This window comes from Amphiura filiformis, chromosome 12, assembly GCF_039555335.1.
Source record: "Amphiura filiformis chromosome 12, Afil_fr2py, whole genome shotgun sequence".
NCBI lineage: Eukaryota > Metazoa > Echinodermata > Ophiuroidea > Amphilepidida > Amphiuridae > Amphiura > Amphiura filiformis.
Window position 1 is genome coordinate 25,559,186 of NC_092639.1, and position 59,749 is coordinate 25,618,934.

A 59,749-nucleotide genomic window follows, 5' to 3' on the forward strand; every position below is an offset into this window, starting at 1 on the left:
ATGCTCCCCGTTCTTCAAATTGCTCCTGGTTCCCTGTGATTGCACTTGCAGTGAACCAGGAGCAATATTCAAAAACAAATTGCTCCTGGTTTCAGTCTACTTATTTCAAGGCTTGATCATAAGTGTAAAGAAAAGATTCTGAGTGTACAAAAATTTTGATTACCTAAAGATTGTGGCATTGTGCAAACAATTTAATTGCATGCATGCAAGTTTAACAAATGTGTGTGTAGTGCGCAAATATTTTGAGTCACAGCACCTAATAATTTTAAAACTCCTGTGTTTTTGGTGTCAAAAAATTACGACCCCCATATTTTGGTATAAAAATTCAATGACCCCCAGTATATTCATGAGCCCACATTTCAAAGAAAATGTGGCCCCTAACGAGAAACATTTTTTTATAATGTGGCCTAAACTTTTATTTTCAAACAAGCTACCAACTGAAAATATTTTGGTAAATATTTAATTGAGGCACATGGCTTACAGAAATACATAAAGAAATTGTCGAAAAATTAAACAATTACTTGTGACTTATCTTTCAAATGACTAAATAGGCCTACATGTACCGCTCTGCGACTATTCCCTTTTAAAAGGAATTGTTGTTGAAAAGTTCATCAACAAGAATTCCTTTTAAAAGGGCCGTGGTCCCGCACCAAGGTTGCTGTCGAATTGTGTAGACTTTCTAAAGTTCAATATCACGTCACATGGTCCCAACCGCCTTGGAAGTGCAATGCTGTCTACAGTTGTCTACAGTTCTTAGCTCTGATTGGCCGAGAGTCTATACAGTTCATGTCTACCGTGAGTTTCGTGAGCTATCTCCTGATTGGTCAAAAGTCTACAGTTGTCTACAGTTTTTTCTCCAGTTTTCTACAGTGTCTACAGTTGGACCAATCAGATTTTTACTTTAGTATTAGACTGCTTTGCATTCCCTTTTTGATAAACAATTCACATCCAAGCTATTCGGTCGGTCGGCATGACGTCACTTGTGATAGATTTATTTTGCCGTGATTTGCCTGTTACATCCAGTGGTGGCGCCAGGTAATTTTTTTTTTGGGGGGTGGAGGCAAAATCAACAAATTTTGCACAAAAGTGCTGCAAAAAGTGGAAGGCAACTGGGAGGCAACAGGGGGCAAGAGTTCTGACTGGGGGCATTTTCCCCCATGTCCCCCCCCCTTGGCGCCGCCACTGGTTCCATCTCACGCCTTCTGCACGTTGGCACCCAATAGCTCCCAATGGGGAAATCACAAACTGCCACAAGGCCTAAGGGGCTGTGCAATTGGGGGGAAAGAAATTGTTGGTGAGCCTAAGGGGGGGCAATTTTTGGCCAGCCGAGGGGGGGGGCGATTTTTGGCACACATTCTTGGGCGCCTTTTAAATAAAAGGCTTAGGAAAAGAGTACAGTACAGGAACGTTTGATATTCCAATTTTCCTGCTCGCTGCACTCACAACATTATTACATGTACATATTATATCTAGACTACACCAGGCACAAAAAGAAACTCGTCAGTTATATTCATCCTTGCTGTTCAATAACTTGATAATATAGGATTATTCTGAAATATACATTTTGTTAATTGGACTTTGCTTTCTCATTTGATTGACACCATGTTCGTGAAAAACGAACAAGATTTGACTAAGATATGCGCCTCCAAAGCCTCAAACCCAAAAATCAAAAGTTGCATTTTCAACGATTTTCAATGGGAACGCATCGTTGTATTGCACACAAGCACCACGGGCCAATCAATAAAGCACACAGTGTAACAGGCACAATTGAATCGTTAAAATTGCCACTTTTCATTTTGGGGTTTGAGAGTTTGGAGGCGCATAGGTCAATTCTTGCTCAATGTTCACGAACAGGGTGTCAAATGAGAAAGAAAAGTCCAATTAACAAAATGTATATTTCAGATTAATCCAAATTTATACTGAGTTATTGAACAGCAAGGATGAATATAACTGACAAGTTTCTTTTTGTGCCTGCCACTGCCTGGTGTATTTAAGGTTTGGAAATTGGGATCCCAAAAATTTGGCATGTGTAAGGGCCCCCCTTAAAAAAAATTTGGCTGGTCGAGAGGGGGGGGGGCTCGTTTTATTCCCCCCTCGGGGGCTCGAATTATTGCACAGCCCCTAAATACCTCTTGATGCAAATTATGCCAAAAGTATTTTGTACCAGGGAAATTATTAACTTCCAATAAAATTACCAAAGAGCTCCAAAGAAAGGCAAATGGTATTTCCTGTGCTGGAAAATTGACTGGAACAGAAAAGCTCGATTTGCACAAGTACGGCTTTCACAAGCGGGTGTCCCCTAATTGAATAGATGGAACAACCCCAATCACTCTGCCAAGAGAAAAGGGCCCTTTTTTCTCAGGCATCATAGTTTTTCGGATGGGAGCGGTTCTCGTATTGAACTTGCAATTATTGTAATATCATAATGAATTACCAAAAGGGACTATGAAGTAGACTACCTTAGTGTGACTGGAGTGGGAGTGGTGTCAGACACCATTCCGTGCAGACATCGACACCTGTGCATGTGTTGTGATTTCACTACCCTGGTTCAACCACCGTATGGTTAGTGATTTATACCGTTTCAGTTTTTTTGTAAGTTTTTTATTTTTCACATCAAATCTGAAAGCTCTTTATCTTCAAAGTAAATAATGTGTAAATTTATACCTATATGTTTACATATTGAAAAATGTTTCTTTATAAACACCTGTATGAATTCCATGCTCGCCCTGCTTTGTTTAAATTTGTTGCACCAAGTGGTCGTTATTTTTCCAACGCATTTTTATATAGACTCCCTGTTCTTTTCGTGTACCGGTATCGAGCTGTGCATACACATGACCCATTCTACGACATAAAATCCACAATCACTGCAAAACCATAGCTCATAGTATATACCAGTAAAGTGCAGCTGAAAGTAGTGCATCGTATTTGATAATTCTAGTCGCTCGCAATGTCGAAAATTCAAGGTAAGTTTTACTGTAAGTAAGCTTATAAAGCTTGTGCCTGCCTGCCGAATTTTACTTGGCACACGTCACACATCATCACATTCACAATCAAATCAATGCACTCGGCAAAGGGCGTCAATCTGAAGTGCAGCAACTCAAAAAAATGGATTTGATATGAAATATGCAAAGCAGGAACCAGCTCCATTAATCTTTGTGTGCATTATTACTTGATCGAAAAATCTATCTTTTATGCACGACGACACGAGAGTTATGTGTGCATAAGATAGAACTTACGGCTATTTGAAAACGCGTCTGCATAGCGTTGATACTTTTTATAACGCAAGTAAAAAACATTCTTCCGAATGTCACTTTTGGCTACAATTTTCCTGGACTAACATAATGTATCTTCGGATTCAAGGTTGCTTACTTTTAGAGAAAAATACATCTTTGAAGTACATTCTGGAGATGTTTTAGGTCACAGCAGTGCGATGCTCCGAGGAATGATCATGGCCGATTTACTGTCACCGATGTACACGCTAGAGATGACCTTGTCAATGACGTTTTCAATTGGGTACATCCAGGTCATAATCAGTCACAGTCACTGATCAGTGGTCACAGTACATGCGCAGTGTAGACGGCTGGTGGAATAAGCACGTGCGGAGTTCAGGATTGGCAAAGCAGCGACTTAGTAGCCCAAAAGGATGACTTTTGAAGATTTTCCACACTACAGTTTCCTGTCCAATAGACACCAAATTATTACTTATTAGTAATATTAGACAATAATATTATAATAAGCCCTTTCGCAATTTCGGAAAATTGCAACTGCGCATGCTCAGACAGCGTCACACAGTTATTCAACAAGAGATAAACACGAGGAGGCTGCAGTGCGTTTCCAATGCGGTGAACTGTGCCGTTTGCATAAAAACTTGTTCGAAATGTTCTAACTTTCGTATGAACAACCGATAGCTTGTGATACGAAAGTTAGAACTTGCAAGGATGTTATCGTATGTAATGTACTTGTTTACATGTATGTGTGATACATGTACGCAGTTGCCATACAGAGTACAATTTCATGCATATGAATAAAAACTTCTTCCTCAAGTTAGTTATTGTCTCCAAAATATCATGAAATAGTTCGTGACATATTACCGACACACTGTACTATAATATTTTATTAAATATTAATACATGTACTTACGAAAAACGTCAATATTTGTTCTCCTAACGGCTTCGATCAACGCCGTGTTTCTGCTGTATATGCACCCACTGACCTCCAGCAGTGTTGCCAAAAATGTTAGCCCAAATCGCGAGTCAAATAAATTAAAAGTTGATCGAGTGTTTTTAAAATTCATACATTGGTATCTATGGGATAGCAAAATACCATAAATTGCCTACGCCAGATTTGAAAAGTTGCTCAATTACTTTCTTAACCATCAATTGGTGTCTATTGGACAGGAAACTGTAGTGTGGAAAATCTTCAAAAGTCATCCTATTGGGCTACTAAGTCGCTGCTTTGCCAATCCTGAACTCCGCACATGCTTATTCCACCAGCCGTCTACATAGACTTGATCCACCAGTCCTTCAACTGCTTACGCACGGTCATCGGGTTGTGCTATCGAGAAACGGCCATTTAATTCCGCCATGTTGATTGTTTCGAGATCGGGGCCGAGGACTCAAGCTACCGCTCTACACTCTGTGACTGATTATGACCCGGATGTACCCAATTGAAAACGTCCATAACAAGGTCATCTCTAGCGTGTACATCGGTGACAGTAAATCGGGCATGATCATTCGCCGAGCATCGCACTGCTGTGACTTAAAACTTCTCCAGAATGTACTTCAAAGATGTATTTTGTCTCTAAAAGTAAGCCACCTTGAATCCAAAGATAGATTATGTTAGTCCAGGAAAATTGTAGCCAAAAGTGACATGCATACACGTTTTCATATAGCAGAAAGTTCTATCTTATGCACACATAACTATCGTGTCGTCGTGCATAAAAGATAGATTTTTCGATCAAATAAAAACATCTTGTACTGGAAATTATGCCGATTATTTTGTCTTTATTTCTTCATGATACATTGTATTTGATTAAATATATTGATATCATGAAGAAATAAAGACAAAATAATTGGCAAAAAAATCCCAGTACAAGATGTTTTATCTAACGGCACAGTTCACCGCATCGAAATGTACAGTAGCCTCATCCGGTTTATCTCCAATTTTATCGGCAAATATTACCCATGATGCACCATGATCTGAAATTGCGAAAGGGCTTATTGTACCATCTATTTTGAGGTCATTGTGTAAAATTGGAGGGTTTTGTTTTGGGCCGAGGTATTTTCATCAGCGCCCTCGGAAATTACCGCAGCCCAAAACAAAACCCGACAATTTCACACAATGACCTCAAAATAGATGGTGCAAAGTTATTATTGTCATTCATAACCGTTTTGTCATGTTTGTGTACAAAATACTATCTATGCCGGGACAGGCCGAAAACCTTACCTCAAATCAATCGTAAAATCCACCCGATGCATGTCATAAACAAGCCATTATATGTCAGTGATTGTCTCCGTGTATTGTCCTTTCAGCTGCAAGATGAGTTGTCAAGCTGAATTTATACTTGATCGCTGAAACACCACCAGGAAATCACCTCCACGTGGTTGTTAAGAACTGAGCACACTGACTGGTCGCGATAAATGGTTAATACAACCAATGAACCAATCACAAAACGGGTTATGGCGCCTGTCATAAATTTTGCACACTTCACGTCCTGGTGCACTGCGGTGCCATGTGGTTTCGCTTTTCTGCAAAAACGAGCGAGTACCGTAGTATAAAATCCGCGTCACACTTGTGATTTTCTAAGCATATCTGACATTTCTTTGTGAAATTTGCGATTCCCAAACAATGTTTGGAAATTTTACCGGGGGGCTTATCTAAAATATATTGCATAGCCCCATTTTTTTTGGAGAGCAGTAATTATCCCCTCAGACAAAAAGAAGTGGAGCAAACACTTTTTGGCAGGGCAAAAGGGGGTCAATTTTTGGCCAGTCTAAAGGGGGGGGGGGGGAGATTTTTGGCAAATCAAAAGAGGGGGGGGGGATTTTTGGCACACATTCATATGATGAGGTGCCTTTTCTTCTGGTTTTATCGACAGATCATTTGCACTTCACCAACGTTTTGGGTCTGGGAGTGGGTTAGCTTTCAAAATGTCTTTGCTCTGACTGTTTTGTCACTTATTTTACTCAAGAACTCTAGCTTCAAATTTAATTTATAGCACATGATACTTTCGCATTCAAGGCTATAAATGTCCATTCTCTTCTTGAGGGACGTATCAGGAGGTGAGTGTGGAAGTACATTTCTATGGACTGGACTGCAGTGTAAAAAGTTGGACTGGGAGTCATGATTTGCCATATTCCCATGGCCAGATCCAGCGCTGTGCATTAGTACCACATACCTGTACCAGATCTCCGACTGATGTCCATATATTTTTTTTTTAAAAGAGAAGAGAATGGGTATGGGTTCACATGTACTACATTCAACCAATGGGTCCTGCACTACCTTTTTTTCACTGAAATGTTGTACAGGTTACCGGTTAGTCATGGTTATAAGGAAAAAAGCCCTTGCCATTTTCCATTGTGAAGTCTTTTAAATTGGTCTGATGGAATTTATGCATAAGATCAAAATATTTCCCCATTTATCCCAAGTTGTAGTGTTTTATTAATTATTATTATTGTGTTCTTTTGCAGGTGGAACTGTTGTGGAGGCAAATGGAGATGAGATGACAAGGTATGATAAAATGTGATGCGATCAAGCAAAATGATTCTGACGTCGATCAAAATCAAAATTCAGTTTTCAATCTCATTATAATATGAACCATATTCAGAGCTTTATTTTGCTGAAACCCCATCATAATTAGACTAATGTTTCCAGAGATATGGCTATTTTAATGTTGCTCAGAACAATAAAATACAGAATGCTATTATTAGTTATATCTCAAAATCAATATTTCCGACATCTGACTCATTTTGCTTGATCCAATCACAAATGAAGAGCATTCACCTTCAGGCCCATGAAGTTGATTCTTTTTTTCCCAAAACTTTCATTAAGGTTGGTCTGAACCCTGGAAAAAGTGGAATTATGGAAACTTTTGGGCCTCATAACTGCTAAGTTGTTGGTCTAATGTATATAAACGTATACATATTTAGAATGGTAAAGACATTTTTATCTAGTTTTTAAAAATTAATAAAAAAATAAATTTTGGCCCAAGAATTTTTTTGTTACGTTTAACGAAAAAGAAGTGGGCCAAAAACTATTATTTTTGGGATTTTGGCCCAAATTTGACCTCGCAGATGAATTGATCAAGTCTTTTTCATTCTAAATTTGTTTAATCATGTTTTAAGCGCTAAGGGACTTCGGTGTAAAGCGCTATATAAGAGTCGTATTATTATTATTATTATTATTATCATTAAATATGTATACATTTATATACATTACACCAACAATTTAGCAGTTATGAGGCCCGAAAGTTTCCATAATTCCAGGGTTCAGACCAACCTTAAATCGTAATGACAATCCATTTTTCTCAAGACTCAAATTCTCAAAGGAATATCTTTATACCAAATATTAAGGGATCTAAAAGGAGCGTTTATTGTGTTTTGACAGTATTTTTTTGTGGGACATGAGAGCACCTCAGACCTATCGAATTGCATTCTTAATACTGAAGCATGTCTTTCTGATATCAAATAATTTTCATTTTTTGAAAATCACAATATAATACAAATTTTATGACAAATTATAAAAATTTGATATTTTTCAAATTTTTGATATATTAACAGTCCTCGAAGTAAATTATATAAATCTAATGATATATTCTTAAAGTGTATGTAGCAGGGAGGAAATGCCGACGGTCAATTGAAACTTTTGACCTTTCATATTGAAGATATGGATTTTTCCCAAAAAGACCTAATTTTTTTTTGGTTTTAGGGAAAAAATCCATATCTTCAATACTGAAAGGTCAAAATTTTCAATTGATTGTCGGCTTTTCATCCCACCTACATACACATTAAGTATAAATCATCAGATTTATAAAGTTTACTTCAAGTACTGTTAAATATCAAAAATATCAATTTTAATGATTTGCCATAAAATGTGTATTAAATTGCAATTTCAAAAATCAAAATTATTGATATCAGAATGACTTTCTTCGTATTCAGAATGCAATTCGATATGTCTGATGTGCTCTAATGTCCCAAAATAAATACTGTCCAAACGTTCATACCCCAGCCCTTAACAAGTCAAAATGCATGGCCTGTCCTGATGATTTCAACATTATTTTCTTAGCAATGGTTGTAGAGTATAAATGGTTAACTGCCATTGAGGTATGTCAACATCGATCATATTTATTCGGTTTCAAGTTTTTAGCTAGAGAGGTGTCCGGTCGTCATTTAGACACCCTGTCACGAGAATGGACGCCCTAAAATATGCTAAAGGCGTCCGGCCGTCCATGAGGCCATCCAAAAAAAAAAAGCCTTTTGCTATATACATTGTACAATCATGTTGAATGTTACAAAACCACTGTCTTAGGAGCCTCTAAATGTCTAGAAAAAGGTTACAAACCACTGTTATAAATTTCTGTAAACAGATGCATCAGTAGTATAGGGTTGTAGAACAAACTATTTCTTATTTTATGTGACAAACCCAGAAATATTACTCACGGCTTGAGCTTTAGCCATCTTGGCTGATGGCTTGATCACAACATAAATCTGCAATTACATATCATATCGCCCAGGAAAATCACGTCATCAACTGGGAAGAGGCAAGCATTCTAGACAAAGACTCTAACGCTAGCTACATCACATAGAATTAGAGAAGCAATACAAATACGCAGAAAGGGGGCCAAAACGATCAACCGCGACGACAGGGCTTATTCTCTCAGTCACGTATATGATCCACTGCTAAAACCAACCCTGGGAGTGAGAGTGCATCCAACCTCCACGTGAAACGCAGTGGACCAGATCACAAGAAACACTTGTGATCAAGCCATCAGCCAAGATGGTGAAAGCTCAAGCCATGAGTTATATTTCTGGGTTTGTCATGCAAAATAAGAAATACACTGTTATAAATGTCTAGCAGTATAAAAGTATGAACTTCGATGGCGTCATTTTGTTTAAGCTTCTTTACTTCCGGGTTTGGTAATATTTAGCGCTATCTCTTGAAAACTATTGTTTGCATGTATTTATTACGGCTGTTAGTGGCGCTCTTCCAGAATCCCAGACTGGGTTGGACACCCAACTTTCAAATCCTGGCTAATGCCCTGTTTGGATTTGTTTAAGAGCATTTTGATAATTTTAATGGACAAACCTTTTTTCTACTCCAGGATCATCTGGGAATCTATCAAAGAGAAGCTGGTGTTCCCTCATGTGGATCTGGATATTAAATCGTATGATTTGAGTATAGAAAACAGGGACGCTACAGATGATAAAGGTAAAGTCATGATTTCTCTGTGTTACAAAATGTAAAATCTGTGTTACAAATTGGACGATTTCTGTGATTTTCCATTATAAAGTGCTAAAAGGTTTTAAAACAAACATGCTTAAAATGCGAATTTTGGCTTAACTTTTACTGTAGTATGGCCAGATTCTTGCATCGTAGGCTTAGAATTAATGCTATAATGGATTATTTAAGGGTACTACACCTGCCCAATTTTGTGCCGAGGCTATTTTTGCATTTTCTCAAAAATTATAGCGCATTGGTGACAAGTAAGATATGTATTATAGGGGCAAGGACTATAACTACTGCACTGGAAATTTTATTTCAACACAGACAACAGTTGTGGAGTTACAGTAAAAAATGAGGGAAAACCAATATATTTGATCAATAAATCAATAACTACTTGCCTTGAGTTGCTGAATTTTCAGTGCAGTAGTTGCAGTCCTTGCCCTATAATATACATATCTTACTTGTCACCAATGCGCTATAATTTTTTGAGAAAATGCAAAATAGGCACAAAATTGGCCAGGGGTGTAGTACCCCTTAATGGTTGATTACTGCTAAATAATCATTTTTTTCTTTGTTTTATTTTGCAAATCAACACAAAAGTTAGACATTTTACACAGTTTTTCACTCTTTTGTGGCATTTTCAAATTTCTGTGAGCAAACCCCGAATTCTGTGAATTTGTCAGTTTTTCTGTATCACGGAGAATTCATGGCTTTAGATAAAGGTCAGTTAATTGAAATACCAGGTAACTCTTGCCATATGAGCACCTGTAAGACTGGGTATAACTATGCACAGTTGAGTAACGATATGCTGAAGAAACCCTAACCAGACAGTGTATAGCAGTATCTGCAAGACACATGCTTTGCCGTTTGAAATTTGCAGGGGAGCTTTTAATCGCTCTCCTTGAGTGCTGCAGGAGAGCACTAGGAGAGCATTTTTACTGTACTGTATATATGTGGTTATTATTGTTACACCAAAGGTAGGTGAGCAAAAAAAACCTCTCCTCAGCTTTATTTGAGAGGAGTGATGGGGAGCAATCGCTCTAGCTCTCCTCAAACGGCAAAGCCTGAAGACAGACCATGAATCTGTCCGTGCAAATCTGCAGACAGGTGAACTTGGCAAGAATGAGATTTGTTGTTTCCGACAAAAAATTGTGAAACTCAATGTTGACTCTGCTCCTAAAACCATACATCCCATGTATTGATCACAAAATAAAGTTTGCTTAGCAATTTTCAGCGAAAATATTATTTAGGTGATATTAGCATATGTTTACATTGTAAAATATTGCTATACAAGCTGATATTTGTGTAGCAGGTTGCCCAAAATGGGGAGCATTATGCTCCAGGACACAAGTTAAATCGAACCCTGGAGATGATAATCCTTTATAATTAATTACTTGGCTGTGAGACATTTCAAAAGAATAAAATCATTACATGTTTAATTCGGCGGCAGATTCGCCATGATATGTTGTGGCGTGTGGTGGTGATTCAACGACATGTAATCGTGAGTGTGTGCTGGTTCAGTCACCATTGTCTTTTACCCCGTTTACATTGGGCAAAAGTCGTAATCGACTTAAGCTGTATTTTGAATTACGACAGCAGATTAATTCGTTTGGTGGGTGTTTACACTGCATCGGCTGAATTTGATTCCAAATTCGTATTCACAAATATCGAATTCGTTTGTTACCAATGGTTACGGCAGGTAAATACGAATTCAACAACTTGTTCGTTTACATTAGCGAAATGTCGTAATTAATGACGACTTATTCGAATTCACTTGAAATGAATGATGATACAAGTCGTCATTGGAATTACGACTTTTGAATTATGATTAATTACGACTGTACCTGTTTACACGTATGATGCGAATTAAGTCGATTACGACTTTAGTGAATTTGATTACGACTTTTGCCCAATGTAAACGGGGTATTTATCTTGATTTTTCCCATTCTCAGTGACTGTTGAGTGCGCTGAAGCTATACAAAAGTACAACGTAGGGATCAAGTGTGCTACCATTACTCCAGATGAGAAACGTGTAACAGGTAAGGAAGAAAACCCAAAAATTGGACGACCTCATATAAACGAAAGTCCGTTCTTTGGAGGAGGGGGTCAAAAAGGCAGATTATGTGTGTAAAAAAAAGGACAAAATCTCAGTCAAACCTGCCTGACCTTTCAGTTTGTAATTTTCAATAGGGGGTAATGGGGGTTATTGACTTTCATTTGTAGGATTTCATCAAACTTTTTTTTGAAAAATCAAAATGCTTTAATAACATTTAATAATGGGTTTATATATGACACAATCTGGTCCATGGGGCCAAAGGAGGCATTTTTGAAATTTAAGTTACACATGCAATAGGCTATCATTTACTGAAATCACCAAAGGTCTAGCATGCTTGGTTCTAAGTTATGAAGTTTTTTGATGTCTATTTTCTTACATATTTTTACCTTTATCTCTGTTTCAAATTTGCCGCCTTTTGGCCCCCTTGGACCAGATTGTGTCACATGTGAAGATCATAAAAACGTTATAAAAGCATTTTTTAGGATGGATGTACTATGAAATATTTGTGAAGGAAAGTGGGCTATTAATAGGGCAGGGCCATTTTCACCGGTTGCTTCTTTTTCACTTTTAAAATAATTCACGGAAGTCATTCCAAATCGGCAATAATTATGATGCACTCTAGCAAATGCTGCAAGTTCTACCCATTTGGGACCTGGACAAAATGATAATACTATAGCTAATAAAGCCAAGAGGTCCAGAACATACAGGCCTAATATAACGGCTCTGCACACAGTTGTTGGCTTGTAGGCTGGAGAGCTCTAGTAATTGTATAATTTGGTATTAATAAGCTGAACTACTAATAGTACTATAAAAAGTGCCTATTTGTGGTATAGCAGGAGTGAACAAAAATGAGATAAACAGTAGTAACCACCACTGTATGAATGTACTATTCTTATCACATAAAATAGTATAGAGGCATTGTTGTTATACACATTTTTGCTTCTCATATCAAAACCGCTAGAGCAATGTTAACTCCATGTTAATTGTTTCAATGGTATGCATCAATGTAAGATAGAAAACACAATTATGAATAAGTCTGACCACCCATCATTGAGCTTCCTTATATTGGCCTATTCCATTTAAAATCCACATTTATTTTAAGTCTTCTACAGAGGGAGTATGAGTTTTGAATAGAATAGAATAGAATAGACAATTAGGTAACTTCCATTTGAAAAACTTAACTCCTGTTGTGGAAGATATAGGTAATCTATAATACAGGGGGAGTATGGTAAGGTTTTCATAATGATTAACTCTGACCAATTACATTAAAAAAACATACTCCTCCTGTGGAAGATAATTCCAAAATCTTCCACTGGAGGAGTGTAGATTTCAACTGGAATAGTCCAATTTGTAAACTTAAACATTTTTGGCCACAGCATTGAAATATGTATCTGCACGTCATTAGCTGCTTGGAGCATGAGAAACCTGATATGTTACTTTTTGATATTACAACTTGCATTATATATTGCAGTACTCTCTAATTGAATATATACAGTAAGCCATAAAATTAAGGTACCAGTTATGTTCACCTGCTGTAAAATCCTAAACAAAGACAGATATGCCATAATTGGAACCAGCAGCCAATAGCTGCATCTGTTTAGCTCGAATTTAAGACCTCATTCGTTGAAATTGTTCAAGAAATAAAGACACGGCCATCCCCAAACCCAAGGAAGATACCAATGTAAAAGTTGCAGTTTGCTGCATTAAATGCCCTATTAATTTGTACACAAAGCGTTCGTGAACAAGAGAAGTAGCGTTTGCACTTCCATTGATTAGCACGTTAAAACCAGCGTCATGCTTTCATTGATTAGAACACAAAAGTGCAACTTTTGATTTTGTTTCTTCGTTAGGTTTTTAGATAACCGTTTCTTTAATTCTCAGCCAATTTCAACAAATAAGGTCTTAAATCAGAGCTAAAGAGTACAGGTATTGACTGTTTGGTTTAATTCGGACATATTTGTCTTTATTTAGGATATAGGGGTGAACGCAACTGGTACCTTAATTTTTGGCTTACTGTATATAAATAGAATTTTTTGCATTGCATTCCAGAATTTAACCTCAAGAGAATGTACAGGTCACCAAACGGTACTATACGTAACATTCTGGGCGGTACAGTGTTTAGAGAGGCTATCATATGCAAAAACATTCCCAGGCTGGTTACTACGTGGACCAAACCTATCGTGATTGGACGTCATGCTCATGCCGACCAGGTAAAATGCATTATCATCAAATTTGTGTACTCCTATTCGCCATCAAAGTGTTACGTGTAATTTGATTATCACTATGTCAACTGAATCAGGAGTACTGAACCACCATCAAAATGATCGCCACACAAAGCCACAGTTCAAGACTATAGGCTCCATTCAAGAATAATAGCTCAAATTATGACCTCAAATTGCAGAGAACCCCATTTGGGTTCACCATTTTTTCTGGGTATGTAGACTCTGTGGTGACAGGCTATGGTTCACGGCAAAAAGTATAGCTTGGTGCTGTGATTTTATTTATAATGGGCCTGAAATAATGGGCCTGAATAAGGCCTGGTAGCCCGTTCATTTTCACAGTTGATTGATACTATCTTGCACCCACCCTTTATTGTAATCAGCATGTTTTGATTTGGTTCTTTAAATTGTTCAAATATTTGGAATTCGTGGTATCTATACTTCTGTATTTATATTGTTGTTTGGGAAGCACGGTGGCTTAATGGTTAGGGCGAGAGCTTCATAATCGAAAGGTTGTGGGTTCAAGCCCCACCACGGCCAGTGTGTTGCGTCCTTGAGCAAGATAGCTTAATTCCCAATTGCTTCACTCCACCCAGGTGTAAAATGGGGAGCTGCTGGGGGTAATCACAATCTAAGTCACTGAGAGTACCTGCGCATCAGTTGCGGACTTGGTGAAGCGGAAATGATTCTGATATATCTTAGTGGAATAATTGCTGAAGTGTGCTGATAATTAGGTCATGCCTAGCTGACGCACACCAACATTTCTTTTTTTCTTTTTCTTTTTTGTTCCTTATCTACTCACTTGTTCCAATCCAGTACAAAGCAACAGATTTTGTTGTACCAGGCAAAGGCAAACTAGAAATCAAATTTGTTCCGTCCGATGGTGGTGAGGCAATTCATCATGTCATCCACGAGTTCAGCGACGGTGGTGGCGTTGCCATGGGAATGTTTAACACCGATGTATCCATCCGAAACTTTGCTCACTGTTCATTCAACTATGCACTGGGAAGGAATTATCCTCTCTATATGAGGTAATGGTTTCTTTACTATATTCCGGTAATAATATTTATGTGTGCATTTGGGCACTTTCTATATAGCTCTTTCTCTCTCATGCCATAGTAGCAAAATCTCACACATCATCATAATGTCGTTGATTGTTGAGGACAATTTTTCGTTCCTACTTCCCTCCACACACACACACCCCCACACACTTTTAGATTTTTGGGCACCCTGTCGAACAACATTAGGGGTCATCAATTTGTCACCCTGCTACGATAATTGCCTAAGTCATTTTTTTGTCATTTTGAGAATAAAAGTACAAAATATGGTGCAAGCATGCATCAGTTTAATACGTAATCACCTTAATTATTTCTGATTATACCCTTTAATTTGTCTGATTATCTTTTGTACTTGTGCAAAGATTAGTGAATAAATATGTTCAAATGCATGTTTGAACCGTATTTTGTACTTCGTTCTCAAAATTACAAAAAAATTACTGACGAAGTAACAATTTTAACAATTTGTGGGTTCGCCGTCGGACAAGTTTAGAACTGTCAAGCTTTCGTCAGGAATAGCTCTGACTTCTTCAGGACAAAGTACCTAAGTATGAGACATGTAGACCGCCCCTTGCCTACTGATGGCTCTGAAAAGAGCCGTTCACTCTTGCCTATCTGCTGATGTTAAAGGTTTGGTGGCTCTGAAAAGAGCCGTTTACTGAAGACTGCCCCTTGTCTACAGAAAACAAGCAGACCTCGCCTATCTTCTAAATTTAGAAGGTTTGGTTGTTCTGAAAAGAGTAAAAGCCTATCCCACCATTTGTAACAATTTTAATCGGCAAAGCCAAGCAATTCCCAAAAAATTGACAGCCATAAATTACAGATGATTACATGTCATAAAATGACAGAAATTAAAGGTAGCATAGCTGAACAAAACTCCTTATTCCATCCTTCCTTTCTTCAAATCAAAGGTTGTTAAACATAGTGGACCTGGAAGCAAATGTTTTGAACAATTTGATACTTTCCTATAGTGTTCAATATCCTTCCATTCAGATTATGGAGTAAAATATGATTATTTTAATGTTGATATTATATAGAGGTAAATTAATTGGGCATAGTTTAATAAAAATCACGTGGGCACAAATTACTGCCTTCACAATTAAAGCTGTTACTAACCTTGTAAGGGGGTACTACACCCCTGGCCAATTTTGTGCCTATTTTTACATTTTTCTCACAAATTAAAGCACATTGGTGACAAGTAAGTTATGCATATTATAGGGGCAAGGACTACAACTACTGTACTAAAATTCAGCAACTCAAAGCAAGTATTATTGATTTATTGATCAAATATTGGTTTTCCCTCATTTTTGACTGTAACACCAGAAATGTTGTCTGTGCTGAAATAAAATTTCCAGTCTAGTAGTTGTAGTCCTTGCTCCTATAATATACACATCGTACTTGTCCCCAATGCGCTATAATTTTTGAGAAAAATGCAAAAATAGGCCAAAAATTGGGTAGGGGTGTAGTACCCTCTTAATGGTATAGATTGGGCATCAGAAAGAGTATTATGTTCCACTGGTGGACTGACCTTGTGGTGGGAAAATAGTCTTAAATTTACCCCTCAAAGTAGCAGCTTTTACTTGTACAGCAAAACAAAATGCAAAATCTGGGAAGGTAGGACCAGCAGAGCAGGGTTTTTTTTCTTTTTTCTTTTTTCTTTTTTCCCTTCTTTTTGTGCCCTTAATCAGATGTTTTGGTTAAAATATTACACTATTCTTTCTAACCATTTTTAGGCATTAAATACACGTATAAGAGAAAGACAATTTTAGGATTGATTTAATTTACTATTAAATAGAAAAGGCCTCTGTAGTGTCAATTATACACAAAATTGCTTTTGATGAACAGTATGCAAATATTGCTACATGAACAGCATACAGGCAAATAAATTAAATATAGAATCGGTATGGATTTTGTAATTGACATAGCAGTAAGGCAGTAACTGATCCTGCCAATGGCATTGTCACACTGGAGCTTACCTCCGTGTTACCATAATACGGAGGTAGTGCAAGGTCATAACTTAACACAGGTACTTGTCCACACAGTTCTTCCTTGCGGTCTTTTCCTCTAAGCACTCCGTGTTTGCTGCACAGCTCGGTGTTAAGCTTCTTGGTAAAATAGGAATTTTTCAGAAGTTATAGCACACAAAATTTAGAAGACGATGCAATTTCATAAACAAATTTTGTGAAAAGGAGATCGATTGACCCGAAACGGGTGTGAAATCTCCTCTTTTAAGCTGAATTCCTCTTTTTTGGAAATTTCTTTGAGGCAAAATTTTAGCTTTTTCTTTCATTTTCAGCCCATTTTGAGCATATTTCAGTGCTTTTCCTCTTTTTGGAACAAAGTTCCTCTTTTTACAATAGAGGTCACTCACACCCCTGCCGAAAGTGTTGTATCCATTAAGGTCATAGGTCAAGCTTACCTTGGAATTTTGTTCAGACATGCGTTAACATGGAATGATTGCTTCGTGTTAGCGTGCTATATACCACAGGTCTCTCTTTCGTTTCGTGTTAGTTAACACAATACTTGTTCAGACTGTCGTGTTAGCTTAACACAAACTTACCTCTAAGGCTGTCTGAACACGGCCAATGGCATTGGAATAATTAATGATAACATCCAATGCATGCATATATCTGTGTCCATATTTGAAGAGTGATTAAATCTTATCAAACCACTCAATCATTAGTGTAGCATTTTGTCATTGGGAAGGAAAAACCTCCTATGTGTCATTGGCCCCTGAACATGTTTAAAGCAAAACCTCCTATGTAACCTGTTGGCAGTTTTGTTTTAAACATGTTCAGGGGCCAAAAGCACATGGGAGGTTTTTCCTGCCCAGCGACAATTTGGCTATTCTACTTGAAATTCATACACCCCCTATGGAAGACTAAGGTCATGTCTTCCTTAAAGGTGTATTGATTTCAACTGGAACAGCGCATTAACCAACCTACTGCTTTAATATATACAGCAGCTTATTTTGTGCTGTTAAAAAACAAATCATATCAAAGTTGTAATATGTTATAATTTTTAATATTTTTAGCGTAAACAATTTTTTACACATGCTGTGAGTATTCATACAGCTGTAGTCAGGCATGAGAATTTTCAGTTTAAAAACTGAATTCAGTTTTTTTTATAGTCAAAATTTCCGCAACTTTATTTAATTTCAGCCTGTTTTTGGTACTTTTTGCCCAATTTCACATGCATTTTCAGTTCTTTCAGTTTTTTTTTAGGAAAGTGCAGTCTCATGCCTGTGTAGTTGCTTTATATCAATGTCACTGTCACCGTCCTAGTGCCACAACTTGAAATGCAACTGTAAATATACTGCAGTGTTTTTATCTTATTAGCTAATTTGTCATGTTAATCTTGGTCTGCTCTGGTTCTTTAAATAGCCAAAGTAAATGATTTCTGACCTAATTTGACCATGGATTTGGTCCATGATTTGACATACTAGTAGTACTGGTAGTAAATTTGAGAATGATGAAATTGTCAGTAATGATGATGAAACAAACCATGTCAGCAGCGAGTGTTGGGCAGTGGAAAAATAGTTTGTTTGGTTAGGTATCTGACTGACTGTAGCTCACGAAATTAGAATGATGAAATTTTATGTAATGATGATGAAACTAACAATGTCAGTATTGAGTATTGGGCTGCAGAAAAATAATTATTTAGTTAAAGTTCTCCATCTGATAAAATGATGAAATACTAAGTAATGATGATGAAACTAACAATGTCAGGGGTAGCGCTAGAACAGAACATTCCATAGTCCACAGGCCAGGAACCCAGAACTTGCAGAAAATTAAAAAGTAGGGGTTCTGCGGTAGCGCTAGGTTGAAGAACTGGGCGTCACAGGAACCCCTGAACTAACAGAAAATTATAGGCGGTCCGAACTGTATTTTGGTGAGTCGGGACCCCCAAATGCAACCTAGTGCTACCCCTGTCAGCAGTGAGTGTAGGGCATGGAAAAATAATGGTTTGGTTAGGTTCCCCTACTGACTGAATGACTGACTGTAGCTCAGATCCTATATCTTCCCAATATGTGTGTAAATATTTGCATTTTCATTGCTCATCTATCACAGATATATATCAATAGTTAGTTATTGGTGTCTAAATGTGTTATCTGTCATATGGAAATTATTTGTATCAATTTGTTGTCTCAAGTGTTTCTTGAATATGTTAATTATATTATTCTGCTTGTTCATTTCTTTTCAGCACCAAAAATACCATCCTAAAGAAATATGATGGCAGATTCAAGGATATCTTCCAAGAAATTTATGACAAGTAAGATTTTAAGTATTTTGTCTTAGTAAGTAACTAGACATTTGTGGTGCACACAAGATGTTTGTGATAGAGCAAGAAGATGATTTGAAGTGGCAATTTAAGACCCGGTCCATACGAGTGTGTTTTTTCCTGTTGATTACGATCATGTCGTAATCGTATTATGATATTTGTACCGTGTGTCCGCTCAATATCGACGGCATACTACAATAATATTGTGTCATCATTTGCGAATGATGCAAATTTCCATCATTGACCAGTTTATATCATAATCGTGTCGTAATTGCCAATGAAAATTTCCTGTGTGTATGCATTTTGTCGTTGTATTATGTTTACTCAATGGACTTCGGAACTTGACTTCAAAGTGCATGTTCGTTTACACTGCAAGTTTGAATTTCATAAATGTTGCTCCAGGTCGTCATTAGAAGTCGACTTCTGAAGTTGAATTCAAAACACAACGATCTTGTTTACACACAAATAAAGTCAAGTTCAAATTTGAAGTCATTTATACTTCAAGAATTGAAGATATTTAATTAAAAATTTTACTATTTGGTTATTTTTAGATCATGTTTTATTTTATTGCATTATATGTGACGTGTCATGTCAAAAGCAGACACTTTTGGGCAGGATCGTAAATGGAGAAATAGCCAACAATCTGAAGGGGGGCGATTTTTTTCACAATTTGGGTTTGTTGCTAATTTGTGATGTTATTAATGTTAAAAATATTGTCTGATAGTTTCAGACCGGAATATAACTGGCATCTTGTATTTTTTGTGACATTTTTGCTGAACCATGAAATGGTATCAGCCTATATGAGTGTATGTTACTTACTTGCTTACTTACTTACTTACTTACTTACTTACTTACTTACCAACCATTTGGTCTGAAATGGACATATCTTTAAATGCCACGAAGGTATGAACCCCCAAGTGGTGTCAAATAAAAGAGAAAGAAGTAAAGAATATAATAAAAATATTTCCTAAAATCAGAGGTCATCCAAGGGGTCACAGGGGTCAAAAAGGTCATTTTAACCAAAAATGCTCCAATCGAGCTGAAATTTATATGCAATGATCCTTATGACATTCTAAACATGTTTAAAATATTTTAATATTCACTTAAGGTCATTAAGGGGTCATTAAAGGGTCAAAGGTCAAGTTGTCAAAAAAGCTCCAATTGAGCTGATATTTTAATGTAATGATCTTTATGACATTCTAAACATGTTTAAAATATTCCAATATTCATTTAAAGGTCCGTAACCCGATCGACAGCATCATCCCCGATTTTTTCATTGTTGATGAGGTTTTGGTATCACATAATAGATACTATTTTTCTCATTACTATCCTGAAATTTGGCGCTCCAAGTCGATGTATTTCGGAGAAATCATGAAACACAGCGGCTTTTACAGGCTACCGGTTTGTAAACAATGGTAAATACTTTGGATTTCTGGGCGGGAATTATGAACGAAATAGCTCGAAATATCAGTCTCCTCAACAGCTACTTTGGTTTCGCGTCATACACATTCTGTGAAAAAGCGAACCACACTAACTGCTGAGGAGACACGTCTAAACGGTGTGCCGTATTTAATTATAAAATTTCCACTATGGAGGCAGCGGGCGATTAGCTCAGTCGGTTAGCGCTAGCGCTTCATGTTTCTACCGAGAGGTACCGCTTCAAAATCCGATGCGGAATGGGTTTTTCTCTCCATTTTTAACCCAAACTTTTTTATATTCATTTGAAATGTACATATTGCAAGGGAAATATATTTTGTTTCCTTTTTTTCTGAAACGTTAAGAAAAAAACAAATATTTTTCGTTCAATACGGGCCGGGCATTGATTGTACAGCATGTCAGCATGAAATTCGTCATACGACGGAAATGGTTGTTGTTGCTTGCCTACCCAGAATGCAATTCACGTTTACCAAGGTATTGGATTGCAAATTTGGCTATTTATTCACATTTACATTTTTTTCACAAAGCAGCATAAAGGGGGCGATATTTGATATTATTATGTAATTTTAAAGACAATCCATATCCAAAACCAATAGGGTTACCCCCCTTTAAGATCATTCAGGGTTCTTTAAAGGGGTCAAAGGTCAAGTTTTCAAAAATGCTCCAATTGAGCTGATAATTAAATGCAATGATCTTTATGACATTCTAAACATGTTTACAATATTTTAATATTCATTTAAGGGCATTAAGGGGTTATAAAGGAGTGATATATACATATACCACAATATACTGCCAAATCCCCATGGTTCAGCTATGGTGCGGTAACCGCTCTAGTTCAAGTTAATTCCTACTCTCAACATTGTCAATAATATATCAATTTCCAATTGGATAATACCATAACTTACGAACTCAATATCTTCGCTTAGGAATCTCAGATTTCATTGGGGAAAACGGCATTGTGGAGCAAAATATCTCTATATTTAAGATTTGTAAAAACCTCAAAATTCATAACCTGCTCAAAAGTGTCTGCTTTTGACATGACACGTCAGATATGGCCTCGGACATGTCACGTCATATGGCGTCTATCAACTAGACAGGGCAAGTGGATGTTGTACACAACATGAACTTGTTGATGATGATCTTGTACATACTTGCAAATTATTTTTAAGTTTGTTCATCTTGATTGATTTAAGGTGGTACTACGCCCCTTGCTAAATTTGTTACTATTTTTGCATTTTTCTCAAAATAAAACACTGGTAACAAAAGTTATGTATATTATAGAGGCAAGGAATCCAGTTACTACACTGGAATTTCAGTGATTCAAGACAAGCAGTTATTGATTTATTGATCAAATATTGGTTTTCCCTCATTTTTGACTGTAACTCCACAACTGTTGTCTGTGCTGAAATAAAATTTTCAGTGCAGTAGTTATAGTCCTTGCCCCTATAATATACATATCTTACCTGTCACCAATGTGCTATAATTTTTGAGAAAAATGCAAAAATAGGCACAAAATTGGCCAGGGGTGTAGTACCCTCTTAACGTTCAATGTCATGTATTTTTATACAGAGAATACAAACCCAAGTTTGAAGCTCAAGGCATCTGGTATGAGCATCGCCTTATAGATGACATGGTGGCATTTGCAATGAAGAATGAGGGTGGCTTTGTATGGGCTTGCAAGAACTATGACGGCGATGTCCAGAGTGATTCAGTAGCACAAGGTGAGTGACAAACAATCAGACAAACCAGTGGCGGTGCTAGGGGACATGGGGGGAATGCCCCAGTCAAAACTCTTGCCCCCCCCCCGGAAAAAAACAAAATTATGAATATTGCCACTTTTTGCGTCAATTTCACACTGAATTTGTTTACTCTCCCCCCCCCCCAAAAAAAAAAACCCTGATGCCGCCACTGCGAGACATACAAATTATGGTAACAAACATTCGTAATTTTTGTTGTTGATGCAGAATTTATGAGGGGAGTAGAACAGGAAATCTTGTTGAAGATCAATCCTGACTTAATATTAGAAATTCCTGGTTAAAGAAAATTTAGCTTTGGTTTTAGGGGAAAGCAAATTGTGGGATGTTCATAGTTCAGAGATTGATAGAGGGTACCATCATTTAATAATGCATGTAACTAACATTGTTATTACCGTATTTACTCTATAAAAATGCTCGGGGCGTGATGTTTTTTCGAAAGAGGGGGTGTTTATTAGAAGTAATTTTTTACGATTATTCCCGAAAAATTTGTTGGGTAAGCTTAAAAATCCTGCCGGAATGACGAACTATGAACTCGGATTAAATGACTTCCAGTTCACTTCCATGTTTGCGATATAATTTTCAGCAATTACCGATCATGTGTGGACTGTGGTAAGCTTACTTAGACAGATAGCATGGAAATTTCAGCATTTTAAAATATTTTGGTTTTTAAAAAAAGTCACGTGATGGGGGTGTTTATTGAAATGTCACATTTGTGAATAAAAGGTGTGTATCAAGGTCTGCAATTGGAAGTGAAAATGTCATTCTTAGTCAGTGAGAGTGGTCTATTACGTAGACACATAATCTGATTGGACAATCACATGGTTGATAACGCATAACACGCTCATAGAGGTGTACGTATGTATCGCGTTGTATGCGTAGAGCGCAGTGCGGAATAGTCGCACACGCTAGCAGTAGGCGCAACAAAAGAGATGGAAGTTGTAAACAAGTTTCGTTCATTTTAGAAAAAGGGGAGTTTTTATGACGGTAACTTAATTTTTGCTTTAAAAAATAGTTTACAGTTATTAAAATAATATTTAACTGACTAAGAATGAGAATAAACGATAGGAATTTTTATTTTGACTATCCTCTATATCCTCAAAATATTGGACCTGCCTGTCGTCTATCACACTAATTTTAAGATAAGTTTTAATATGAGTGGATGATTTCAGAAAGAGGTACCTCTTTGACATCATGATGAATTCAAAATTTTATCAGAATGAAGTAAACCACATTAAATTTGTCACTCAGCAAACAATGCATGGAATGACCTGGTGCGATTGTTTTTCCCTCTCTCTTCCCAAGGTTATGGATCTCTTGGCATGATGACAAGTGTACTTATATGTCCAGATGGTAAGACAGTAGAGGCAGAAGCAGCCCATGGCACTGTCACCAGACACTACCGATTCCATCAGCAGGGAAAAGAAACATCTACTAACTCAGTTGGTAAGTGATTAATTACCACTATGAATCCTTTGGTATGATGACAAGTTTACGACGTGTTATGTCAAAAGGAGACACTTTTGGGCAGATTATCAATTTTGAGGTTTTTACATATCTTAAATATAGAGATATTTTGCTCCACAACTCGGATATTCCTAAGCGAAGATATTGAGTTTGTAAGTTATGGTATTATAAAATTGGAAATTGAGATATCGGCCTTTAAAAATATTATTGACAATTTTGAGAGTAGGAATTACCTTGAAAAATGTCTCCAAAAATACAAGATGCCAGGTATATTCTGGTCTGAAACTATCAGACAATATTTTAATCATTAATAACATCACAAATTTGCAACAAACCCAAATTGTGAAAAAATTGCCCCCAGGCAGATTTTTGGCTATTTCTCCATTTATGATCCTGCCCAAAAGTGTCTCCTTTTGACATGACACGTCACATATGTCCAGATGGCAGAAGCAGAAAAGGCCCATTACTTTTGCTATAATGCCCTTTAAAGGAACACTCTGGCAATCACAACATTACGCCTCAGGCCTCATATGTTAGAAAAACAATTCTCAAGCACGAAGCAACATCATCATCAGTCGGCTGCGGAACAAGCTTTCTCCAACTCTTGCGATCTTGGATAAGCGAAATAATTTTGTTTGGCTGCAGCAGCCCTTCAGTATCTCACAGGAGGTGCTGGACATACGTAAGTACAGTGTGCGCGGCCGTCCCAATTTCCTCTTCCCATGTGGTGGAATATAGACTGCCTCTCATCTACCCTCGGTATATTTCAAGATTTGCTTGTATTTTCATGTTTGATAATTGTTTTTCTAACATATAAAGCATAATGTTGTGATTGCCAAGCGTTCTTTAATTAGTCTAGCATAGACAATAACCATGGTAATGGGACTATAGTGGATTTCACCATGGACACGTCATATTTTCAAAATCAAGTGTAATTATAATGCAAATACACCTTGATGGGTTCAATTTCACCATAGATACTAAAAATTTATTTATCTATGATTTATTTACAATTATTGATGTTTGAGCATGGTTTACAGACACCCATCTTTAAAAGTTGCGCCATGAGTGACGTCGTATTGCATACCCTCTATTCACCAATACGATACCGTTTTATTTTTCAGCTTCCATTTTTGCCTGGACTCGAGGACTCTCTCACCGTGCCAAATTGGACAACAATGCGGCTCTTGCTAAGTACGCCACAGCATTAGAAGAAACGTGTGTGGAGACGATTGAAGCTGGTCACATGACCAAAGATTTGGCCATCTGTATCAAAGGATTAGCAAAGTAAGAATCACTTTAATCTAAGAGATAATTAAAGACTAGTTTGGGTCTGGTGTCATTGTTAAACTCCCCATGACCAGTCTTCAAATTATTTTTTTTACCTTGGGGTGCACTTTTGCACCCCATTTGGAAAGCTGTGGTGCGATTTCATCTGACGCAGAGCAATTGGAAGTGCAGTCTCAGATAATCAATACAGGAAGTCAGTACAATGTGGTATCACAATTTTGCACTGCACTTTTAAAGTTGTATCGCAATAGGCGAATTTGGGGTGCAAATTGCACTGCAATAAGGCTTCTTTCGAACGCTGCCCATGACCCTTGATTAGTTAGTAGCGTCTTCATCAGAGAAGAAGAATCACAGTTTATTTGAAGGCGCAAAATTAACCATAAAGCAAACTGTTTACCGCACGTTCAGAAACTCAATCTTCCTGACACTCATAAACAAACCATTAATGGGCCCTCCAGGTAATATTGGGCAATTTCAAAATGGCAACTGTTGTACTACATTTCATCGGTGAAAATGCATCAAAGTTCCTTTTTATAGATTTTATAAAAATGTACTTTTTAAAGGAAATTGTACTATAAATTTATCTCATCTGGAATTTGTATTGTACGGCTGGCTGGCATTTTTTGCCAGTTTGCAATTGCCTGTGCAAAAAAGATTTTTATGCTAAAAACTGATAACTTCTGTCTTCTCATTTGTGACCCGGCAGCACAAACGAGCCGTAAATTCCTAAATTGTATTCTGTGTTACGGTGTAAAATGTATGCGAAGGTCGTATTCATCGATAACTTAAGCTAGCCCGACTTCCGTCTTATTTTGATAGTCAAAAACTAATCGATAATCCTATTGTTGAAGTGGATAATAAGCTTCTACCTTAGATGGCTATAGAACTTTTAATAGCTCTGGTCTTTGTTTGCTTTTGCTAAATCCTGTTCAAGTGGTGGGTTACCAGGCATTGTATTTTGTACAGGTATGCATAACCAACAATTAACAATGAGAGAACTTTCTTAAACCTCGTTGACTTGGGGATGATTTGAAATGACCGCCAATTATGACTGTTTGATATATATTGCCAGCAATGTGGAAAAAGAGACACATGTAAAAACGTACAAAGCTATAATTTTGTTGAAGGAGCAAAGTTTAACAAACCATAACCTCGCTTCTGGATATCGCTTTGAAGTCAAATGATATACCATTTTTAAGTTTATGATGTTTATTTTTAAACACGAAATAAAACAAAATTGACCGGGGAGGAATTTACGGCTCATTCGCCGTGGGCGGTCACATTTGGTATCATGAAAAGGATCATGCCCATGCAGCAGGGCATCTGCTCACAGCATGTTGTCTTTGTCTTCTCCTTCTTTGCCGTCTTAATATCAAGACTTTCATCTTTATGTTCTACAGTGTCCAACGTTCAGACTACCTCAGCACCTTTGACTTCATCGACAAGATTGCCGAAAATCTCACTGCAAAGTTGAAATGACTAGAAGGAGAAAGGAACAGCGCTTCACAAACTGTCAGTCGCCTATAAATGGAGGTAGAAGATAGGAGCGATATATTTTAATCGGGGTGGTAATTTATGACGTAAATTAGCAGTAGCTTTTAAACATAATTAAAATTATGCATTTATCAGAATGGTACAATTTACAACCCAGATATATCAAAACATTCAGATGTCATTAAACTGGTGTGACCCAATCGACAGCAGCATTCCCCATTTTTCTTCATCAAAACAGGGATTTTGGTATCAGAAGAAAGCTCCTATTTTTCTCAGGTAACGCCAGAGAGATGTTTTGTTTAGATGGTTTATACAAAAATGTGGTGAATTGTGGTAACCACAACTGAATGTATGTACTAATATATCCTATTGTGCTTTGTTTTATACACTTTAATCTCATATCAAAACCGCTGGAGCAATACAACTCAGAAATTCGGAAACATTATTTTAATTGTAGGCCTCAATTTAAGATGGAAAGAATTTGACAAAATCGGACCACACCCTTTTAATGCTTCTTGTTAGAATTTCTGTTAAAAAGAATTAAAAAGTAAAGGGCGATGCATTACTGGCAAATAATGTGTCAAGAGGCACACTATGAGCCCCAAATCATACTGCAAGGCCTTTATTCACCAGTGAAGTGGTTACGTAACTCCCTGGTAACTGGACCATGCACCTTTTGACTTTGGTTGTACATGCCATAGACTTTGTGTTGCGATCATTTCGATCGTGGTGCAGAACTCAAAAGCGTGATCCAGTTGACATGGTGATAATTGGATTACACGTAACACTTTGCTGGCGAATTTCTATTCTGTTACTTAAAAATCAATGATTTTTATGGAAAAATATTTTATTTTCAAAATGTCACTGCTCCCAAGCAAGTAACAGTTCATCAAGCCCACTGTGCACGTACTGCCCGTCTGCTACGCTGGTATTGTCAAAATGCGGACATCTGTTGCATCGCACAAAGCTTGTACTGCATCACGCTTTGCTGTGCACTGTTTTGCGAGAAGAACATAAAGTTTGTTGCTCTGGCCATTTTATACATGACCCGTTTCAAGAAATTCCGACAGCATGGTAATAAAATACTGGTATAGGATCCCAATGATAAATGCTGTGAAAGAAAATGTGTGAAACCGTAGCAATAATATGTCATTATGTACCCTCCACAAACAGTAAACATATCAATATTGTATTTTTTGTAATCCGTTGTTTTAAGCTGAACCCCATGATAGCTACCTGCCGATTGGCCAAAAAGAAGTTTTCATTATCAATTGGACCAATCAGCAACATTGTTAGAATATTTTCACCATGCAAAAAAAATTGGGGTGAAATATTTGCAAAGCTCCATTCTGATTGGTGATTAAAATGAAGATATCATAAAATTGACCAATCAGAGGCAATGTTAGATCAGCAGGTAGTGCTTAGGGGTTAAAATGGTGTATTTTGGATACTGTATTTTAAAAATGTAGGTGATGCTCTATGTATATTTGGTATATTGGGTTTGTCAGAATCACTTTACAAACTTATTAATGATAAGTAATTAAGTATCCACAATTGATCAATCTGTGCATTAATTTGCAAATATTTATTAATCATAATAATTATAGTCAATCACAGGCAGTATAGATACTGTCAATCTTTAATGCCACATTAAATTTGCTTACTTGGCATGCACTGTCTGGGGTCCCATAGTATAGCAAAATACTGCCCTCAGTGTTGAACTACAAATAAATAATATGAAATTTAAACAAATTTTAAGAACCATGTATTGTCATGTCCTGTACTATTGAAATTTTGTACAAAAGAGGTAAAAATGCTCTTTTATGAAACAACTCTTTACAGTGAATTACATATGATGCAATAAATAAATAAATAAATAAATAAATATCATCATTCGATTTTGAATGCCAGAAAAAAACCGGATGTACACTATTTGCCCTCCATGAGGATGGATTTACAATTGTGTTACACAGGGACTGGCAATTATGTGTCCGACTCAAGTCTGTACTCTTTGGGTGTTATCTCATTGGTTTATCTAGGAATAAGCATTGGTAACGATTTTACAATTATATATGGTGCTCATATGTGTAACGGCCAGTGTGTAATTTGACCTTTCGTTTTGTAACCAATATTTTGTGAATGCATACAATGTTCTGGACTATTGAATCTAGGATGCATTCATGTATTTTACATGTATTGGCAGAAAATGCATGGAAAATGTCAAACTATATATGGGCCCTAATGCTTTTTATTTTATATATAAGTCATTGGGCAGGAAAAAACCTCCTATGTACTTGTGGCCCTTGAACATGTTTAAAACAATACTGCCAAGAGGTTACATAGGAAGTTTTGCTTTAAACATGTTCAGGGGCCAATGACACATAGGAAGTTTTTCCTGCCCAACGATGGTTCATCAATGAATGATAAAATCCAAAGATTATTCTGGAATGGGCTATTCCAGTTGTAATTCTTACCCCCCATGCAAGACATGGAATTTAATCTCCCACACAGGGAGTGTGAAATTTAAATGGAGTCACCCAGTTAGGTTACCCAATATTTGAAATTCTCACACACACCTGTGTGGGAGATAAAGGTCATGTCTTCCTTAGGGTGTATGAATTTCAAATGGAATGGCGGTATATGCACAGATCAATAGCAAAACAAGTATAGTAAATATACTTCATTCTGTGCCTCACCAGATGATTATTTTTGATGATTATTTGAAAAAAGTGGTTCAGCTTTCTGTTGTAGAACCTATTATATAAAACCATTTTTTAAGCATTTAGTTTCTGCCAAGAGAAACCTTTCTTGGAATTTGCATAATGATATGCTTGTAAAACCCGCATATAGTCATTGACCGTGAAGACATGGACAGTCATCTGGGTTGTAATTCTAAATGAGAAATTTCACATTATGCCGCTCGCTCGCTCACATGTTGGATTAGCGTTTTTGAAAGAACCGGCATGCAATCTAAGTATCGACTGCAATGTAAATTGTAAGACAATAATAGTTTACAAGAAATGCCATTTTAAAAACTGCTTATTTGATTCAGTTTGAAGTTAATTAAATACATACATATATTCACCGTGGTGATTTATCAAACAATATTTGTAACTCTGACATTGAATGAGTTTTGTTATCTAAGCCCTGATCTCAACATCATGCTTGCATAGAGGCTCAGAGCACAACATTCCACTGATATTGCAATTGATTGGATGAGAATTGAGTTATTGCCCATTTGTACAGTATAGACTATCTTGTCTTTGCGTTCAGGCGAGACGAGCATGATAGCTTGAAAAAATATGCCGCAGACGACTGTCCATGTCTTCACGGTCTATGATATAATCTAAGTCTTGACATGTTGCCCTATTACTTTCATGGAGTCATTCATTAGGCTATATTAATTAAATTGCTTGTCTCAAAGCTCCCGCGCTCGTTAATAAAATTGTGCGTATTACGCTCATTTTTTTAAAAAAATTTTACATTTTCTGTCCAAAGTTTCCAAGAAAACAACCAAACCTGTGTAAAAGTCAACATTGTGTCATCGTATTCGCATTCTCTTTTGAATGGGCAGTACCCTTGCGTCACAGCCGAGAAACTGGAATGAGTATTGGCATTGAGTCTGCTGAAATGTTGAGTTTTATTAGCCTGACAAGTACAAAATAGTCACCATAATACTTGTCATCAAATTTTATACTAAAAAAATGCATTCCACATTAGGTTTTCAAAGACTGAGGAGTTTGAGACAAACAATTAAATTAATATAGCCTTATTCAAGAATTTATTTTTTATGTATAAATAAGGTTATAATTTGATTCCTTTGTTGGTCTATAGAAAATATCTAAAGATATATAGAATGTAGTTGTGCTTTGTTAAATGTATAATATATAGAAATATAGCAAGTAGAAATAATGCAAAATTTTATTATCTGAAATGACAACGAAATGTAATATCCAAATTTAATATATAGATATCAGATGACAGAGTAACTAATTTTGATCAATTTGTCCAAATAATGTCGCCTTAAGGACATATCATACGAGGCAAAGGCTAATAACGTGGTGGTTTTTTTGATGTAACATCTGCCGCTTTACAGAAAAGCGATTACCAATATCTGATCAGTAAGTTGCTAGCATGCCCTGGCTTCAAGCAGTTGAATTGAAGGTAACTTTGTCGCTATGTCGCTTGACACAACTGAACTCTGGTAGCGATTGTGAAAACACTACCAGCATTTGAGTACTATTAATTTTGAAATAGCACAATGTGATTTCCAGTATGATATGCTGGTACAATTACCGAATAGGGTGCAACTTGCTAGACTTGAGTCCAGTCCTAATTTACGGAGTTTATGGTTACAAATGCATCAAGCTATATACATAATATCACACAAAACTTCTAAGGTTCTTAAAAGCGCCTTGGGCAAGGCGCTTTGTCACGCTTGCCTCACCCCACCCAGGTGCAATGGGAAGCTGTTAGGGGTAGTCACAGTCGTTGTACTGATGAACCCTGCGCCATTTGTAGGCAGCAAACGTGGTTCCGATATATTCTAATAACGGCGGAATAAATGTAAAGCGCTTTGAGGCTGTTTACGGCATAAAGCGCTATACATGTATAAATATCTACATTTATTTAGGACAGTCTTGTAATAAGACTAGTAAGAGTTGCACCCTATTTGGCAATTGCACCAATATGCCCTTTTACAAAGAAGTATGAGAACAATGTGCAAAAGTTATTCACCTGCAAAATTTGTCATTGTTTGTTCCATCATCATTTGCCGTGGAATTTAGCCAACACATGACACCTTGTGATGAAAGAGGACATGTGATGAAAGGTGACACTGTGGAATTTGGCCATCACGTGTCACTTTTTGATTGACAGTTTAGGCTTTGATATGTGAGCTAGTCGAGTAGTGATTGACTTTCCAAAATGATCTCCTCAGAAGAGTGACGTGCAGCTCATTTGTAATTATAAATACTTGATGATGCTCAATTGTAATTGCTTCCCTGACAACTCTCGTAAATTCCCCAGGTAATGTCATCATTTATAACCTGCACTTTTCAATCAGAAGTAAAAAAGCCTGGGAGTTAGATCAAAAGTGTTCTTTCTTACAGTACCAATATGTCTTTAATTCAAATTTTGCAGCTTGGCCTTCAATTGCTTGATTGGGTCCCATAAATGAAGTAGTATAACCAGCTATTGATGTATCCGGGGTGTAACAAAAGTTGTAGGGGAGTGTCTACATTTCAAATATAAAAGCCTCAATAATGTTGCTAAAAGCGTTTTCAGGTAAGGCCGTGTAAAATTAATATTTTGGTTCTCGTCCCCTCCCTCCTCAATTTCTGGGATTTGTCAGATTTTTTTTTTTCTTTAGATTTTTCAATTTTTTAGACTTTGGAATGATTTATGAAATCTTCATACATATAAATAAGTTTATTAGAGAACAAGCATCACTTCCAAGTCTTTTGTGGTACTCTAGGGGTTTATCCTCAGAATCTCACATTTAAAAAAAAAAAAAAAAGGGCCTCATCGTTTCCTCGAGCACTGTTGGAGAAGACCGAAAAATACTGACAAAGCTAATTTTACATTGAAAAAAACAAACAAAAAAAACACCTCCCTCCCTCATCAATTCATGAAAATCCTCTGGACGAGAACCAAAACATTAATTTTATACGGCCTAATGTTGAAACAGTTTCGGGCATTTCTGCAAGTAGTTGCTTTCATCCCTGATATATATTAATAGTAGTAGTCTGTGATTTCAAGCTATTTGTGAAACATATCAATGCTTAATATCCTCAAGAAGCAGTATTGGAATAATTTATATTTGCAAATTTTGAAGAGAATATATTTTGAACACAAATGTTGTCTTGCGTACCAAAGCTAAACAATTTTATATAATATGCGACAGTGATATTCTATTATTCATTATAGTCTTGACTGTCATAATATCATGCTTAATTGAATACCTGAGTGGAAGAAGGGCCCAACTCCATCAAAACTGTTTTTGAGATATTTCGAAAAAACTTAATATTTGGAAAAGATTTATAGACCGAGTGTTTTTATCTTCAGGAGACCTTTAATACATGAACATACAATATTACATACATTCAAAATCATATATGATGTTTCCATGGCAACGGTACAGGTCTTAATACGAGATGGAGTTGGGCCCTTCTTCCACTAATATACTGAAAGTGCCAGTTCCGTGTTATAAATAGCTACAGAAATTTGGTAATCACCATTAATTGCACAAGTAGAACTCATGTAATATGTTAGAAAGAAAGTTTATTGTAGTGAAAAGCAGATTTCATGAATGAACAAAATTCCTCTTTAACCCTATATTTGTGGAAGAAGGGCCCAACTCCACGGAGTTGGGCCTTTCTTCCATGAAAACCATGGTTAAGTGTACATGGAAAACTATTTAGAGAGTGGATTTTGGCTCATCTTTCACACACAAGGAAGAACAGTCTGCTGGCAATAAAATGCTGGGTCTAACTCATTTTTGTAAAAAATTGAATTGGGCCCTTCTTCCACTCAGGTATTCAATTGTGCTACTATATAACTATCCTGGCGCTTTTTTTTTTCAGGAATAATGGTTTTCTGTTAATGCTGTGTGTGCTTACAGCATCTGCAGTCAATCGTGTTAATGAACTGAAAGCTTCTTGGACACTTCGATATCAGAACTTGTATTTTCAAAAGTATTTGTTCAATTAAATAGAATCCGCTTTTCAATAACAACAGCTATAGATGAGTTGACATCTGACGTCAATGCCTGGCAGTATGCGCACGCTTCATTACAATTTCTATTGTTTTTTGCCTGGCAGTATGCGTGCACATCGTATTTTGATCAGGGCTCGTGTTTTTAAAACCCCTGCCACATCACAATAAGGCTATTGAACAGTATAGTGGTTGTATGCGGTTCACTCAAGCATATCGATATACCAGTCCCTTGCCTTTGTTGATCAACATTGAGGTCATCTCATCTATACATTTGGACACATCACATAGCTAACATAAGTTTTGTTAGAAATTGGTTGTGGGGACATAGTATGTAGCTGTCAATATATATATTGACTTGTAAACAACAAAATAACTTGGGTGTTGGGAAAAAACGGTTTCACAAATGTCCAGCTGATACAATCCTTCCACTATAGTCTTTGTGAAAGACCCTAGTGATCGAGCGACATCGAGAAGAATGTGTGTGGTGCCCAATAGTGTCTCCCTATTGATAATTAGGTACACTGTCTGCAGCACAGACTGTGGCACAGACTATCTACAAGTTTCAACAGCCTTCAAATCGGGCTATCCCAGTTGAATTCCATACACCCCTTACATTACATTAATCTTCCACACTGCGGGTGTGAATTTCATATGGGACTACCTGAATGTGTGACTCCATTTGAAATTTACACCCCCTGTGTGGGAGATTAAGGTCATTGTCTTGCATACAGGGTGCATGGATTTCAACAGGAATAACCCATTAATGATGTAGTAATGAAATATGTTATTAGACATATTGTATAATGAATTTGCAACTTTATTTTACATTACAAATATGCTTATAGACAATAGAATAAGTATTTATTCTACTGTCTATGATGGAATGCTGAAATAAATGGTATTAAAATTGGAAGAAGTATTTGTCATGTTTTCAATTTGTGTAAATTTGCATTACATTCAGTGATCCCAGCGCAAGTGTAAAAAACTGTTTATAAATTGCTTAAAAGTGAAGAATAAGTCATTCAAATTGGTATTTTTTGAAATGAAAAATTTGGCAAAAAAAACCGAAGAAAACTACAGTATCTAAGTTGATGGAAGCCCCATTCAAATACATATAGCTAATTTATATACTGTCAGTATATAAATTACAGATTCATATAAAATGTCTTATTTTGTCTTAAATAAACAGCTTCCTGTTGAACCACTACCAGGTTATGTTAGCACATCTATGACAAAGACAAAGGTACCAAAATCTGAATTTTGATGATTTTTACAATCGCAAATCACTGATAGGCCTTTAAATTTAACTACCTTATTGGATTTTCTCATGGTACAAAGTAATTATATGAAAAGCAGCACATTTGTGCATCTTTGATATCTCGCGAATAGTACGTTGACTTTTATGAGCCTCTTCAGGAATGCAAAAGAAAGTATGTCTTTTAACACTTAAAACATACTTTTGTGTCTGGAAAACGGATGTTTCAAGTTGAACACATTTAAGATACGGATATAAAATTTCTGAATCATCATCAGTGCAAGAGCTTACAAGCTTTAAACATATTTCATGATTGGTATCATTTTACTCTTGTCAGACAATTTAAATCGGTGTGATTTGCCATTCGACAAACACACTAGTTAGATACACTAATACATTTCCTCATTATGTTATGTTAGTAAACAAGGTTGACCAATATAAGTCCGACACAGATTTATCAAAATTTTGTTTAAACTTTCAAACATATCAATCTTGATTTTAAAATAGTTTTCCGGACATTCAGTAGTTGAAATAGGAAGTCGGACTCGGACGTAATACCGAGTCAATATTTATGTTCTTGTGTATACCTGGTTTGAGACCATTGTCCCAGGGGGACTACGCATACATTTGTTGTTATCACAGCAGAATTCCAACCCTAAACACTGATTTACCTCTGGAGGAAAAGGGTACCTTCATCAACAATTAACTGAAATATCTTGACTCCGGATATACAGGCAGACTTAATCTTGAAATGCTATCCCTCTCTAAACGATACCCACGAGCCAAAATTTGGAATCCAAACGCACCCGCGCAGGTGCATCCTTAATGATGAAAATGATACCCTATCATGAATGCCGAGTAGTGTGGCCCCCAGACTAGCGTATGTAAAAAGTAAAGAGAGGTAGCCTAGTAAGGGCTGTGCAATAATTATGAGCCCCCCGGGGGGGGGGTAAAATTTCCGAACGGCTCGCCAAAAATCGCTTGCCCCCCCCTCTCGGCCCCAAAAATTCTTTGCCCCCCCCTCTCGGCCCGCCAAAAATTCTTTGCCCCCCCCTTGCGCATGCCAAATTTTTGGGATCCCAATTTACAAACCTTAAATGGTCTATAAACCTGTTGCGAGCGCAGCGAGCAGGAAAATTTGCATATTTAAGCGTTTCCGTACTGTTTTCCTAAGCCTTATTAGAGCGTTTTATTAAAAAGGCGCCCCATGAATGTGTGCCAAAAATCGCTTGCCCCCCCTCTCAGCTTGCCAAAATTGCTTGCCCCCCCCTTTTGGCTCGCCAAAATTTCTTGCCCCCCAATTTTACCCTCCCCAGGGCTCATAATTATTGCACAGCCCCTAACTAATTGGGAATTATGATTGGTTATTGGAGCACGCGATGGATGTCCATTAATGATAGCGAATTTGAAAAACCTCTCAGGACGTGCATGTCAGCGTCAATGTAATGTCACGGAAACAAGCTAATGAACGTGCTGAAACATTTTATATAAATTTGAAAATGTTTGAGTTTTTCTCGTTTTCCTTAACTTGCGCCGTTACGCGAAATTAAAAACTCGCAAAAGGTTTATTTAATATAAGTCTGTATAATGGGAAACCTGAAATTTAAAACATGCAGTAAAATGACACAAATAACTATAATCATGTGAAAAATGAATCCCACAAAATGAAAACTTGTTAAAACCTGAGGCGTAAACGACCTTGTAAAATAAATTTCGTTCCGCAATTAATTTTTTTCCCTATTGGTTTTTTTTGTTTTATGTGTTTGTTTGGTGTGTTTTTGTTTGTTTTTTGGTTGCTTTTATGCCTCAACCGGAGTATTATGCCTAGTTCCTGGTTGGTAGTTAGTAGCTGCACGTAATGACACTAATGGCTTGCCATACCCAATTGAGGTTCTGAGTGCAATTTCTCGGAAGAGGCAAGACGTATGATGTGATTTGGTGGAGGGGTGGCAATTAGTGGTCTTCAAATTCTGTTAGGTATTCGTCACAAAATGTGCTAATTCGCATAAACTTCCCCGAGTGCAATTTCTCGGAACTGGTAAGGCGTTAATAGTGATGTGAATTGGTGTGTGGGGGGGGGGGGGCAATTGGCAAACTTCAAATTCCACTAGCTTTTTGTCACAAAATAGGTCTGTGCTATGCTATGATTTAGTAGCGTCGAGAACCGCGCAACCCGAGAACCGCGAAATTTTGTTGTGGGGAGGGGGGGGAGGTTTTTTGTGGGGGTGTCTCGGTGGGGTGGGCATTTATCGTCGAACTTGCAATAACCATACTCCACGGTGATATGATGCAAGTAAGGTGTTAAGGTGTTTCAGTCCTTTCATTTTACCTCGTGCACTTTCTTAACAATATAACTACTTATTTTAAGTTTGTATTTTGGTTTGCACTGCAGGGTCCTTGTCACTTTTACCTAATTTAATTTACTTTTTAATGTACCATCGCTCCAGAAAAGCTCAGAAAAGAGTTCCCTTTTCAGACATTTTAAGTAACTAAAATTCACTAGGATATTTGTATAACATAATAATTCGAGGGCATCTTTACACGGGAAACAGTAAATCTTTCTTTACACCCTGCTTACATTATCAATGCAGGGCTAGAGGGGAAGGATGGGGTATAAACTACTAAACTATGCTAAAGGGACGGTTGATAAAAGTGCTTTTAAAAAAAACCTCTATAAACGTGTTATAGGCCTGTTATAGGCCTAGTTTTAATCGTATAAGTGGGGTTTCTTTCATATATACCTCATTAGTTTGACAATATGTTTGGCAAATATTATAACAAGATTAAAATTTGACCAAAATCGCATAGTGATGCTTTAACACTTGTTTCTAGAGTGCTCGTAGGCATTTTGATGCATCATAAACCACCATTCATTCATATGTCGAGCCATATGTACCGACAACTTGAGCTAACTTTCCTGTCTTTGTCGGTTTAGAAGCACAACGCCGCGCTAAAAAAATGAAAAAGTTGGGTGTGCAGATCTCTTACAATACATGAATGTGGACTCTAAAGCTGAAAGCAATGAAAAATATTTATGATGAGTTTTGTTTGTTTGTGTTGTTTGCTGGCTTTTAGAACTGTTACCAGCTATTATAAGAAACTTGCCAATGCAGCAATGCTCATAATGATGGTGAACTTTGTACAGTTTCCTTGTTGAAACCCTGGGTTGAAACCTTGGTTTTTTTGAAAGGAGCTCGAAACCAGGACCTCCGGTTTGCGAAACAGACGCCTTAAATGCATGCAATTGACGACCGCATGAAATGCTGCCATGAGCAAACTGTAAATTCAATAAAAAATAAGTGGTCACACAACCATGCATTACTTCCCTGTAAATTGCTTATAGCATGTGGCGTAGCAAAGGGGAGGAGGAAGCTTCCCCTGTGAGAAGCCCCATTTTTTGACAATTTTCGTCAAATTTTGTTCCCCTCCCCCTTTTGCCCCCTCTGAAAAAGTCCTGGCTACGCCAATGGCTCAATCAGGCTCATAGTAGATGAAACCATAGCTATATGGTTAACATGCAGTCAGAAGGGGCCATATCATCTGTACTACAATTAAATGTATAACTACAGGAAAAACGGATAACGAAGGAGTTTCGCAGTCGTAATGTTTTGTAGGAAAAGTGATCAGCCGGAAAACAAACCCAGGTCCTTCGGTTTGCGAGACCTACGCATTTAGGCCTATACTTTAAACACCTGCCCACGGGAGCTTAGACGAAACTATTCAATAAGCGGTCACTCAACCCTACCTTCCTCGCAACTTCTGCCCATACATTAGTATAACCATGGTGATATCCTGTGATTGGCAAAACAGGCGATATGTGTTAATCCTTACTAAAAAGGTAAATAACTTAAGGAAAAACGGATACTTATAACGAAGGTTTTCACAGTTTCGCCGTCGTAATATTTTTTTAAGAAGGTAACAGGAAAGGTGATCCCGTCCGGGACTCAAACCCAGGACCACGGAACAATTGGCCACGCCGGGAGCTTCATGATTAAGCATTCAGATTGCCTATTCGATTGCAATGGTCATTCAACCTTATACCCCTTCTTGAAGTTGCCCGTAGTATAGCTGTAATTGTAGGGCATATTATCTGCCAATCCTCACTGCAGAAGTAAATAACTTGGAAAAACAAGTTTAATTAACGAAAACACTGTAAATCATAGATTTGGCGACGCGACAGACCATAAACTGACACGCGGTAGCAGAAGGTGTTAAATCCTTCCTTCTTCCCACTTCTAAATTTCAAAAATTACCCCGGTGCAAGTACAGTTCAAGTACGACGAATAAGTTCATTTAAAGTTGGCTGATGATTTGATTGATTGATTAATTGATATATTGATTGGATGATTGATTGATTGATATTCGATTCTTATCAACAACATTACAATACACAAGAATGACAAAATAAAAATATAGAACAGATACAATTTGCATATCTATATATTTATTAATATAGTATGCCCTAAAATTTTAAAACTTTTAAAACCAGTGAGTGGATAAAAAGTCATGAAAGCATTTCCAACGAGGTCCAAATGTATGTGTCACTTCCAAATGTATCTGTCGTTTTAAGAAAAATGTCTGTGTCACTTTCAAACCATTCCTGCGAATTTTAAGACAAAAATGTTAACCTTCACTCAGTGAGACAAATTTGTTGACCAGAGCGTGACCCATTGAAATTGAGCATAACTACACGGACGTGGCGCGAACCGACTGGTAAATCATTGACTCTAAGTTGGCTCTAGTATTTCCGTTGTTGTTGGTTTGTGTTTTATGTTGTTTTGATGTTATCTTGTTTCTAAGGTATACACCGTGCAGACTTGTAAAACACTCAACAACACAAACTATCATGACCATGCATGGGTCTTGGACGTGTCTAAACGTTGAACTCCATCATGGTTTCTTAGAAAATGGGTGTTCCTCCCGGATTTTTTTCTGGGGAGGCAATAATTGGGGAGAAGTAAAATATTGGGGGGGGGGCAACAATCGGATATAAAAAACTTATTTTAGGCCGTATAAAATTAATGTTTTGGTTCTCGTCCAGAGGATTTTCATGAATTGATGAGGGAGGGAGGTGTTTTTTTTGTGTTTTTTTTTCAATGTAAAATTAGCATTGTCAGTAGTTTTCGGTCTTCTCCAACAGTGCTCGAGGAAACGATGAGGCCCTTTTTTTTTTTTTTTTTCAAATGTGAGATTCTGAGGATAAACCCCTAGAGTACCACAAAAAAGACTTGGAAGTGATGCTTGTTCTCTAATAAACTTATTTATATGTATGAAGATTTCATAAATCATTCCAAAGTCTAAAAAATTGAAAAATCTATAAAAAAAAAAAAAAAATCTGACAAATCCCAGAAATTGAGGAGGGAGGGGACGAGAACCAAAATATTAATTTTACACGGCCTTATGGAACACATAGCACAGTTTTCCAGTTCAGCGGTTTAGAGAAAGTATTCAAATGCACGCATAATACTTTGGTCGATAGACCCTGGTACGAATCCCAGCACTTACAACATGACGTGTGGCTTGTGTTACCCCATGCGAAAGGAGCCTATGTTCCCCCTTAATGAAAAACTCTAGAATGCCGACATGAATCATTTTCTATTCTAACCAAAATTATTAATAACAAATCACAATGCACTCTAAACATGAATAATTGTCATGTTGTTTGACTCGCCAGCAAAATTGCTAAATAATTAGGTATTGGGCCCGCCCCTAAAGTCAAAACAGTTTACATTGCTTTATTTAGACAAAATATTATTTGAAACAATTGCGATTTGGTAGTTCACAACATCTTGCAACGAATAAAGCTTACATTTAGGCCTACATTATTCCCAAAACTTCAGTTGCATATTTCGGACATTGAATTACTGAGTTGCATGTGTAGAGTACCCCACAGGCTACCGGTATTGTGTTGTAATTTCTGTCTCACGGTCGACATACAGAACATACAAATTGGACGATGTCACTCAGTGGCGTAGCCAAGGGGGGCAGATGCCCCCTGATGTGACTGAGAAGCCCCCACCCCTTGTCAACTTTCCCTGTGGGAGGCCTTTTTAGTAATGTTAAGTCAAAGTACCCCCCTGGAAATTTGCCTTGCCCATCCTCGGAAAAAGTCCTGGTTACGCCACTGATGTCACTACGACCAAATCTGCGAGAAAAGTTCTGCAAACTCCCGGGACAAACATTATCCGAAGTAATTGTGGGGATGAAGCTGACGAAGTGCCCCTTTAATTTTAAGCTAGTGTGACCAGGGACAGAACGAATCCTGCTTGGGGGAACGAATATCGTAACAATGAAACAATCGTCACAGAAATAATACAATTGTGTTAGTACGTGGTCAATTAAAAGTATTGGTATATATCCTAACATTTTGTCAACTTTTCTTCTCTGAATGGCACCATATCTTTTTATTTTTGTAAGCCTATAGCATATTTTCTCAACTTTTCACCCCAATTTAGCGATAAAAATTGCCTCTTTTCTGAGATTAAAAGATCTATCTTTTCATTCAAATATTTACCACGCACAATTTACTTCTGAACAAACAGCTACAAATAAAATAGTTGAAATACTTCGAACTAAAACTTCAATTCTGAAAATGGCATAATTGCTGTTATCAGTGGTTACACGCATGTCAACTTATTAAAGCGAGTGAGAAATCGTCACGTCTGGTCAGACCATTTTCAGACTAAAAATACTTAAGCAATTATTGTCTAAACTATAACTTTTTTTGTATATAAATGCGGTAAACATTTTATACGTATTTTAAAGCGGAGCAAGACTTAAAGTGACAGGTAGCGAGTTCAAACGTTCACAGTATGTCATCATGTGGTTTTCACTTCGTTTCACTCCTACGAAGCTACTGAGATAATAAAGCATTAATTTTTACTCATATGATGTCTAAAAATATCAAAGTCAGACATTCAGCTAAAGTTTTAGTTGCAATTTCATTTTTTTTTTGCTTAAGGCTTTTATAGAACGTGTGGAAATTTGTTATCTTTGAAAAGTGAGCCGAAATTTTTCGTCACCTTATGTGCAATGTTATGATCATTTTGATCCAGGGGCGAAAAAAGCCCTCATTCGCTCACTGATTGAATTCTCGAAAGGGTATTCTTATAATTAGTTCCAACTACCCCTCCGTAGGGTTCGTTACCGCTTCACAATAATAGCTATTCCAAAAACTGGCCACATGTCTTATTGGGCTATGATTTAAAATCCACACTACCCCTGTGGAAGATTTTGGAAATATCTTCCACAGGACTGACAGGAGGAGTATGAATTTCAAATGGAATGAACACATTAGGCAGCTCCGTTTGAAACTCGTCCTCCCTCTGTGGAAGATTAAGATTGAGCCTTTCTTATAGAGGGTGTATAAAATTCAAATGGAGCTGCCTATATGTTCATTCCATTTGAAATTTGGTTATGGTCAAGACGTTTTTAAATGTCGGGTTATATAAAGATCATGAAAACGTTTTTAAAACGTTTTATATGAAAAACACTTCAACAAAATTTTAAAATGTTGTCAAAATGTTATTGCAAAATATTTTTTGCAAACATTTTCGCAAAATATTTTGTCAACGCTTAAAATAACATTATAAGTTAGAATGTTTTGCATTAAGTTCTAAAAATGTTTTCTGAATGTTATTAAAACGTTTTATACACTTTTAATAACCCAACATATAAGCGTTTTCTGTCATGGAAGACATTTTGTGTTTGCTGCCCAGCAAATACAAAAATGTTTTTAAAACATATGTGTTATAAACGCGTTTGGTTTTGGTCACAACATTTTGAAAACATTTAAATGTCGGGTTGTATGAGGTCATGAAAACATTTTTAACACTTTTTTTTAATGAAATAACATTATGTTAGAATGTTTTGCATTAAGTTTTCAAAATGTTTTCTTAATGTTATTAAAAAGTTTTATACGCTTTGTATAACCCGATATGTAAAGGTTTTCTGTAAACCATTTTGTGTTTGCTGGCTGGGCAGTTCGGAAAAACAAATAAATAAATGAGTTAAAAAACTCAAAATGTGGGGTAACATTACTGGCGGCATACACGAGTGTATTAGTGACATTGAATTGGATTGTTGCTTAGAAACTTGCTATACCTATTTAGTTTCTTTTTGTATGTTGATGAAATTGTATTTGCAAAGTTTCAGTAACTACCAGTTACCATAATCCATTTACTTTTCAAAGTTTCGGTAATCACCAGTTAGCAGTTACCATATTCAGTATCTTCCAAAGCTTGGGGAACCACCAGATACCTATTAATTTAACTTTCAAAATGTCGATAACCATCAGTTACCATATTCAGTACCTTGCAAAGCTTCGGTAACTATACCAGTTACCATATTAATTTGCCTTTCAAAGTTTCGATAGACGATAACCACCAATTACCGTATTCATTTAACTTTCAAAATTTTGGTAGCCACCAGTTATACCATATTCAGTACGGTACCTTGCAAAGCTTCGGTAACTATACCAGTTAACGTATTAATTTGCCTTTCAAAGTTTCGATAGACGATAACCACCAATTACCGTTTATTTAACTTTCACAATTTTGGTAGCCACCAGTTATCATATTCAGTACCTTACCAAGCTTCGGTAACTATACCAGTTACCATATTAATTTGCCTTTCAAAGTTTCGATAGACGATAACCACCAATTACCGTATTCATTTAACTTTCAAAATTTTGGTAGCCACCAGTTATACCATATTCAGTACCTTGCAAACGGTACCTTGCAAAGCTTCGGTAACTATACCAGTTACCATATTAATTTGCCTTTCAAAGTTTCGATAGACGATAACCACCAATTACCGTATTCATTTAACTTTCAAAATTTTGGTAGCCACCAGTTATACCATATTCAGTACGGTACCTTGCAAAGCTTCGGTAACTATACCAGTTAACGTATTAATTTGCCTTTCAAAGTTTCGATAGACGATAACCACCAATTACCGTTTATTTAACTTTCACAATTTTGGTAGCCACCAGTTATCATATTCAGTACCTTACCAAGCTTCGGTAACTATACCAGTTACCATATTAATTTGCCTTTCAAAGTTTCGATAGACGATAACCACCAATTACCGTATTCATTTAACTTTCAAAATTTTGGTAGCCACCAGTTATACCATATTCAGTACGGTACCTTGCAAAGCTTCGGTAACTATACCAGTTAACGTATTAATTTGCCTTTCAAAGTTTCGATAGACGATAACCACCAATTACGATAGACGACCCACCAATTCCCGTATTCATTTAACTTTCAAAATTTTGGTAGCCACCAGTTATACCATATTCAGTACGGTACCTTGCAAAGCTTCGGTAACTATACCAGTTACCATATTAATTTGCCTTTCAAAGTTTCGATAGACGATAACCACCAATTACCGTATTCATTTAACTTTCAAAATTTTGGTAGCCACCAGTTATACCATATTCAGTACGGTACCTTGCAAAGCTTCGGTAACTATACCAGTTAACGTATTAATTTGCCTTTCAAAGTTTCGATAGACGATAACCACCAATTACCGTTTATTTAACTTTCAAAATTTTGGTAGCCACAAGTTACCATATTCAGTACCTTACCATGCTTCGGTAACTATACCAGTTACCATATTAATTTGCCTTTCAAAGTTGCGATAGACGATAACCACCAATTACCATATTCATTTAACTTTCACAATTTTGGTAGCCACCAGTTATACCATATTCAGTACCTTGCAAAGCTTCGGTAACTATACCAGTTACCATATTAATTTGCCTTTCAAAGTTTCGATAGACGATAACCACCAATTACCGTATTCATTTAACTTTCAAAATTTTGGTAGCCACCAGTTATACCATATTCAGTACGGTACCTTGCAAAGCTTCGGTAACTATACCAGTTAACGTATTAATTTGCCTTTCAAAGTTTCGATAGACGATAACCACCAATTACCGTTTATTTAACTTTCACAATTTTGGTAGCCACCAGTTATCATATTCAGTACCTTACCAAGCTTCGGTAACTATACCAGTTACCATATTAATTTGCCTTTCAAAGTTTCGATAGACGATAACCACCAATTACCGTATTCATTTAACTTTCAAAATTTTGGTAGCCACCAGTTATACCATATTCAGTACGGTACCTTGCAAAGCTTCGGTAACTATACCAGTTAACGTATTAATTTGCCTTTCAAAGTTTCGATAGACGATAACCACCAATTACCGTATTCATTTAACTTTCAAAATTTTGGTAGCCACCAGTTATACCATATTCAGTACGGTACCTTGCAAAGCTTCGGTAACTATACCAGTTACCATATTAATTTGCCTTTCAAAGTTTCGATAGACGATAACCACCAATTACCGTATTCATTTAACTTTCAAAATTTTGGTAGCCACCAGTTATACCATATTCAGTACGGTACCTTGCAAAGCTTCGGTAACTATACCAGTTAACGTATTAATTTGCCTTTCAAAGTTTCGATAGACGATAACCACCAATTACCGTTTATTTAACTTTCAAAATTTTGGTAGCCACAAGTTACCATATTCAGTACCTTACCATGCTTCGGTAACTATACCAGTTACCATATTAATTTGCCTTTCAAAGTTGCGATAGACGATAACCACCAATTACCATATTCATTTAACTTTCACAATTTTGGTAGCCACCAGTTATACCATATTCAGTACCTTGCAAAGCTTCGGTAACCACCAGTTAACGTATATTCATTTACCTTCCAAAGTTTCGGTAACCACCAGTTAGCAGTTACCATATCCAATACCTTCCAACTCTTCAGTATAACTATACGAGTTATACCTCTCACCTTTCAAAGACTGAAACCAGTAACTTCACAACTGAGCTTCGATAATCACCAGTTACCATACCATATTCAGTTCCTTTTACAGTTTCGGTAACACCAGTTACGATAATCCAGTACAAGCTTCGGTAACTATACGAGTTACCAAGATACATTTACCTTTCAAAATTTCAATAAACACCAGGTACCATATTCAGTACCTTCCAAAGCTTCGGTAACTATACCAGTTACCATATTCAGTACTATATTATTACACCAGTTACCATATTCATTTACCTTTCAAAATTTCGGTAATCACCAGGTACCATATTCAGTACCTTTCAAAGTTTTGGTAGCCACCAGTTACCATATTCATTTAACTTTCAAAATTTCTGGAACTTTCAAAGTTTCGGTAACCACCAGGTACCATATTCAGTACTTTACAAAGTTTCGGTAACAGCCATTTAATACCTTTCCAAGGTTTGATAATCACCAGTTACCATATTCAGTACCTTTCAAAGTTTTGATAATCACCAGTTACCATATTCATTTAACTTTCAAAATTTCGGTAAATACCAGTTACCATATTCAGTACCTTTCAAAATGTCAGTAACCACCTACCCGAGTATTCAGTACTTTCCAAAGTTTCGGTATTTATACCAGTTACCATGTTCATTTACCTTTCAAAATTTCTGGAACTTTTAAAGTTTCGGTAACCACCAGGTACCATATTCAGTACTTTACAAAGTTTCGGTAACAACCATTTACCATATTTTACTTTCCCAAGGTTTGATAATCACCAGTTACCATATTCAGTATACCTTGCCATTAAAGCTTCGATAATCACGAGTTACCATAATCAGTACCTTCCGAACCTTCGGTCAGTTTATCATATTCATTTGCCCCGAGCATTTGCCTCAAAGCTGAGGTAACGATCAGTTACCATGGTATACCTTTTAAAGTTTCGGTATATTCACTACTAGTAATTCAGTACCTTCCCAAGCTTCGATAACCACGAGTTACCATATTCACTCAGTACCTTTCAAAGTTTCGGTAACCACCAGTTACCATTCATTTACTTTTCAAAGGTTCTGTAACTACCAGTTACCATATTCATTGAACTTTCAAAATTTCGATAAATACCAGTTGCCGTATTCAATACCTTCTAAAGCTTCGATGACCACCAATTACCATATTCAGTACTTTATTATTATGCAGTTACCATATTCATTTACCTTTCAAAAAAGTTCGATAATTAGTATTAATTACCATATCATATTCAGTACCTTTCAAAGTTTCGGTAACCATGCACCATTTACCATATTAAAGTACCTTCCCAAGCTTTGATATATCACCAGTTACCATATTCAATACCTTTCAAAGTTTCGGTAACCACCAGTTACCATATTCATTTAACTTCCGAAATTTCGGTAAATACCAGTTGCCGTATTCAGAGCTTCTTTCAAAACTTTTCAAATAGTTTATCATTAAGTTTTCAAAATACATGTTGACATCTTTTCTACGTCAAGTCTTCAGACATGAAACAAAGTATTACTTAATTGATTATAATTTCTTATTTTTTTGGGAAAACACTGAATGCCCTTTGTCTTATTTTTAAGTTGACGTCGAAAAATTAAAAATAAGGGGCTATCAGATAAGCTATCAGTGAGTAGGTAACCATGGTGACCGAACCAACATTGTCTGGATGTTATTGCTGATTGGACGAAATAGTCTGCTAATGCCTTACTAGATCTCACGCATAGAGGACCAATAAATGTTGAACATAATTAGAGTTTATCACAGCTATATTGGTAAAGTTCTCAATGTATTATGTGTTTGTTTCGAAAGACTGATACTTTTAATGCAAACTCATTAACGATATTGGTTGAAATATAAAACGAAAAGAAAATTTGTCGTTATATGTAACCTGCAATGGACGCTCTGGTGCCAAGAAAGGTATAGACATTCGACTCCAAAGAAAAGTGACATACTGACAACAAAAGGACGAGATTCGCACATTTCACGTGAGTATTATACGATTTCTAATAATTATACTATTCTACTTAAAGGAGTATTTCGTGATCCTAGTATCCTCTTTTTATGACATTTTTCAGTACATATCCACGAAAAAAGCTTATTTCCAAAATTTGAGTTGATTACGATTTTGCGTTTGCGAGTTATGCATGATTATGTGTATTACACTGCTCCAGGCCACTGTTGTAATCGTTACGAAATTCAAATTTGGCGATAGTTTTGCTAAACGAATTAATCTGCAAGAAATTTTTGGTACATAAACATTATGTAGCCAGAGGTATCCAGTGGTATAAAAATCTCAACTTTTTTTGAGAAAAGTAGGGGGATGAGGCTGTGGATCACGAAATGCCCTTTAAAAGGGCATTTCGTGATCCATCCCCATGTTTTTCCAAAAAAAAGTTGAGATTTTTGTACCCTAGGAAACCTCTGGCTATACATAATATTTATGTACAAAATATTCTTGCAGATTAATTCGTTTAGCAAAAATATCGTAAGATTTGAATTACGTTCTGGTATACCAGAACGAAATTACACACTGCTATAAGCAGTGTATATAATACACATACACATAATTCTATTCATGCATCACTCGCAAACGCGAAATCGGAATCAACTGAAATGTTGGAAATAAGCTTTTTTTGTGGATATCTACTTAAAAATGTCACAAAAAGAGGATGTTAGGAGCACGAAATACTACTTTAATTGTTGTTATTTTATTTTGTTTGCCAATTTTCTTAATAGTAATGAGGATATTGTCCTTTTTATAACCTCTTATCTTGCAGACCCTCGTACGCCTGTTACGCTAGTTATATCATGATTTAATGCATCGACGTACTTTTAATGAGACTACTTACGACTGTTAAGGGTAGACTAGGTATTGTTGGTCGTACCAGCCAAAAAAAGCGATTTTCATTATCTAAATCAATATATTATTGAAAATAACATTTTGGTGTTTTGCAAAAGTTCATTCTACAAATCATACTTGCTTGATTTATTGTTGTTAATGAGTAATGTAGGTTTTACAAAAGTGTTGTTGGTTCAGACCTCTTTACAACATAACTCAAGAACCACAGGACCTACAAAAGTATATCTGTGATATTTGAATTCTTCTACACACTCGCTATGAAATGATCAATGCGATTTGTGTAGTAGTTGTTGACCTTAAATTACTGGAAGCAAAGTAAACTAGGAACTTTTTCACACCGCTTTACTAAGAATTATTGGGCGACTCCACACAAGCGCGGGATGCGAATTATTTGTCCGTTTCATGAAAAAACACAGTAGTTCATGAGTTAGTGATAAAGTGGAACGCGAAAGAAACCTTGAGTTGAGTGCTCGCAATTTAAAACTTTTTTACTTCAGAATCTTTTGCATAGTCAACATGGTAATGAAAAGTTGAATTACTGCCGCTTGAAAAATCATAGACCAACATTTACTTGATTGAAATATGACAAGAATAGTTGAAATATTGATATTGCTTAAAATTAACAACGGGAATACAGGGTGTCCCAACTAAATCCAACCCAACTTTATTACATGAAGGAGTAACCATGATCATATAGAAACACTAAATGTTGCTTTTAGCAAGAGATTTTTGGTATTGAAAATCATCAGAAAATGTATTTCATTAGGAATGGGGACTAAAACCTGGAACAGCCATACAACTAGCTACATATCCATTGCCAATAATCTATAAAACTATATATATATAAAACATATAGGAGTAACACTTGATTAGATGGTGAAATCAGTTTACAAAGAGAGTTAGAGTAAAAACAACAAAAAAACCATTTCAATCTATTTTCAATCTATTTAGATTGATTCCTATCATCAATCGTTAATAGATTGACATATTTCAATTGGCCAATTTAAGAGAGTAAGCAATCAAAACTGGGGTTTTCTTCTTCAACACTTCGTCACCCTCATAATCAAAGGGCCTAAGTCATTATTACATGTTTCTCATTTGGAATTTTGATTTTTGAGTAATAAACCCATAATCAAATTTCCAGCCGCATTCTTCATGAACTTGTGGAATATATATCTCTTTTGACTCCGTACATTGTACACCAGATCAATTATAGTCTGTAGTGCATCAAAGTAAGACACAATGACATGTAACATAAAGTAAAGACACAATGACATCACATACAACATAAAGTAAAGACAGTAAGACACAATGACATACAACATAAAGTAAAGACACAATGACATACAACATAAAGTAAAGACACAATGACATACAACATAAAGTAAAGACACAATGACATACAACATAAAGTAAAGACACAATGACATACAACATAAAGTAAAGACACAATGACATACAACATAAAGTAAAGACACAATGACATACAACATAAAGTAAAGACACAATGACATACAACATAAAGTAAAAACACAATGACATACAACATAAAGTAAAGACACAATGACATACAACAATAAAGTAAGGACACAATGACATACAACATAAAGTAAAGACACAATGACATACAACATAAAGTAAAGACACAATGACATACAACATAAAGTAAAGACACGATGACATACAACATAAAGTAAAGACACAATGACATGCAACATAAAGTAAAGACACAATGACATACAACATAAAGTAAAGACACAATGACATACAACATAAAGTAAAGACACCATGACATACAACATAAAGTAAAGACACAATGATATACAACATAAAGTAAAGACACAATGACATACAACATAAAGTAAAGACACAATGACATACAACATAAAGTAAAGACACAATGACATACAACATAAAGTAAAGACACAATGGCATGTAACATAAAGTAAAGACACAATGACATACAACATAAAGTAAAGACACAATGACATACAACATAAAGTAAAGACACAATGACATACAACATAAAATAAAGTAAAGACACAATGACATACAACATAAAGTAAAGACACAATGACATACAACATAAAGTAAAGACACAATGACATACAACATAAAGTAAAGACACAATGACATACAACATAAAGTAAAGACACAATGACATACAACATAAAGTAAAGACACAATGACATACAACATAAAGTAAAGACACAATGACATACAACATAAAGTAAAGACACAATGACATACAACATAAAGTAAAGACACAATGACATACAACATAAAGTAAAGACACCATGACATACAACATAAAGTAAAGACACAATGACATACAACATAAAGTAAAGACACCATGACATACAACATAAAGTAAAGACACCATGACATACAACATAAAGTAAAGACACAATGACATACAACATAAAGTAAAGACACAATGACATGCAACATAAAGCAAAGACACCATGACATGCAACATAAAGCAAAGACACAATGACATACAACATAAAGCAAAGACACAATGACATACAACATAAAGTAAAGACACAATGACATACAACATAAAGTAAAGACACAATGACATACAACATAAAGTAAAGACACAATGACATACAACATAAAGTAAAGACACAATGACAAACAACATAAGTAAAGACACAATGACAAACAACATAAAGTAAAGACACAATGACATACAACATAAAGTAAAGACACAATGACATAAAACATAAAGTAAAGACACAATGACATACAACATAAAGTAAAGACACAATGACATACAACATAAAGTAAAGACACAATGACATGTAACATAAAGTAAAGACACAATGACATACAACATAAAGTAAAGACACAATGACAAACAACATAAAGTAAAGACACAATGACATACAACATAAAGTAAAGACACAATGACATAAAACATAAAGTAAAGACACAATGACATACAACATAAAGTAAAGACACAATGACATACAACATAAAGTAAAGACACAATGACATGTAACATAAAGTAAAGACACAATGACATACAACATAAAGTAAAGACACAATGACATACAACATAAAGTAAAGACACAATGACATACAACATAAAGTAAAGACACAATGACATACAACATAAAGTAAAGACACAATGACATACAACATAAAGTAAAGACACAATGACATACAACATAAAGTAAAGACACAATGACATACAACATAAAGTAAAGACACAATGACATACAACATAAAGTAAAGACACAATGACATACAACATAAAGTAAAGACACAATGACATACAACATAAAGTAAAGACACAATGACATGTAACATAAAGTAAAGACACAATGACATACAACATAAAGTAAAGACACAATGACATACAACATAAAGTAAAGACACAATGACATGTAACATAAAGTAAAGACGCAATGACAAACAACATAAAGTAAAGACATAATGACATACAACATAAAGTAAAGACACAATGACATACAACAGAAGCAAAGACACAATGACATACAACATAAAGTAAAGACACAATGACATGTAACATAAAGTAAAGACAAAATGACATACAACATAAAGTAAAGACACAATGACATACAACATAAAGTAAAGACACAATGACATACAACATAAAGTAAAGACACAATGACATACAATATAAAGTAAAGACACAATGACATACAACATAAAGTAAAGACACAATGACATACAACATAAAGTAAAGACACAATGACATACAACATAAAGTAAAGACACAATGACATACAACAAAGTAAAGACACAATGACAAACAACATAAAGTAAAGACACAATGACATACAACATAAAGTAAAGACACAATGACATGTAACATAAAGTAAAGACACAATGACATGCAACATAAAGCAAAGACACAATGACATACAACATAAAGTAAAGACACAATGACATACAACATAAAGTAAAGACACAATGACATACAACATAAAGTAAAGACACAATGACATACAACATAAAGTAAAGACACAATGACATACAACATAAAGTAAAGACACAATGACATACAACATAAAGTAAAGACACAATGACATACAACATAAAGTAAAGACACAATGACATACAACATAAAGTAAAGACACAATGACATGTAACATATAGTAAAGACACAATGACATGCAACATAAAGCAAAGACACAATGACATACAACATAAAGCAAAGACACAATGACATACAACATAAAGTAAAGACACAATGACATACAACATAAAGCAAAGACACAATGACATACAACATAAAGTAAAGACACAATGGCATGTAACATAAAGTAAAGACACAATGACATACAACATAAAGTAAAGACACAATGACATACAACATAAAGTAAAGACACAATGACATACAACATAAAATAAAGTAAAGACACAATGACATACAACATAAAGTAAAGACACAATGACATACAACATAAAGCAAAGACACAATGACATACAACATAAAGTAAAGACACAATGACATACAACATAAAGTAAAGACACCATGACATACAACATAAAGTAAAGACACAATGACATACAACATAAAGTAAAGACACAATGACATACAACATAAAGTAAAGACACAATGGCATGTAACATAAAGTAAAGACACAATGACAAACAACATAAAGTAAAGACACAATGACATACAACATAAAGTAAAGACACAATGACATACAACATAAAGTAAAGACACAATGACATACAACATAAAGTAAAGACACAATGACATGCAACATAAAGTAAAGACACAATGACATACAACATAAAGTAAAGACACCATGACATACAACATAAAGTAAAGACACAATGACATACAACATAAAGTAAAGACACAATGACATACAACATAAAGTAAAGACACAGTGACAAACAACATAAAGTAAAGACACAATGACATACAACATATAGTAAAGACACAATGACATACAACATAAAGTAAAGACACAATGACATGCAACATAAAGTAAAGACACAATGACATACAACATAAAGTAAAGACACCATGACATACAACATAAAGTAAAGACACAATGACATACAACATAAAGTAAAGACACAATGACATACAACATAAAGTAAAGACACAATGACATACAACATAAAGTAAAGACACAATGACAAACAACATAAAGTAAAGACACAATGACATACAACATATAGTAAAGACACAATGACATACAACATAAAGTAAAGACACAATGACATGCAACATAAAGTAAAGACACAATGACATACAACATAAAGTAAAGACACCATGACATACAACATAAAGTAAAGACACAATGACATACAACATAAAGTAAAGACACAATGACATACAACATAAAGTAAAGACACAATGACATACAACATTAAGTAAAGACACAATGACATACAACATAAAGTAAAGACACAATGACAAACAACATAAAGTAAAGACACAATGACATACAACATAAAGTAAAGACACAATGACATACAACATAAAGTAAAGACACAATGACATACAACATAAAGTAAAGACACAATGACATGTAACATAAAGTAAAGACAAAATGACAAACAACATAAAGTAAAGACGCAATGACAAACAACATAAAGTAAAGACGCAATGACAAACAACATAAAGTAAAGACACAATGACATACAACATAAAGTAAAGACGCAATGACAAACAACATAAAGTAAAGACACAATGACATATAACATAAAGTAAAGACACAATGACATACAACATAAAGTAAAGACACAATGACATACAACATAAAGTAAAGACACAATGACATGTAACATAAAGTAAAGACAAAATGACATACAACATAAAGTAAAGACACAATGACATACAACATAAAGTAAAGACACAATGACATACAACATAAAGTAAAGACACAATGACATACAACATAAAGTAAAGACACAATGACATGTAACATAAAGTAAAGACACAATGACATGCAACATAAAGCAAAGACACAATGACATACAACATAAAGCAAAGACACAATGACATACAACATAAAGCAAAGACACAATGACAAACAACATAAAGTAAAGACACAATGACATACAACATAAAGTAAAGACACAATGACATACAACATAAAGTAAAGACACCATGACATACAACATAAAGTAAAGACACAATGACATGCAACATAAAGTAAAGACACAATGACATACAACATAAAGTAAAGACGCAATGACATGTAACATAAAGTAAAGACACAATGACATACAACATAAAGTAAAGACACAATGACATACAACATAAAGTAAAGACACAATGACAAACAACATTAAGTAAAGACACAATGACATACAACATAAAGTAAAGACACAATGACATACAACATAAAGTAAAGACACAATGACAAACAACATAAAGTAAAGACACAATGACATACAACATAAAGCAAAGACACAATGACATACAACATAAAGCAAAGACACAATGACAAACAACATAAAGTAAAGACACAATGACATACAACATAAAGCAAAGACACAATGACATACAACATAAAGTAAAGACGCAATGACATACAACATAAAGTAAAGACACAATGACAAACAACATGAAAAGAACAATTGTTACACGCTATCGATCAACTTGATAGTTTTGTAAAACGCTAACTCATGCACGTATGATTTCCATTTTGAGGGCAAGTATTATGATTTCCATTTCGAGGGCAAGTTTGTATTGATTTTCATTTCGAGGGCAAGTTTTATTTTGACTCATTTTCCTTAAGATGCAAATTTCATCAACTTTTCCACAAACATTTTCGAAGACAATAATACACTTTAAGCATGTTAAGGATATCTAAAAAATCTGACCATTAACTATAGAAATAAACTTGTAAAATAAAGTATCGAAGTTGGTTTGCGTTTTATTGTGACACCCTGAACTTTTAAGTAAAGTCTCAAAAATATAAATCTTTAGCAAAAATTTCTAGTATATAATATATTTATCAGCTTCATATAAATGGACAAGAGACTCAAAACTCGCAAAACTTCTTTAGCATAAACAAATTACGGGAGATATTCATCATTTTCTACCCCGGTATCCAAAGATTTATCGTCTGAATATCAAATCGTGCATAGCACATTCACGTGTATCGATCCCTGGTATTGATTTTAGTGTCTCTGCTGTACAAGGCGATGTCGGTGTGTACCATGTGATTTTGATATAGGATGTAACAAAATGTATGTGCAAGATGCGGCGTTAAAATAAATCAAGTTCAAAGGTCTTCAATTAAAAATATCATCACGTATTTAACATCATGTTTAAGGATGTACAGAGTTCATTTAAGGCGATGACTTCATAACCTAGTTAAGTTGGTAGAATAGATTATCCCAATAAAAAGGACAATTTGATATATCAGTTTTATTCCAGTGGCGGTTGAAATCTAAATCAACACATCTTTAGTTTAACGTTAAAGTTTGTAGGTAATTCTGAGATAGTTCATGAATGGACAGTTCAGTTTTATAGATATCAGATTCTAGCAATTTTTGACCAAGGGCCCATTTTCTGGTATGGTATTAAATTGTGTGTAATTCGTCAATGTATTCAAAGTGCTGAGCAAAATGTAAAATGACATATCAATTTAATGTCCTTCTATCACAAAAAAGAGCTCAGCAAAATATTGTAATAAAATGATGAGAAAGATCAGAGAAAAATTAGTAAAAGAAAGTAAGCGAAATTAACATCCATATAGATGGTGAAGATGATGTGTTTGTAAGCTTTTGTATATTCTGTGATGGTTTCAAGTTCTCAGAATCATTAACGTGTGCGATGATGTCACGGGAAATAAGCTGCCTAGACATGCCAGGCCAATGACTCTGCTCATGACGAACTACCAATGAATGGTACACACAGGTGTTTTAACTGGTGAAAATGTTTATGAACATAACCAGGATAGTAGCTTAAGCTTATATGGGAAGTATGGGACATGCCAACTTGATGTTGGAAAACAAATAAAACACATACAGGCAGTACATAAGCATGATAAGGGGGAACAAATTATGGACAGCAGATCCAGGCACAGAAGTAGGTAAATTTCGTTAGCCAAAAATTACAAATTACAATGCCCAAAGAAGTGTAAACCCCGCAAAAACCACATGCAGGGACCAACAAGTCAGGGAAGCGCCCCTGAACAAGTAAACAATTGATTTTTGTTGGTCCCTGTTGTCTTTCCAGATTTTATAAACTTCTGCGGGCCTTGGAAACGCATTTCTTTAAGAATCAGTTCAAAAACTACTTAAGAACGGTTTCAGAACTGTTTAAGAATCAGTTTAGGAATCAGTTTAGAAATCGGTTTAGGAATCGGTTTGGGAATCGGTTTAGGAATCGGTTTAGGAATCGGTTTAGGAATCGGTTTAGGAATCGGTTTAGGTATCAGTTTAAGAATCATGCAGTTAAAGAACTGTTTAAGAACTGTTTAATGACTGTTTAAGAACTGTTTAAGAACTGTTTAATCTACCTTTGAGATAACCAAAGGTTTTATTATTTAATTTAACATGCTGATATACTTTGACTATAATTATGACTGATATAGTTATAGCAGTTAATAAATCAATATTTTAAACAATATTATTCAACTTCAACAAATAATAATAACACAAATCAAATTTATACCGAACGTGCATAGTATTAGTATCATATAATGATGATTCAATTGTTTCCCTTTTTAAACTTAACCAGATGTCTGTCAACTATATCTGCATTCAATCCAAGTCAAGATGAGCAGGCAGATCAAATTCCTAATCATCTTGACTCATTAATGTCAAAAATCAGATACGGGTATTTCCTATCAAAATGAAAACCTAAGATATCTTAAAAGTAATATAAACCAGTTGCAAGATATAGCCTTAGATAATTCACGAGTCTGTACGTGACGCGGCGAAATCGAAGACTAAAGGTGGACGGATGTATCAATTTCCTTACTTTTGAAATATCACTGTCTCTTTCACGTCTCCTGTGAATTCGGGTTTCTATATCAAATCTGTCCACCTGACAGCAATGTGTTACTAATTAAATATCTTGAGATAGATACCGAACACGACTAAATGGATCAAACCACAGATTCTGTGATCAAACTCTTTATGAAATAAAAGATATTTGAATCGCTGTTATCAACTTCAACTACAATTTTGTTTGAACAATGCGAAACAAGAAGAAGATTTGGGGTATATTTAGAATTTAATTGCAGTTGGGACGGTGAACACATAGAAGTGAAATAGTGTGATTGAGTGTCAGTGAGTGTGAGAAGGAGCTAGAGAATTGGGGGGGGGCTTTCTTGATGATATCTGGTATAATTCAAAAACGCGGTCGCGTTTTGCGCTAAAGTTTAACAAATTTACAGTTTTGCGTAAAGTGGGTAAAAGTAAACGCACATTGATTGAACGCCTCTGACGCTTTCGTTGTGTTAATTCGTCGAGCTAACTTGCATAAGAGCTAATTAATTATTCAAATTAGAGAGCGACTAGATATATATATATAATTAGAATGATATTATAAATACTTTGACTAAGTTTCAAGGCAAAGTCTGCAAAATAAAAGTACCATAAACATTTTATGCATTGATTTTTAGCAAAATATCGGTAAAAAATACATGTTAATGAACCTTTCCAGTCAGTTTAGCTCATTAACTATATTGATTATTGATAAAAAACAAATAATACATAGAAAATTAAATTGATGTATTATGAAAACAGTATGCCCCGATTTGTTTCAAACAAAAGTCTAAGTTAATCAGCGTACTTGAACCCTACTAATTATCCTAATTTAAAGATAATACCTCATTTAAAACTGGCATAAATAAACAAAGAGCTGTCTTGAACTTGGATACCTAACCATGCTAACACTATAGTAGTATCCACAACATGCTCATCTATCAGGGGCACAGTTCTTTAACCCTAATGAATTTGTACATTCATTGAATGACCTTAGAAAATATGGGTACAAAAACTCATACTCTACAACTTGAGGTAAACTTTTGCACTATGGTTATGTAATGGAGGTTATTGGACTATGCCATTAGGATGAGGCTGTTGCGGTCCATAGTGACTCAGTATTTATGATTTAGATACTCACTATTAGTGAGTATCTAAATCATAAATACTGAATTGAATAATGCCCCTCCCTGAGATAGCCTCATTCAACGAGAGACCAGGTACACTACCCTATTATACCCAAATTGTAATTAATTTGGACGTATTGCTTCCATTTCTTTATCTAAACTAGCAGATGTTAAAATGGCATCATCAAGCAAAGTACGTTCATTGTCTTTATTTTCACATCCAATTAGTTTGCACTGCAATCCAACATTCTGTTGGGTTTTTTTAGCGGGTTCGGCGCCGTCGGACAAGTTTTGAACGTCAAACTTTCGTCAGGACAAAGTACCTAAGAATGTAGGCCGCCCTTGTCTGCTGATGGCTCTGAAAAGAGCCGTTCACTGATGAGTGCCCCTTGTCAACATAGAACAAGCAGATCTCGCCTATCTGCTCATTTTAAAGGGTTGGTGGCTTATTGTTTCAGCCCTCTTTACAATATAATTCAAGAACCACATGGCCTAAAAAAAAAAGTATATCTGTGTTATTTGATGCTTCTATACACACCCCTACTCGTAGCGCAGTCTAAACGAGGAGACGGAAAAACATAGTGTGTGAAGTGTGTTAAACTGTACACACTCTACATACAAAACGAGGAGTTTTCACAGGAATATGAGGAGGTGTGTGAGGAGAACTTAGTACAAAAACAATTATGGAACTCCTCGAATTGAAGGCAAAAATGCCAGAAAAAGACGTCCTAACCCCCCTATAGGGTTCCCCACTTTGAGGAGCTGCTCGAATTACTGCTTTTTGGGTCTAACCTCCTCAAATTCCTGTGTTTGTAAACACTCAACTCCTGGTTTCGCACGCGCTACACACACACTTCCTATGAAATGATCAATGTAGTTTTTGCTAAAACTCACTACCATTCGCAAGATGCTGTGAACTACCAAATCACAACAGTTTAAAATAGTTGCTAACCTTAAGCATGATGTAGTCATAGTGACATGATCATGATGATAATCCCCTGAGTGCTCCTGAGATTGCTTCTGTTCTATAGTTCAGGATTGCAGCACGCTCCGGTTAGTTTTAGTTTGAATACAGGAAAGTGGGGTTTGGGCAGAAGGGGAAGTGTGTGCTTAGTTGAGCAAAATCGAAGAAATTTGTTTATTTATGGATGTATGTGTTGATATGACTGTCTGTCGGAGCTTCAGTTATGTTCCCTATAATTGTGCCAAAAGTAGGCCTAGATAGGTAAAAACCACATAATTCTCTAATTTTGTGGTAAAAAACAAAAAGTGCATAATTTTGATCAAACGTATACAGGGTGATTTAAAAAGAACTGTCCCCAATTTAAAAAAAAAATCATATTCAAGAAAATTGTACATAAGAAATACCGGTAAACTATCATAGAAAACAGTGATAAATGTCCTGTAACACAAATTTCAATTTTGAAAGTGCACCATCAGTGCAGGCAACCAGGAAGCAATGAAAATGTTTATAATCATAATGGTTAACTAACATGGCAGCAACAAACAAATAAATTGTGATG

The 59,749-nt window shown here is 35.8% G+C and overlaps 1 protein-coding gene across 1 annotated transcript; it reads left to right on the forward strand.

Annotated features, from left to right (window-relative positions):
* The first annotated feature begins 2,800 nt into the window (after positions 1 to 2,800).
* Positions 2,801 to 26,640, forward strand: LOC140165977 (isocitrate dehydrogenase [NADP] cytoplasmic-like). Its single transcript, XM_072189338.1, has 11 exons — positions 2,801 to 2,963; positions 6,690 to 6,729; positions 9,320 to 9,426; positions 11,394 to 11,480; positions 13,547 to 13,707; positions 14,533 to 14,747; positions 18,975 to 19,043; positions 22,059 to 22,210; positions 23,549 to 23,689; positions 24,835 to 24,997; positions 26,401 to 26,640. The coding sequence occupies exons 1-11, from the start codon at positions 2,948 to 2,950 to the stop codon at positions 26,477 to 26,479; spliced, it is 1,230 nt and encodes a 409-aa protein (XP_072045439.1). The 5' UTR covers positions 2,801 to 2,947; the 3' UTR covers positions 26,480 to 26,640.
* Positions 26,641 to 59,749: the final 33,109 nt, after the last annotated feature.

Excerpts from the sequence above, each read along its gene's own strand:
- LOC140165977 (XM_072189338.1), top strand. Across the intron at positions 14,748-18,974 it reads AATTATCCTCTCTATATGAG|CACCAAAAATACCATCCTAA; the intron begins GTAATGGTTTCT and ends ATTTCTTTTCAG. Across the intron at positions 22,211-23,548 it reads GAGTGATTCAGTAGCACAAG|GTTATGGATCTCTTGGCATG; the intron begins GTGAGTGACAAA and ends TCTCTTCCCAAG.